The sequence below is a fragment of the Medicago sativa genome, chromosome 7 (assembly GCF_051527215.1).
Source record: "Medicago sativa cultivar Bolivia chromosome 7, Bolivia_mono, whole genome shotgun sequence".
Lineage (NCBI taxonomy): Eukaryota > Viridiplantae > Streptophyta > Magnoliopsida > Fabales > Fabaceae > Medicago > Medicago sativa.
Window position 1 is genome coordinate 88266711 of NC_140755.1, and position 59280 is coordinate 88325990.

The 59280-nt window shown below is 32.5% G+C and overlaps 5 protein-coding genes and 2 long non-coding RNA genes across 16 annotated transcripts; 3 read left to right on the forward strand and 4 right to left on the reverse strand.

The window, feature by feature from the left end:
* Positions 1-8408: 8408 nt before the first annotated feature.
* LOC146909853 (uncharacterized) lies at positions 8409-9095 on the reverse strand. Its single transcript, XM_085729379.1, has one exon. It carries the CDS (start codon positions 9093-9095, stop codon positions 8409-8411), a length of 687 nt encoding a protein of 228 aa, XP_085585505.1.
* A 237-nt stretch (positions 9096-9332) lies between these two features.
* LOC146909854 (uncharacterized) lies at positions 9333-12550 on the reverse strand. Its single transcript, XM_085725633.1, has one exon. It carries the CDS (start codon positions 12275-12277, stop codon positions 11297-11299), a length of 981 nt encoding a protein of 326 aa, XP_085581759.1. The 5' UTR covers positions 12278-12550; the 3' UTR covers positions 9333-11296.
* A 13359-nt stretch (positions 12551-25909) lies between these two features.
* LOC146909855 (uncharacterized) lies at positions 25910-28052 on the forward strand. The gene is made up of 2 exons (XR_015018957.1): positions 25910-26270; positions 27848-28052. It is a non-coding gene; the product is annotated as an uncharacterized LOC146909855 (long non-coding RNA).
* Positions 28053-30610: 2558 nt separating this feature from the next.
* Positions 30611-32713, forward strand: LOC146909856 (uncharacterized). Its single transcript, XR_015018958.1, has 2 exons — positions 30611-30971; positions 32509-32713. It is a non-coding gene; the product is annotated as an uncharacterized LOC146909856 (long non-coding RNA).
* Positions 32714-39594: 6881 nt separating this feature from the next.
* On the forward strand, positions 39595-40074 carry LOC146909857 (arabinogalactan protein 23-like). Its single transcript, XM_085729848.1, has one exon. It carries the CDS (start codon positions 39683-39685, stop codon positions 39902-39904), a length of 222 nt encoding a protein of 73 aa, XP_085585974.1. The 5' UTR covers positions 39595-39682; the 3' UTR covers positions 39905-40074.
* Positions 40075-40703: 629 nt separating this feature from the next.
* On the reverse strand, positions 40704-47083 carry LOC146909858 (serine/threonine-protein kinase Nek6-like). Of its 10 annotated transcripts, none has more exons than XM_085729842.1 (15): positions 46935-47083; positions 46637-46828; positions 46183-46319; positions 45839-45905; positions 44807-44872; positions 44490-44536; positions 43594-43639; positions 43429-43509; positions 43306-43348; positions 43166-43215; positions 42839-42920; positions 42706-42755; positions 42515-42588; positions 42069-42120; positions 40704-41989 (listed from the first exon to the last, which is right to left on the reverse strand). In XM_085729842.1, the coding sequence occupies exons 3-15, from the start codon at positions 46302-46304 to the stop codon at positions 40841-40843; spliced, it is 1929 nt and encodes a 642-aa protein (XP_085585968.1). In that variant the 5' UTR covers positions 46305-46319; positions 46637-46828; positions 46935-47083; the 3' UTR covers positions 40704-40840. The 10 variants fall into 10 exon arrangements, with proteins under 10 accessions (XP_085585968.1, XP_085585965.1, XP_085585966.1 ...); XM_085729839.1 differs by having other exon boundaries at positions 46183-46342; XM_085729840.1 differs by having other exon boundaries at positions 46183-46365.
* Positions 47084-49011: 1928 nt separating this feature from the next.
* On the reverse strand, positions 49012-52315 carry LOC146909859 (chaperone protein dnaJ 6-like). Its single transcript, XM_085729847.1, has 8 exons — positions 52167-52315; positions 51397-51495; positions 51190-51291; positions 50550-50606; positions 50358-50464; positions 50187-50269; positions 49562-49652; positions 49012-49481 (listed from the first exon to the last, which is right to left on the reverse strand). Exons 1-8 carry the CDS (start codon positions 52239-52241, stop codon positions 49268-49270), a joined length of 828 nt encoding a protein of 275 aa, XP_085585973.1. The 5' UTR covers positions 52242-52315; the 3' UTR covers positions 49012-49267.
* Between the last annotated feature and the right edge of the window lie 6965 nt (positions 52316-59280).

A 59280-nucleotide genomic window follows, 5' to 3' on the forward strand; every position in this document is an offset into this window, starting at 1 on the left:
AAAAAATGGAGTGTTGAAGTGTTGTGTTGTTGGTTCGATAGAGAAGAGAAGAAGAGGAAGGGTTTTGTAGAAAAAAGGAAAAGGCAGATTTTGTTATAGAAAAAGAGATAATATAAAAGCTAATGATGACAAAAGAAACATTTTGCCTTGGGAACACGTGAGAGATAAAGCTTGGAAGGAAAAATTTTTGATGTAAAAGGCATATAATGATATGACCATTAGTTGTTTAGGAGACACATAAAAATGGTATATGGAGGGAAGTGACACAAGGTGGTTTTGAGTGAAAAAGGATTTAAAAATTAAGCTTAGGTGTAGTAAAATTTTTGATCCTCTATTTTAATGTTGGAGAAAAATACAAATAGTTAATTTAATAAAGACAAACTAATAATAGATAATTTATCTCTTAAAAAATTAAATCTATCTTCTACTAAAGGTTTAGTAAAAATATCTGCGAGTTGATTTTCAGTATCGATAAAAATCAATTCAATTTCTCCTTTCTGAACATGGTCTCTGATGAAATGATGTTTTATTTCAATATGTTTAGAACAAGAATGATGAATAGGATTTTTAGATAGATTTATAGCACTAGTATTATCACAAAGAATAGGAATTTTTGTGTACCTTACTGAGTAATCTTCCAGCTGATTTTTTATCCATAATACATGAGAGCAACTGCTTGCAGCTGACACATATTCAGCTTCAGTAGTAGACAGAGCAATTGTATTTTGTTTTCTACATGACCAACTGATGAGAGCTTGACCAAGAAATTGACATGCTCCGCTTGTACTTTTTCTTTCAATTTTGTCTCCGGCATAATCAGCATCACAATATGCTGTAAGATTAAAAATTTTGTCCTTTCTATACCACAAACCAAGATTAGTAGTGTTATACCCTAATTTTGGACCTAAAAATACTAGCTCAATTCTTCTTTTCTTGCATTTCAAGTCATTTGAATTTGTCCTTGATCAATTGCACCTTCCTCTGCATCTTATTTCAATGTTATTTGCAAAATTCATGAAAAAGGGTATTTTAGTCATTTCCTGCATTCAAATTCATTTTAGTCCTTGAAAATCGTTTGTGTCTTTTTCATTTAAGTCCTTGTTTCACTCTCATGTTAAAATCCATTTCAAAAAATTACATTTGAAGTCATTTTGAGTCAGTTTAGCCCCTAGGGGCATTTTAGTCATTTCCTATGTTAAAATTTCTTTCAATCTTTGAAAAATTGTCCCTGAGTCCTTTCAATTGGTTTGAATGAATTCTTGTTTAATTCCATGTTAAAATCCATTTCAAAAATCACATTTGAAGTCTTTGAGTCAGTTTAGCCCCTAGTGGGCATTTTAGTCATTTCCTGTGTTAAAATTCCTTTTAATCCCTAAAAAATTGTCTCAGAGTCTTTTAATTTGCTTGTATAAACTCTTGCTTTATTTCCCTGTTAAAAAACCGTTTTAAAAATTGTATTTGAAGTCATTTTGAGTCATTTTAGTCCCTAGGGGCATTTTGGTCATTTCACACAAAATTTTGACAGAGAGAGGTTACTTTAAAGTACCTCATTTAGTAGTTGGTTTATTTTAGTCCGTTTTGTTTTTTTTTTATCGTTTCACTTTACGTTAATTTTCAAATTACTTTTTTAATGCAACTTTAGTTAATTTTGCATTTTAGTCCTCAAGTTGTTAAAATTGCATTTTAGTTCATTTTTTGTCCAAGAAGTTAGTTACGCCACATGTCCTACTCCTATTGGTCCAAAAATTCACACATCACCTATATAATGGGTCCCATGGTCAAAGAGTCAACACACTAATCATTTTTCACAAATACACAAAAATCACAAAAAATCAATTTTCTTTTCCCTCTTTCTTCTCCAAAACCGCAACCACCTCCATCACCACCATAACCAACTTTTTCCACCACCTCTAACCTCCATAACAAACTCTTTCCACCACCTCTAACCACCCTAACTAACTTCTACCACCACAACTTCATCTTCAACCTCTCTCTAACCACCACAATCTTCTTCCTCCTCCACCATCATCAACAACATCCACCATTAAAACTCACCACAAGACCTCCATAACCACCAAAATCTTCATCTCTAACAAACTTCAACCACCACAATTAACCTCAAACCTCCACAAATCCATTACCAAATTCACGGATTCATCCAAAACACTCATCAACACAAACCTTCAACTCCACAAAAATCACATCCATGAACAACAACCTTCAATCAATTCCATTGTGACCGAACTCAACAACGACGAATCGGAATCGGACGAATGAAAGGAATCTAATCGAATCAAAGGGAGAAGAGAAACAGCACCAAATCCGAATACATAAGAAGAATCCGGAGCCATTCAAAGCTTCGTCAAGCATCACGGTATTGTTCTTGATCCAAGCTTTTTATTCCACTCTTTTTCCTCAAATTTGCGTGGCTATAGCTTTAGATTTAGGTGGATTGATTGTGTTTTGAATGTTTCCAAGTTCATATTCGAAAAGAGGATAACGATCCGGTTTTAAAAGTGTAAAAAAAATTCGAATCGGAGCTCGCTGGAATCCGGAAGTGTCGCCGGAGTTATGAATTTTCCGGCAAACCTTTGAAGATTCCGGCGAGTTTGTTGAACTTTTCGGTGACATTCATAAGGTTGAAGATGAACATTTAAGAGAGAGAAGAGAGAGTTTATGTATGCCTTGGCTTTAGAGAGAGAAATAAATTGGCATGTGAACTTTTCTTTCACGTAATGCTTGTTTCAAGAAGCTCTTGTTCCATTTTTTTTATCCTATGCGCGCATGACCACATTCATTCCATGTTCCTTTGCCTTCTTGATCGTTGGATCAAGGGTTGATCCAATTGGATCAATCCTACGGTCCCTGATGCTTTCTGTTTGGATGTGGATCTTGTGTGTTTGGGCCTGGACTTTTGTTACTACTTTTTCCCTATTTTCTTGCTATATGCATACTGTTTCTTGCTGTTTGCACCACTGTTTGCCTAAAAACTTTGATAAAAATTTCTAAAAAAAATTTGTTCAATATTTTCTTGTTATTTTCAATAAATGTTGATGGGTTTTACATGTTAATCTTGATAGAAAATACATGAAAATAATTTGTTCCTTGTGGATTCAATTCTTTTTCATTTCTTGATAAAAATCTTGTTAAAAAAGCTTCTAAAAGTTTGTGTGAGTTTTTGTGTGAGTAATTTTAGCATTTGAGACCCATCTTTTGGAAAGCAATCACATGTAAGAATTCATTCCCAAGATGTGTAGGATATATTCTTGTTTTTCCTTCCTTTTTGTTAGTACTCTTTTGAAATTGTGATATGATTTTGAACTTGGATATTGGCACATAATTGTGGCCTTGGATATGTGACTTTGTGGAGTGAATTTGCCTATTAAGTGTGATGTATACTTGCTGTTTTGGTATAGTTTTTTGTGAACCTTGTGTTTGGAAAATAATGTGAAATAAAAGTGCATAAAGAACTTGAAAACCTTGTAAACTTTGGCATAGTTAAATCCTTAGATTCTCATGTTGGTTTTCTTGAAACAAGTCATTCAAAATTTCTCCAATATTATGAGAATCAAGGCTTTAATCTTGTTTTAGTTTCGCATTAAATTTCAAGTTCTTCTATCACTTTTTTTCAAGCTTGCTGGTTTACTTTTCTTGCAAGTTACAATAGCTTTACTATGCATTTGTGCTACTAACCCCTTTTGTTTCATGTCTCATTCCCATAGCATCTCACATCATATTTTCACCTCTTATTTCTTGCACTTTAATTTTTTACCAAGGCTTAGCATGTAAAAACTTAGGGTGGTGTATTTTACTTCATGCAATTTTTAATTCTTGCAAGACCATAGAATGTAAACTAGGGCCAATGTAAAGGACAATGGACTCTAATGATGTACACCGACACAAGCACCGACACATGCACACACATCACATAGATATTTTTTAGATGTATGTTTAGGATATGTATGTTTAGATGTATGGTTAGGAACTTTGAAACTTAGAAAAAACTCTCTTTTCCAAAAAACATGAACAACATCACTCAAATCATTTTCTAAATAAACCTTGGGATCAAATCCCATTGAATTTTCCTTTTCTTTTCTTAAATAAAATCTTAATGAATTTTAATCATGCTTTGACTTTCTCTTGCAAAATAACTAATTCAACCTCACAATTTCACAATTTTATGCCCTTGAGGCCTCTCTCTCTCATTCTTCAAAATTCCATTTTCAAACTTAAAATCAACCAACAAAAACGAAAACATTTTTGTGGAAGAGAACTACGGTGGATTTGATCCCTTAAAGGGGTACGTAGGCAAGGAAACAATATTCCTTCAATTCAAATAAAATAAAAATTCAAACATCTTCTTCTCCCTCCAATTCTTCACTTAGAAAACTCTTAGGTGTAAATATCATTTTTTCAAATAGCATTTAAAAATAAAGCGCGCGCGTAGAAAGTAAAGACGGTTCCTATAAGATACTATAGTCGTTATGGGTGCCTAACACCTTCCCGTAGCGAAAACAACTCCCGGACCTTGATTCTCAAGGGTTTTGCTTATTTTTTCCCTTCCCAAGAAAAAATGAGATATCAACGGTTAAAAAGGTTCAAACGTAATCAATGTTTGACACCCGAAAACCAAGATAAAACAAGTAGTACCGATAAGATATCTGAAAATTCGTTTAACAGCAGTAAGATGTGACTCTTTGGGTGCAGTTTGAAATCTAGCACACAGTCCCACAGCAAATACAATATCTGGCCTGCTTGCTGTTAGATATAATAATGACCCAATCATTCCTCGGTATTCTTTTTCAGAAACGGACTTACCTTGTTCATCTTTGTCTAAGCTTGAGGAAGGATGCATGGGAGTAGACATAATTTTTGCTTCATTCATTTTATATTTTTTGAGAAGATCTTTAATGTATTTTTCTTGAAAAATAAAAATACCGTCTTTTTGTTGTTTAATTTGTAAACCCAAAAAGAAGCGAAGTTCTCCCATCATACTCATCTCAAATTCACTTTGCATGAGGTTTGAAAAATCCTCACACATTTTTTCATTTGTGGATCCAAAAATAATATCATCAACATAGACTTGAACAATTAAAAGGTCTTGGTTATGAATTTTTCTAAAAAGAGTTGTGTCGATATGTCCACGAGAAAAATCATTTTTGAGTAAAAAGGTACTTAGTCTTTCATACCAAGCTCGAGGAGCTTGTTTGAGACCATATAAGGCTTTTGAAAATTTGAAAACATGATTTGGTTTTTTATCATCCTCAAAGCCAGGAGGTTGATGGACATAGACCTCTTCATTTAGGAAACCATTTAGGAAAGCACTTTTAACATCCATTTGAAAAAGTTTGATGTGTTTGTGTGCAACATAAGCAAGTAAAATTCTAATTGCTTCTAACCTTGCTACAGGAGCATAAGTCTCATCATAGTCAATACCTTTTTGTTGATTATAACCTTGAGCAACTAATCTTGCTTTATTTCTGACAACCTTACCATCTTCATCTAGTTTATTTCTGAACACCCATCTTGTTCCAATAATGGTTTTGTCTCGAGGTTCAGGTACCAAATTCCAGACTTTGTTTCTTTCAAATTGAGAAAGCTCTCCAGTCATGGCTTTAATCCATGATTGATCAGTGATAGCTTCATCGATGGATTTTGGCTCTATTTGAGAAATCATAGCCATGTTTGTTTTGTCTTGGAAAGATGATCTTGTTCTTACTTTATCAGCAGTGTCGCCAATGATTAAATCTTTAGGATGATCAACAACTGATTTCCAGCTTGGAGGAATGGATAGAGAAGATGAATCTGGTTCGTCTTCATCTTTTTAATTTGATGTCTCAGAAGTTTGTTGATGACTAGAATGATGATGTTCATCTTCATCCTCATTTATATTCTCAACAATAAGATCATTAAATTCATCAAAAACAACATGCATGCTTTCCTCTGTACATCTGGTTCTTAGATTATAAACTCTATAACTTTTGGAAGTAGTAGAGTAACCCAGAAAAATAGCTTTGTCTGATTTTGAGTCAAACTTACTCAGATTATCTTTGTTGTTTAAAATGTAACAATAACATCCAAAGATATGAAAGTATGCAATAGTAGGTTTCCTATCTTTCCAGAGTTCATATGGGGTTTTGTTTAAAATATTTCTGATAGTAACACGATTTAAGATATAACAAGATGTGTTTATGGCTTCAGCCCAAAAATATTTTTCAACATTTGATTCATTTAACATGGTTCTAGCCATTTCTTGTAAAGTTCTATTTTTTCTTTCAACTACACCATTTTGTTGAGGAGTTCTGGGACAAGAAAAATTGTGAGAAATCCCATTCTCTTCAAAGAAGGATTTAAAGGAAGAATTTTCAAATTCTCCTCCATGATCACTTCTTACAGAAATGATGTTTGAATTTTTTTCATTTTGAACCTTTTTACGGAATGTTTTAAAAGCTTCAAAAGAATCATCTTTGTTTTTCAAAAATAAAACCCACGTGAATCTGGAGAAATCATCAACAATTACAAATCCATATCTTTTTCCACTAAGACTAGCAGTTTGAATAGGACCAAAGAGATCAATGTGAAGAAGCTTAAGAGGTTTATTTGTGGAAATAATGTTTATGGAATGAAAACTACTTTTAACATGTTTCCCTTTTATGCAAGCTTCACATATGTTATCTTTGTCATAACTGAGTTTAGGAAGACCTCTAACTAGATCAAGTTTGGATAGTTTTGAAATAGTTTTCATACTTATATGACCAACTCGTCTATGCCAGATCCATTTATCTTTATCTATGCACATGAAACAAGATTCAGTTGGGAGTTCATTTAAAAATAAAATATAAAGATTTTTATGTCTTGATCCAGTAAAAAAGATTTTTCCTGAGGATGATTGCTTAATTTCACATATGCTTTGTTTAAAAATAACTTCAAAGCCACTATCACAAAGTTGACTGATGCTTAGCAAGTTATGTTTTAAACCTTCCACATATTGAACATCCTTAATCTTAGCAGAGTTATTGTTACCAATGATACCCATACCTTTGATTTTAGCTTTATCATTGTTGCCAAAGGTAACTGATCCTCCTTCTCTTTCTTCAAAGGAGAGAAAACATTTTTTATCCCCTGTAATATGCCTTGAGCAACCACTGTCCAAGTACCAATGCCTTTTCTTGGTTGCCAGCATACATTCCTGTGTCAGAGGTTAGTAGTAACTTAGGTACCCATATAGATTTGGGTCCTTGAGGGTTAGTGTTTTTGAAACTTTTGTTTTTACTGTAACATTTGGATTCATGGTGACCAATTTTGTTGCAGTAGGAACATTTTCTCTTTTTCTTAACCTGATAGTTTGTCTCATGATGTATAGGTTTTCTATAAACATTTGCTTTCTTTTTCTTATGAAAACAGTTATCTTCAGAATGACCATATTTTCTACAAAAAGTGCATTTTTTAGGAACTAGAATTTTTTTATCCGGTTTAGGTATAAAAAAGTTCTTATACATTTTTTGTGTCTCTGAAATGTTAAAACCTATCCCTGTTTTATCATTTATTCTTTTTTGGGATCCTATAATTTTTTGAAAATTTTCGGTGGATTTAACAAAACTAGTGATGTCATTTGTTAATCCTACGACTTGATTTTTCAAACATTTATTTTCTTCTTCAAAAGTTTCAGTGGTTTGTTCGACTATGGTAATATCATTTGTTAGTTCCTCTACTTGATGTTTTAAGGAATCTTTTTCTTTTTCAAAAGATTTCAAAGGTAGAGTATTTAAAACATCCTTTTCTTCAGACAATTTGAGATTAGCTAGCTTTAGATTTTGAATGGTTTGAAGAAATTCTTCATTTCGTTTTTGTAGCTCCTCATTTTGTTTCTTTATTTCAATAAGTTGATTTCTTTGAGATAAACATTTTTGAGATAAAATTTCAGAATCTTTTAAGAGGTTATCAAAAATAATTTCTACTTTTTTACAAAAAAGACAAGAGTTAGAAAAGGTTACCTCTTCTGCATCATCTTTTGCCATAAGACAAAGATTTGCTTCTTCAACCTCGATGCCATCATTTGATTCATCAATGTCATCCCAAGTGACAGGCATTGCCTTTTGAAATGGAGGTTTCTTCTTCTGTTCCATAGGGCATTCTGATTTGTAATGTCCGAGCTTGTTGCATCCGAAACATTGAACCTTGCTTTTATCTGTTTCGACTTTTTGAGGTTCTCTTCTATGTTGAAATGGTCTTTTGTTTTGATTTCTTCTAAAGACCATTCTTTGAATTTTTCTTGATATTAAGGCCAGGTCAACCTCATCCTCGGACTGATTATTGTAATCGTCAGTTGCTTCATGATCTTGTGAGGATGTTCTTTCATCTTGGTCTTCATGGTTTTGAGAGGTTTTGAGAGCAATCATCTTGTTCCTCTATGGTGGTCTATCTTCTATGAGGATGGATTCATGAGCTCTTAAAGAGCCTATCAATTCCTCAAGCTCAAGCTCTTTAAGATTCTTAGCTTGTGTGATTGTTGTAACCATTGGTCTCCAAATTTTTGGGAAACTTCTTAGAATTTTTCTAACTCTTTCATGAGTTGTGTATGTTTGACCAAGAAAGCGTAGTTCATTTACAATGATTGTTAATCTTGCAAACATCTCATCATTTGTCTCATTTTCTTTCATCTCGAATGTTTCAAATTTTTTAACTCCCATGTCTATTCTTTCTTCCTTGACATGACTTGTTCCTTCGTGATGAATCTTTAAGGCATCCCATATTCCTTTAGCAGTTGTACATTCTTCTACTCTATCGTACTCTTCCCTGCTTAAGGCACAAATTAGAAATAATTGAGCTTTAGAGTTTAGAAGTACCTTTTCGTTTTCTTCTTTTGACCATTCTGCTTGTGGTTTCACTACTGAGGTTGTTGTTGCTGTAGCGGTTGTCATTGGAACAAAATTTCCATTTTCAACGACTGGCCACATATAATTGTCTTGAGATATTAGAAATAATCTCATCTTTCCTTTCCAATAGTAGTAATCTGTTCCATCAAAATATGGAGGTCTATTTGATGATCCTCCTTCAGGTACGAACTTTGTTGTTTTTGACATTTTCTTCTTCATGGATCTTTTCCTCTTACACTGTTAAGTGCTCTAACTGAGGCAGAGCTCTGATGCCAATTGAAGTTGAAGTAAATGTCACTAGAAGGAGGGGTTGAATAGTGACCCTTTAAAAATTATCGTGCTTTGGAAAGAAATGGTTAGTAGAACAATAAATAAGTAAGCAAGGCAGAAAGTAAAGAGTAAAGTTTAAGAGAGATCACATAGAGAAGTTATCCTGGTTCCCCCAATATGGGTTAGTCCAGTCCCCACAGCTTTGCGAGATTATCCACTAGTTGTCAGGAGTTTCTTCCTCCTTTTTGCAATGTGCAAAACAATATGTATTCTCTAAGCCTCACTAGGCTTACACTCAAGCTCGAGCTCTTACGGAGGCTGAGCTTGTACAACTATGTATTCTCTTAGCCTCACCAGGCTTACACAACTGATATTATTAGCTTCGGCAAGCTTACACTATCACTCAAGATTTTACGGTCAAGAGGATATACAATCAAAATAAGATTTGATGTTTGGATCTAGTTACAACTTTCAAGCTACTAAGAGAATGAGAGATTGTAATTTGTAATACTCTTAAAAAGATGATCCGAAAATATGATTTGGTACTGTAAGAGTATTTTCTGATATTGAGATTGCTTGATGAATTTGCTTGTTTGTAGGCTTGAGATTGTATTTCAAATTCATGCTTTCTTTGTTGAGAGAAAGCTTCTATTTATAGCCAGTCTTCACCCTTCAATATCTGCAGTTGTTCATTCTTGTGTAAAGACCCTTGCTGTTGATGGGAATTGCAAAATTGCCATTGTCCCATACTTTTGTACGTTGAGCTTGAGCTTGTCAGCCTTGACCTCAACTTTTAACACTAAGAGCTTGAGCTTGTCTTTGGACCAGGAGCGTGTGTGAACAGTGAAAAGTACATGAACAGTAAAAATATCTTTTCTTTTTACAGCTGTTTCATGCTTGTTCTCCAAGATGCATTGGTGTTAATGTCCTTGCATTTCTTAGTCTCTAAGACATCATTATTTAATTATTTTAGCACACTTGGTCACCAAGTCTTGTTTCTTTAAGATATTTTGCTTGCTTGCTCATCAAGATTCAACTCTAGGGCTTTGTCATCATCTTTATCTTTACCAAATGATTAGCACATGATTGGAAGATAATTTTCCCTTGTATTAGCGGATGGCTTTCCTTTGTGATTTTGCTTTATTAACCTTTCTTGATTAATAATGAATTGCCAACTCTAATGCTTATGAGAGCTTGAGCTTGTTCACAATGTTCATTTGAGCTTGAGCATAATCATCCATGGTTTTAACAATGTGTGAGAGTTGGACTTTCCTATCCTTAATAAAATTCACTCAAGAGCACACATTAAATAACCAAATAAAATTATAATCTTAATTTTAATACAAGAGTTTGTTTATCGTTTAAAAACATTTTCAAAGGGATTTTTGCTTCAACAGTCTAGACAATGTCTGTCTCGCAATGCAGTGAGAAGGCTCACGCCGCGGATGTGCAAGTTTTCTGCTTCTTTAGTCACCAAGTTTTAAGGTTGGATGAACTCTATAAATACAAAGCTTGGGTTTTGTGTTTATTGGAAAGTGTGTGGAAAGATGTGAATCTTGGGGGAAGCACTTGGGTGACATAATGTCATCGTGACATTAAATCTGGGCCACACAACACACATTGTCACACAACATCTGAGCCACACAACACATACAACACATCTGGGCCACACAACACAACACCTTTGTGTGGCCCAGATTTAATGTCACGGTGACATTATGTCACCCAAGTATTTTCCGAATCTTGGGGAACCAAAAGAGATGACTCTTGGAAAAGAGTCGGTGTTTTTAAGGAGGGATTTATGGGGTGAAAACGCATAGGAAACACATAAGAGGCAATGTTGAGGCAAACTAGGGTTTACTAAAAGAGGAGATCCTTAGGAAATCAAAGGCTTTTAAAGATCAATTATTGGCCACATGATGAGATTCAGGAAAAGGGTAGAAATTATGATTTGTTCTTAGAGAACTAGTTGAAGGCTAATTTCATGTATCTCTTTGTAAAGAACTCTTTAATAGTGAATTGGAGGGTTGCTCTCTCTTCAAAGTATGTCAATTTGGATCGAACTTGGTAAACAATATTATTTGTCGTTCCTCTTCCCTACTCTTTTATCCTGTTGTTCTTTTTTTTTTTTGAATAAAAGGATAATTGAATTAATTCATCAAGTCGTGAAAATACACATCACTAATAGAGGGGGGAACCTCCTCAATCCAGACCTTACCAGGATCTGTGTGGGCTAATTGGGCCAGCTTATGACCCACTAAATTGCTATCTCTATGAGTAAAATGAAAAAGACAAGTGTCAAAACATGATTTGGTCTTCTGGATTTCCTGGATAATACTACCTAGATAGGATCGGTCCTCTTTAGCTCCATTACCAACCATTTTCCAAATCTTTTCATTATCTCCTTCGAAAACTACTTCTCTGAAGCCACAATCTCGAGCCATTCTCATAGTTAGAAGTAACCCATACGCTTCAGCTAGCTCAGCTTTCTCTGCTCCAGGCTGCGTCCAAGTAGCAGCTGCCATAACAAGACCTTCTGCATTCCTAACGATGGCACCAACACCCCACCATCCTTGTCTTTGGAGGTTTGCGTCGCTATTTGCTTTAACAAGGGGAGCTTCTGGTTTTTTCCAACGAGTGGAAAGAGTAGTTTGATGGGATCGGACTACAGCCGCAGTAGATTGTTCCAGCGAAGAGGATTGTGAGCTCGTAAGATTAGCTTGCTGGAAATCAAATATGATGATGTACGCTCTTTTGATAATTTCATCTTCAGGTAACATACGGTCCTCAAAAATACTTAGATTCCTAGAAAACCAAATGTAATATGTAATCGCTGCTATTTGAATGACTACTCTTTCTGATTCATGTAGTATATTGTAAGCTAGCCAATCTGAATAGTTATTGATAGGTTGGTTTAGGATTCTAAGGTTAAGAGGGGATCCAAACCAAGACCTCGTAATTAGAGGACATTCCATGAACACATGTTTCTGAGTTTCAAGTTTAGCATTACACCTGGGACAAAGAGGGGAGCAGTGAACTCCTCTTTTTTCCAAAGAGACTCTAAGTGGCAGGGCATTGTTTAGAATCCTCCATAGGAGCATTTTGTGTCTAGGAATAGTGTGTAAAGACATTCAATTGTAATTTTGCATTACATTATTGTTATTGTTTGCGATCTACTCCCTCCATCCCTATATCTAAGCACCCATTTGATTTTATTTTTGTCCCTAAATGTAAACCCCTTTTCGAATTACTAGATGCATTTATTAATTTTTTTCCTAAACATACCCCTAATTAATACTACTATCTTGTCTTGAAATATGAAAAGTCAAATTTAATACACATACAAACAAATGACAATTTCGTAATATTAACACACAAAACAAACACATTAATTACACTAACAACTTTTCTTAATAAATGTGAAAAAGGCAATGAGTGTCTACATTAAGGAACGGAGGGAGTATTTGATTATGTGTTGTCGGCATAAAAGTTTATTGGTGTGAGTTTTATCCGAATTTCAAAATAATATTAACCTTCCTCAAAAAAAAAAAAAATATTAACCTTATTGTTGTCGCTGACAGTTGGATATAAATTAACCTTATTGTTGTGAGTCCTATACCCACACCAAATAATATTGTTTACCAACTTGAAAAGAGATACATACTACCTCCGTTCATTTTTAAGTGTCACTTTTTAACATTTTAAACAAACCAAGACACTCAATAAATGTTACTTTTCTTATACAATAATCTATATTTTTACTATAATAGCCTTAGTCATTTAATATCTTATTTCATATATTTCTCTCTCCACAATAAATAACTAAGGGTAATGTTGGTAAAACAACATTTATTGTTGCATTGAACTTCGAAAGTGACAGTTAAATAGGAACAAAAAATTTCTCCAAAAGTGACACTTAAAAAGGAACGGAGGGAGTATAAAGCTGGATTGTACCAATTAGTTAGATATTTACTAAAGTCATCACCCAACTAACCCAATTAGTGAAATAATGTATAGGATCGTCGGTGTAATGGCATATTAGATCGGTTTGGTTGTTTAATTAGTTCATGCATGGAGCATGGTTTGTGTAATTTTTTCTCATCCTAGCTAGATTGCTAGACTATTGTGTGCGTAAGGTTACTTGTTATAGCTCCCTCCTTTTGCTGAATTTGAAGCTTATTTGTATCTTTTGTTTTTAGTAAGCTGAATAATGCATGATATATGTGGTTTTGAGTGGGAAAATAAAGGATGACAAAAAGCAGAAGCAAGACACACGAGGGTTGATCATGCCAATTATTAGGCAGCATTTAGTGATTAAATTTTATGAGCCATGGAAATTGTTTAGATGAATTTTTATTTTATTTTTGCTGAATATGTTTAGATGGAATGCTTTTACCTAAAACTCACAAACTAATAAGATTTTCCCAATTAGTCCATATATAAGATCGCTGAACAATAAGCATATATATCATATAAAAAACGCGTTGACAACTAACCCGGAGAAAGTCTTTCATGGGCACATACCTAAATCAATATTATTTGGGCACACTCACATGAAATCAACAAAATTAAACAAAAATAATTTAGTCACATCAATCAATATCATTTAATTTTATTCTCTTTTAATTTTGTTGATATCATGTGGGTGTAACAGCCCAGGTGGGTCCCGGCTAGGCATTGTACCCCCGACACTGTTACTCACAAGCTTAATCACTACCCCCCCTATAGTAGTGTCTTTGCCTTCCGTGGGAATGAAACATAGTATCTGGGGTTAAGTACTACTTCAATGCACCGAAACTAACATGATATTCCTTCCTTAAAAAAAACAAATTAACTTGATATTGACACATTCATCGCGTATATATTGACGTATTCAGCAAAAAAAACTACATTTCATCTAACACTTAAACAAAACTGTGAGGAAATGCCACTCCTCTCGTATCCATTTTTGGTGGTGGTCGGGGGTTTGAACCTCAAACTTTGCATATATTATGCATTGTTCCTATCAACTGAGTTAAGCTCACGAGGACACTCTTCTCATATCTAAATGAATGGAGGGATTTTGCTTTTACCAATTAATTCAAAAGGCACACACAATTCCCTCAATTCAAAAATAAACAAATAAATAAAGCATTGAACAACAATTCAAAATGTATATCTTCCCGTAATATTTTGAATTATGCAGCATTACCAATTAATTGCATGTACCATTCGTTCTATTTTTTGTCAAGTAACATAGTGTCTAAAAATTCAGCTCTTAAGTTAAAGGTGAATAACTTTTTAATTGTTGTATTTTTGCTTTTTTCACATATCAAGATAATTGATCAATTCTTCCTCTCAAAAATGATAATTAAAAATTTTGTTCCTTTTAATATCATTATTTATTTTTTCCTATGATACTCATATCAGATTATCACTCCATTTCATTTATTTATTCATCTCTTTACAATATAACTAAATGTATTATTGGCGAATTAATAATTAATGCTTGATGCATTTAAGACAGATAAATAGAAACAAACGTTTCCTGCAAATGTGACAATAAAAATGAACGGAGACGGTAATAAACTGATGTTGGATGAGTTCGTTTAAGGGAGGGACATGAGTGGGAATGGATTATTTCTTGTGTAATTCACACACAGGTGGATAAATTGTAATCCATCTTTACTTTACTTTCTCATTTTCAAATTACACTTAAAAGAATCAATCTCCAAACATGATTGTCGATAATATATAAGAATATTATGGGTGTTTAATTTCCTCCTCTCACATAACACACTAAGGGTGTGTTTGATTTGTTAAAAAATGAAGGACAGGACAGAACAACTCCAGTTGTCCAGTGTTTGATTTTTAAAACTGTTTCAGGGACAGGACAAACTGGAGGCAAGGGACAGGACAAAAACTGAAATTTTTGTCCCTCACCAATCCACAGCACAACTTTTTGTCCCAGGTACAAGTTGTCTAAAACACCAAAATAACATTTCGTCCCCCAAAAATTATATAAAACAAGAAATTATTCAATACCATAAAAATTTGTCTTGTGCTGTTATGCCTTGTCTTGTGTTGTTCTGCATTGTACTGCATTGTACTGTTCTGTACAGTACTTACTGTTTTGCAAACCAAACGCAACCTAAGCAACTAATATTTTTTGTTGAAAACAATAATTCATTGCACATAATTAATAAATTACACATGTACAAATTACACATGATAGAATAATAATGTCTACACTCTACATACACACACATTAATTATAGAGTAGCTAAGTCCTTTTCGATTTGGTCCATAATAAACTCTTTAATTCCTTCTTTCATATAAATAGAATAAAAAACACACAGTATATATCAAGCTGGCACATGAAGTGTTAGGTACCAGAGTAACAAAATATTATCACACAGCTAAAATAAGAGACGAGAAAAGAGGAACTGAACACACAATATTTTACGTGGAAACCCCTCAACAAATAAGGGGAAAAAACCACGGGGCAAGAGTAGAGAACTTTCACTATGTGGAAGAAATTACAGGACCTCTCTCTAAATACAAGGAGAGTACAATTACCACTCTCTCTTATAGGAGAATACTAACTAACACAAACTAGAAGAAACCTCACAGGAGAAATTATTTTTCCTCTCTATATTTTTTCTCTCTAATTCTAAACTTTACTTGTTGTTGTATTGTTACTGATTTGTGATGAATAAAAATGATTCACGGGCAAGCTATTTATAGGATTGCAAAGCCATTGCCTCAACCACTTCAATTTATGACCATAGACATAAGCACAACAGCCAACCAATTTAAGTTGAAAATATATGCACCGAAAATCTGAATGGTAAATGCTAATCCCTTTTGTCAAAAACCTTTTACTGCCATGTGAAAAACCAATTCAACAAAAGTGTGCTTTACCCATTTTCTTGTGTTCACAATCTCCCACTTAAAGTCACTTTTGTGAGCATTCAAAATCTCTCTACCTTGCCAATTCATGTTGCTACGTTTCCAATAGGCCATACGAGGATCGACACCATATAAACTTGTCAGCGTTGATCGGCTTTGTCATTACATCTGCCAGGTTATCATTGGTGTGAATCTTTTGCATATCCACACTCCCATCCTCCACTACTTCTCGAACAAAATGATATTGAACGCCAATGTACTTCGTCCTTGAATGAAAAGCTGGATTACTTGTAATGTGCAAGGCACTCTGACTGTCACAATACACAATAATTTTCTCCTGCTTGTGCCCGAGTTCCTCCATTAACCTTTGCATCCAAATAGCTTCCTTACACGCTTGGGTAGCTGCCATGTACTCAGCTTCTGTCGTTGACAGAGCTACAACAGTTTGTAATTTGGACAACCAACTTACTGCTCCTCCAGCAAGCGTGAACACATAACCAGTAGTAGATTTTCTTTTATCATGATCACCTGCAAAATCTGAATCAACATAACCCCTGACAGTTAACTCTGATCCTCCGAAACATACTGCAACATCTGAGGTTCCTTTAATGTACCTCATGATTCTCTTAACAGCATTCCAATGCTCTTTACCCGGATCCGCCATAAACCGACTAACCACTCCCACTGCTTGTGCAATGTCTGGTCTAGTACATATCATGGCATACATAAGGCTTCCCACCGCCAATGGATACGGTACTCGAGACATTTCCATCCTCTCTGCTTCATTGCTAGGACTCATACTTGAGGATAATTTAAAATTCACAGGAAGTGGGGTAGAGATTGGCTTACAATCTTGCATGTTGAAGCGCCGCAAAACTTTCCTTAGATAATTCTTTTGAGAAAGCCAAATCTTCCTGTCTTTTCTGTCTCGGTGAATTTGCATCCCTAAAATCTTGTTTGCTGGTCCCAAGTCTTTCATATCGAACTCCCTAGCCAACTGTGCTTTCAATTCCTGGACTTGATCTTTGTTGGGGCCTACCACCAACATGTCATCCACATACAACAGCAAAATGATATAATCATTATCATCAAACCTTTTGTAGTATGTACAATGGTCTGAACTTAGCCTATTGTAATTGAGGCTAATTATGAAAGAATCAAATCTCTTGTACCAACATCTGGGCGCCTGCTTTTGACCGTACAGAGATTTGGTCAACCTGCAAACCAAGTTTTCTTTTCCTTGTTCCTTAAATCCTTCCGGTTGGAGCATATAAATTTCTTCTTCAAGTTCTCCATGAAGAAAAGCAGTCTTTACATCTAGCTGTTCAAGATGTAAATCCAATGCAGCACACATTGCCAACACTACTCTGATAGTAGTAAGTCTGACAACCGGAGAAAATATCTCATTGAAGTCAATACCTTCTTTCTGAGCATATCCTTTTTACCACCAGTCTTGCACGATACCGCTCCACTTGATCATTGCCATCACGTTTGATCTTGTATACCCATTTGTTTCCAATGGCTTTCCGACCCTTTGGAAGTTCGACAAGTTCCCATGTCTTGTTCCTATGTAAGGCCTCCATTTCTTCATGCATTGCTGTCATCCATTGAGAAGCATCTGAACCCTTCAACGCCTCTTGAAAATTGGAAGGTTCACCTTCTTCAGTTATAAGACAATATGCATCGTGGCTCCTCATAACATAGTCTGATTGCCAATATGGTTTCTGCGTCTGACGCGTTGATCGACGAACACCATCATTGTTCTCATCTGGTTCTTGTTCTTCGTGCACCGGTTCAGTTTCAGAAGAATCACCTTCTTTGGATTTTTCCAAATGCACTATAGCAGTCTCTTTAGAAGCGCTGTCATTTTTCTGCTCACTTTGCATTTCATTTTTTGCAAAGACTACATCTCTGCTAACAACAACCTTGCAGGTAGTGGGATCCCACAGGCGGTACCCCTTAACATTGTCAGCATAACCCAAAAAGATACATTTCCTGGACTTTGGGTCCAACTTCGTTCTTTCTTGGGAGTTGTACATTACGTACACAGGACAACCAAACACATATAGAGAAGAATAATCTACCGGCTTTCCTTTCCACATCTCCATCGGTGTCTTCAAATCAATCGCCGTTGATGGTGATCGATTTATTACATAACAGGCAGTTTTCACTACTTCTGCCCAGAACGACTTGGCCATTCCCGCTGTTTTCAGCATAGCTTTTGTTCTTTCTAGGAGAGTTATATTCATCCGCTCTGCCACACCATTCTGCTGAGGTGTATGTGCAACAGTGAATTGCCTTATAATACCCTCTTGTTTACAAAATGTTAGAAACTCGTCATCTACATATTCTCCTCCATTATCTGTCCTCAAGCACTTAATCTTCTTCCCAGTTTCAAGCTCTATTTGTGCTTTGAACGCCTTGAATACTGGAAACACATCTGACTTCTTCTTGATCGGGTACACCCATAATCTTCTGGAATAGTCATCAATGAATGACACGAAATATCTTGCACCTCCTAGAGATATTTATGGTGACTCCCACACATCAGAATGTATCAAGTCTAGTATGTGTTTGCTTCTAGTAGTTACTCTATCAAACTTCAACCTATGTTGCTTGCTTATCACACAGTGCTCACAGAATGGTAAATTTACCGTCTTGAGCCCGTGAAGGAGATTGTGTTCCGCAAGGACTTTCAAGCCACGTTCTGACATATGGCATAGTCTTTTATGCCACATCATCGTTGTTTCTTCTTGGCTTGCCGCTGCAACTGATGCATCCGCCTCTTGCAATGTATCTCCTAGAAGCATGTATAGATTACTTGTGATTTTTTCTGCTTTCATCACCACAAGATTGCCTTTCACTACTTTCAAGATTCCACTTTCAGTGTGGATCTTACACCCGAGATCATCCAATTGTCCAACAGACAATAAATTCTTCTTCAACCCCTTTACATGACGCACTCCTTGTATTTTTCGAACAGTACCATCATGCATCTTTAATCTGATAGTACCGATTCCAGCAATTTCTAAGGCATGGTCATTTCCCATGTACACTAACCCTTCCGAGATAGGCTCATAAGAGTAAAACCAATCTCGGTGTGGAGTCATGTGCCATGTTGCACCTGAATCCATTATCCAGACATCGTTGAGTCGTCTTCCGCCTTTAGAACTGGTTGTTGCTTCACTATACAAAATTTCCCCGTCATCTGAGGTACTTGCAACACATCCTTGAGATGTTGAAGTTTCAGAATTCTTCTCCCCATTCTTCTTGATATTCCAACACTCCTTATTTACGTGCCCTCTCATGCCACAACCGTAGCATTTTATATTCTTCTTTCTTCGAGATTTTGACCTACCATGATTTTGACTCCCACTAGGGCCACGTTCCGTTGATCTGCCTCTCGTCATCGTCAAAGCCTCTGCTTGCTTTGAACTCTCTGACCTTTCTTCCTTGTTCTTGCGCCTGGATTCTTCTTCAAGGATTGCACCGGCGACATCATCAAAGTGAAGAGTGTCAGTTATGTTATTATTTGTAATGTTGATGATGAGTTGATCATACGAATCTGGTAAACTCTGAAGTAGAAGTTCAGCACGCTCATTTTCTGCTATTCTGAAATCAGAAGCCGTGAGTTGAGAAAATAGCGTATTCAGGGTGTTGATGTGATCTGTTACGGATGTGGATTCACCCATTCGAAGAGTGTAGAGCCTTCTCTTTAAGAATATTCTGTTGTGGAGTGATTTGACCTCGTACAATTTTATTAGAGTATCCCAAATCTCCTTTGTTGTCTTCTTTTCAGCAATACTTGACAATACCGAGTCTGCCATTGCTAGGTGCAAATTGGCAACGGCATTATCATCCATCTCTTTCCACTTTTCGTCAGTGATATTTGCAGGTCTGCCATCTATTGCGTCTAGGCAATTATCTTTTCTTAAAATTGCCCTTATCTTCAATTTCCACAGGGAAAAAATTTTCCCGTTGAACTTCTCTATCTCAAATTTCGCTGCCATGGTTTTACACCAAATTTTTTTTTTTCTCTTCAAACTAGACCGGAATAATAAGAATTCTTTTCTGATGTGGAAGATCAGTTTAAACCGCAACCACAGAGCATACTAAGATTTTTCTTACCACACCACTAGTTTGTCACAGCGGAATAACAACTACGAACCAGCTGCTCTGATACCACTGTTAGGTACCAGAGTAACAAAATATTATCACACAGCTAAAATAAGAGACGAGAAAAGAGGAACTGAACACACAATATTTTACGTGGAAACCCCTCAACAAATAAGGGGAAAAAACCACGGGGCAAGAGTAGAGAACTTTCACTATGTGGAAGAAAATTACAGGACCTCTCTCTAAATACAAGGAGAATACAATTACCACTCTCTCTTATAAATAGGAGAATACTAACTAACACAAACTAGAAGAAACCTCATATGAGAAACTATTTTTCCTCTCTATATTTTTTTCTCTCTAATTCTAAACAAGCTTTACTTGTTGTTGTGTTGTTACTGATTTGTGATGAATAAAAATGATTCACGGGCAAGCTATTTATAGGATTGCAAAGCCATTGCCTCAACCACTTCAATTTATGACCATAGACATAAGCACAACAGTCAACCAATTTAAGTTGAAAATATATGCACCGAAAATCTGAATGGTAAATGCTAATCCCTTTTGTCAAACACCTTTTACTGCCATGTGAAAAACCAATTCAACAAAAGTGTGCTTTACCCATTTTCTTGTGTTCACGTGAAGTCCCCACGCCTAGCTGGATAGGATTAGTCTAGACAGAGAGGATATAAACTACGTATAACATGCATCGTCTAGCTAGGCTTATGATCTTGATTTCTCATCATATATGGAGTTGAAGGAGAATACGTGATCTTACCAAAGGGAAGTAACAACATGCATGCCTAAAAGTACAACACTGCATGACCTTACATATATATGAAAAATGATATTTGTATAATTATTAGGGCACTTGTTAATAATTTAAATACAGTAATGATATCTTTTTTAATCATTTTTTCTAAAGTCTAAAAGGTGTTCTTTTCAACACAATAATTTCTTCTTTTGGTATATTAAAGAGTGTTATTACGACGCTTGTTAAAATGACTTTTTCTTTATTAAATTGACATCAATTGAATAACCGTATCAGTTGTCAGGATGATCAATGTGTGAACTTATTTACCATGAGCGACATCAATTGTTATTAGATTTTTTTTTTAAAATATTCATTAATCTTGGATTATACGAGGCCCTTTCACATCCAGATGTCGTCCTCACATAAATTAATAAGATTATTCATTCATCTTAGATTATCTACAAGATACTTTCACATTTAGATATCGTCCTCACATAAATTAATAAGATAAAATGATGTGAGCAACAAAAAAGTGGCGTCACTTGGCGCTACTCTCTTGTGGTTAAAGTTAACCAACAAGGCTATAAGTTGTTGATTTCATTAGGTTTCTCTTAGTTGGCAAAAAGGACAATATCCCACCAGAAGGACTCATATCCTTCACAGAACAAAATTAATGTCGTCGCACATTAGTTCGAAATTTATTTCTAATTATTAATTTATATTTTTAGTAATTTCCTCTACTCATTCCCCTACCATTTGCTTGCCCCATTTGAAGCAATAGGTAAATATACAATTGTTAGATTATCACTGTGTCAATAATGTTATTTTGTCAAACACATCCAAACAAGCACTATAAATAATGTGAGCTTTAACCAAATTAAGTTTACTTACCTCTAAATTGAACCTCAAATTAACCATACTTCATTCTTATGAGGATCCTAAAGGTTTAAAACATCATTAATAATCTTTGGATTAGTTTGAGGAATAGTTTTATTTCCTCTTATACAAACGAGAACAGGAATAAAAAGCACTTTTGAGTAGACAGAAATAAAAAGCATTAGAATGCAGATAAAAGAAATGTGTATAAAACCAATCTTTTTAAACAAAGCAAAATCAAGATGTTGAAGAACCTAAAAGAATTTGGAAAAGAAAATGAGAGAGTGAGTTGTCATCCTCATTAGTCATTAATGATGGGAAAGTCATAATAATAATAATAATAATAATAATAATAATAATAATAATAATAATAATAATAATAATAATAATAATAATAATAATAATAATAATAATAATAATAATAATAATAATAATAATAATAATAATAATTTGTTTACAATAAAATAAATAATATAATAATAATAAGAGGAAAAAATAATAAGAAATACCGACTTTCTCTTATCTCTCCTAACTGAGAGTCAAGGTTTTGTTCATCATTTACATACACAAGTATGTGTAGCCTAATTTTGATAGGGTTAATGTTACCTTGACACCCTTTTTTCTCCTACCCCTATTATACACCCTATGTAAAATGACATTTTAGTAATTTAACTCATTTGAAAGAGAGTGTTCCGATATAAAATATATCCAAAAGTTGAGATTTGGATATAAAATAAAATATATCCAAAAGTTGAGATTTGGATATAAAATAAATATATATTTACTTATGCTAAATTAAATAATAAAATAGATAAAATTCATGTACCATGTGATCCAAAAAAAGTTCAAATTTAGGTTTGTATATATAGTTTATTAAAGAACATTTATCAAAAGAGGTAAACTCTTTAAGTTATACTCCCTCCGGTCCTATTTATAAGAGAAAATTAGGTCAACAAAAGTTAATGTATTTGGACTGAATTTTTAACTAGATACATTAACTTTTGTTGACCCAAGTTTCTCTTATAAATAGGACCGGAGGGAGTACTTAATATTTTGAAAAATTAGTCCCTTGTTTTTTAACATGAGATACCAGTGCACCCAAAATAAGTGTACCATTGTACTCTCTGAGTCTCTGTTATATATACAACATGTTCTTTATAGGATAAGTGATGACCTATTCCTTTTGTTAACAAGATATTGAATTTCTAGATACGATAACAGAGAAGACACAACAAAGGTACAAAATTTGCTTTCAATTTCCTTTCTTAGCCACTCTGTCTAATCCAATGTTCTGGGTTCATGAGTGGATGTACCCCTTTTTACCCTCTTTTTTGCTTTCACTTGCTCCGTAAATGAAGGTGTCTTTATCTCCTCTATCTCTTTCTCTTTCCCTTTCCCATACCCTATCAATAAATCTTTGAGCACCAACCAAAACCTCTCCTTTTTTATTCCCCATATGAGGGAAAGTGGATTTAAAATATATGTTTGGATTGCCGATTAGATCGTCAGGATCACTCCGAGTCATCACAATTTTAACAAAAGCTACAATTTAGAGCTTCCACAAAATCACATGTGTCATTGTAATTTTGACAAACTCATCGTTCATTCAAACATTTCACTTTAAAAAAAAAAATAGTTTAGACGTTCTCAAGTAGAATTAATTTTATCTATGTAATTGATTTTAACTTGAAGATAAAATTTATAGGTTTTGCCTCTACAATTAATTTATAGCCTCCAATATATATTTTTTTGGTCAAGTAGCCTAGTGACTAGAACTCACATAATTTAATTGTGGAGAAGTGGGGTGTCCGGGTTCGAACCCCCGACCCCTGCATATAAAATGCAATATCTCTACCAACTGAGCTAAGCTCACGGGAGCCTCCAATATATTACTACTACTTGTTAAACTCAATTTTACATAAATATATTCAAATATAAATCTTTTCACATTCATTTCATTTTTATTTACATTTCAAAAGTGCAAATAAATGTTGATAGGCTTAATTTCAATGTAAAATCTCGTTAAAGTTAATTAGTGTGAGTATTTGAGTTTGTAGTATAAAGAGAAAAAAGACATTGTAATCCCAAACTCATTAAATCTGACATTCTCTTTGGAAATCATGCAAGGATGGATTAATGGGAATTATATTGATATTGATGTGGTTTCAATCACCATCCCTGACATTAACTGATTTTCAGTGGGATGTCTAGGGAATTTATGTGACACTTTTGATGACAATCATAAATGCAAATTTAGGAAATGGAGGATTTGTTGCCTGAAATGGCTTAGCATTTGGTTACTGTGGTATGACTCCATTGCTCTTGGTTAGATCAAAACCATATCCGTTCATAGATTTCAGTTGTACTGATTGAGATGAGTACAAGAATGCACATGGACTATGCCCTAATCCAACCTATGCATGTGAGCCCCGTATGCCACGTTCATGGTGATTTTTGGGAGTCTAAAGTCATTGGGAACATTATTTTTCATAAAGTGAATTAACATATCTGATACTCATGAGTGAATGTGGGGTGATTTGCTTCGTTGTGGGATCCAACTCTTTGATATTAATATGAGTAGTAGTAAAAGAAAAAATTGTAAACAGAATACATTATAAGCTCAAGGCATATTTTACGGATCAAATTACACAAAATCTACTATTGGATTGAAAGTTCATATTTTATACATCATTCATGTAAAAGTTTGCACGTATTATTTCAAGTAAAACTAAAATTATTTCATATGTTATTGAGATCCACCAAATTAACGATGATCAATAAAAGCATATATAAAACATTTTTTTTTTGTTACAAGCATATATAAAACATTAATCTTGATGAATTTGATTAACATGTCAAATGATTTATATTTGCATTAAAATTTTTATGATTGATTTATATTTTTCTTTTTTGTATTAATCTTTTTAGTAATTTTTTATTATGTATTTATATAATATCGTATATTTGTTTTCAATTTTATACATTTAAATCCTCACATTTTATACATTTTCTGTTCCTTCATTTAACTTTTTGGGCAGTTTCCCGTTGTACACGCACAAAAACTTATCTCAGTGTCGTTAACTATAAGATCTAATTTAAAGTGAAAAAATAAAGGTATAATGTTAGTTAGATCTATTTTCACCCTCTATATTCATTTATTCATTTTTTTTTTTTTAAGTTTTGTCCCTATATAATTTGGAATTGGGCTCGGCCCAACATGAAGCTGGTACTCTTTGGGCTTTTTGAAAGGGGCTGTTGTGAGTTTTGAAGAGGAGAAATCCCCCCACCCACCCCTCACACACCCCTTGCGCGTTCCTCGCTTTCTCAAAAATGTATCTTCATTTTTAAATTTTAGGGTTAAATATGTTTTTGGTCCCTATAAATATGTCAACTTTTCGTTTTAGTCCCTCTAAAATTTTCCTTCAACTTTTAGTCCCTATAAAATTTTCAATCACTACTTTTGGTCTCTATTTTTAATTTAATTTTTGTATTTTTTAATGAAATTGTGCAGAAATGTGTAAAATATTCTAAAAAAAAATTCCTAAAAAAAATTAGAATTTTTTAACAAAACACAAATTAAATATGAATTTTTAACCTTAAAACATATAAAAATTCATATTAAATTCATGTTTTGTTAAAAAATTCAGAATTTTTTTTGGAGTGATTCTTATAATATTTTGAATTTTTCTGGAAAATTTTATTAAATAATATGAATTCTGTAACACCCCATAAATTCTATATATTTTATATATGTATCCACCTTAGAAATTACCTTAATTTATTAGTTAGCCATTATTCTAAATATATATTTTAAAATTATTGCCAAGTGTGTCAAGAGATAATAATCATGAATCAATTGAGAGTATGTTTATTGTTTTCTTTATAACATAAGTCATACATAATATATATTTATGATAAGTATGTACACGCCTACTTTATGCTTTTGAGAGAATATATTATATAGTTTATTGATAAATTAATAGAATTGTATTTTGTTTTGTAGAATTGTATTAAAAATATAAATAATGACCCGAGTTGGCCCAAAACCATTAGTATATATTGAATCAAAAAGATTATTAACTGACCTGGAAGCTATATGAACAAATGCAGTGAATTTGCGCCGCACACCGGTAGCAATATAGCTTTAGAGGATAGTGAATTTTAACCCATGAAATTGTTGACTAATGCTTTCAGATTGGATCAAACTCCATTACTCTAGCTTGCTTGAAATTAAACCGTTTCCCTTAACTTCGCTAGTTCGGAACCCTATTTCTCGTGTCACCTATATATTTTCATCGCTAGAGGCTTGCTTTCAAACTTAGTAAAAAGAGTCTAACCGGAAGATTCAAAAACCAAGCATCTTTTGATTATGTGAAAGATCACGGGGATAAAGCACCAAGGACGTGCTACTGGAATAGACCTTGGAACAACCTATTCAAAAATTGTTGCTAATGGAGTTTTGATGGTCCGCGAAATCTTCAATCCAGGTATGGGGTGAGAGAGAAGAGTTCGAGATCATGAGTGTAAATTAATTGGGATGAACGGGAAAGCCGTATTTCCCAAAGTTCATTCGGGGCTCACCGCGACGGTTGTAGCCCTTTGAGAGAATAATTAATTAATGTGCAAATTTAGATGTGGAAGGTTAAAAGAAGAATTAGAAACATTATTAAGGTGTTGCTTGATTTAAACTATCTGAATATGTGGTATTTGAAGTCATGGATAAATTTGTGGGTGCTTATGCTTGATTTGCTGCAACTATTTAGATGGATGACTTATTTAATGATTGATATAGATGTGATGTTATGTATAAGGAGTTGGAATTGTAGTGGCGCCGTATGCCTAGTATAAATAATAGTTTTTTTTTTAAGTGATTTTATAGAGATAATAATTGAAATTATTCTTACTATCTTTGAATGTGTTTGAAATAAGATTTATTCTCCTTATAGATGTGTCTTGGATACCATAGTGCTAAATGTATTATTTTAAGATGTGTAAATGAAATATATTATTTGACTATGTGATATTTGAAGATGTATATGATTTAAAGATGTGGTATGTAAAGATGTGATATTTAAGAAGTATAGTTGATGTATTATTTGACTAAGTGTAATTTGTGAATTATTTGATGATGTGAAATTGATGTGTTAATTGATGATGTATAACTGAAGTGCTATTTAATGAAGTGTATTTGATAATGATGCTATTTAAAGATGTTGATGTTTATCGTTTGATGTTGTTGACCATCAATGTCGTAAAGTTGTAAGTGTCGGTCTAAGTTGTGAAGTCGTAAGAAGTTGTCCAAATTATTGGAATCATATAAGTTGTTTAAGAAGTTCAAGATGTCTAAGTTGTAGGAGTTGAGTCCATTGCATACTCATTAAAGTTGGGGGCTTTAGGCCCGGCAGCCTTTGTGCTCATTAAAGTTGGGGGCTTTAGGCCCGGCAGCCTTTGTGCTCATTAAAGTTGGGGGCTTTAGGCCCGGCAGCCCTTGTGCTCACACTACGTTGGGGGCTTTAAGCCCGGCAGCTTTATGCTCACTTGTTGAGGAGCCTAATTACGCTCATATATGTTGTTGAATGGTACCACATGCATTTGCATATCAAGAAGTTTCACGATGATTTAAGTTGTTAAGTTGTTAAGAGTGCATTGTCAAGTTCAGTGGTGTTGTCGAGTCAAGTTGTTAAGTTGTAATGTTTTAACGAATTACTTTGTGATGTCTATTAATGTAATTGTGTGAGACGATGAAGGTGATTATTTGTTGATGTCCTTATGAAGATGGTTATTGGTGACTACATGTGTTGTGACTAGTTGGAATTGAATTGTGACATTGTGTTTGTGAAGTTTTTTTTTGGTCCTTAAGTTGTGATGATATTTTCTACTAATATAGATTGAGATGATATAGTATATTGTTCAAGGTTCTAAATATTATGTTTGTGATGTGAAACGACTTTGACTTAATTGCTTACGTGTTCTTCTCATTTTTTTTATACTATTACATGTTCTCGGAACTCACCCCTTCGTTGTTTGTGTTTGCTGGCTTGGCCCTGCGGTTGCGAAACCGTAGTTATATAGGTTATGAGTCTTGGAGTCAAGTGCATGCCTTTCATGAGGACTTGTCTTGTGTCGTCGATTATTTTGGGGAAAAGCACCGCTCTGATAGTGACACGGGAAAAGGGATATGCTTACTTATTTAATTTTGTGCAAGAAAACCATTGTCTATGATGTAAAATGAAATATTTTCAAAGGAAAAAGATTCGATGTTATTATTACTATAATGTTTAATGAAGTGAAATATGAATTATGTTTGTTATGAGTCAATGTGATATCCTAAATTTTGTGGAAGAATTCCTATATTATTAGAGAAGTTTTTATTTGACACTTTCCGCTGCGAATCAAACTCTATTTTTAATTAAATAATAGCAATAATTATCCTTGGGATTTAGGGTGTCACAATTGGTATCAGAGCAGGTCGATTCAATAAGACTGTGTGGGTCATGCGTCAGTCATATTCATATTGTGTTTGTGTATGTCCTTGTTAATTGTGTGATCGTTTGCTCACTATAATATTGTCTTTTGTGCCTATGATTCGTTGTTGTGTGTTTGATGATGTTGTAAAACTGATGTGTTTATGTCTGTTACTCTTTTAGAAGACTTGATTTAATTTAGTAAATGTTTCTCCTTGTTGCTCTTGTTGAACATGCATATGTATATAGTAACAGAATGACATATCTTGTGTCTCGTGTTATGTGAGGGTAATAAGGAAATAATATTAGTTTTACTAGAAGTTGTGCCTTTACATCCTTTTTATACCGTGAGTAGTGGTTGTAACAATCCAACACTGTTTATTTAATTATTTTTCTTGAGCATTTTTTTGTCACAAGCTTTTATTTCTCAAAGTCCAATAATTGTTCCCTTAATTGATTCCTTTATGTATATATAATATACCATGTTTATTTCAAACTTATTTGTCCTTGCAATATAAGGGGGGAAGTTTTTTTTGAAGTTTTATTTTGTCCCACTTGCTTATTTTTGTATCCTTTTGCTTAATTGTTTTGCTTCTTTTCTTTTCCAGATTAGACGAGTTCTGAAGTTTATGTTTAATTTTTTTTTTCTTCCTTTAAACTTATTACAATCTTTTAAGTTTGAATGGTCCTTCAAATTTTGTAGGTTTTGTTCATGAATAATTTTAGCCTTTAATTTCTGCAACCGTACGTCTATGACTTTCATATCTATCTATTTATTAATTGATATGTCAAAGTTGCTCCTGTTTTGATTAATCTCCATGGTATTCCTATTCCACCAATACATGATCTTTCCTGTTGTGTGTATGCATGAAAGTTCCCTTCATTTTAATTTTTTATTTCATCCATGAGCTAAGAGTGCATTGCCTTGACAGGGAAAATCGTTTGTATCATTAATGTATTTTTATAATAACAATGAAGTTACTTTGACTAACATGTAATTTTTTTTTTACTTTATTTTTTGTTTTGTATGGAACATTGTAGCTATAGTTTACTTTGTAGATTGTGTAAACTTTTCCTTAAGTGACTTTTATGAGAGTACAAACTCTAGATTAGTATTTTTTTTTTTTTTTGAGCTAGTGATAAAGTATTCTCTTTGTCGAATGAATTGTGCATACTCTTTGTCTATGAAACTTACTTTGTTAAAATAAATTATAAAATAGTTAGTGTAAGTTCTCGCTAATTTTTTGTGACGGGAATTTAGTTTTAATTATAAGGGTGATTTATTTTTAATTTTTTATATTATTTTTTTTAAAAAAAAAAACAGAGAGAATGAAATGTATATGTATGAATTAAATGTTAGTTCATGTGTGCCTATTTGTATGTCACTTTATCATTAGAGAGAACCCTTGATCATATTCTAGTTTCTTTATTTTAGTTGTGTAGTGATAAAGTTTGAGGTACGTAGTAGTGATACTTATATATTTAACTTGAATTTCACTCTAATTTCAATGCTCGTAGTAAATCTTAAATAATATAATGTGAGAAGTTGTAAATGTATAATTGTGAGTTATTGGTGCTCTATTTGGTTCTCTATTTGTTGAAATTCATAATTTATGTTTGGGTTATAGTGTATGTTTGTTATGAGTGGAACTATGATTGGTTGTTAGCTCTTATTTTCATCTACTCGTTTGTTGTTGTCATGAATTTAGTTGTTTAAGCTTGCTGTTGGGGCTTTATGGCTGATTTATTTGTTTATGTGATTCTTTAAGTTATTTCTTTCATTGTTGGGAGTCTTTAGAGAAAAACTTGCTTGATTTTCTGTTGTATTATTGTGAGGCTTAAGACAAGTTAATGTTTCAAATGATGTATCGTTTAAGATATTCAAGCAAGAATTAAATATATTTTCTCTTGTGCTCTGAATTTCGAGGACGAAATTCTTTTAAGGGGGTAGAGTTGTAACACCCCATAAATTCTATATATTTTATATATGTATCCACCTTAGAAATTACCTTAATTTATTAGTTAGCCATTATTCTAAATATATATTTTAAAATTATTGCCAAGTGTGTCAAGAGATAATAATCATGAATCAATTGAGAGTATGTTTATTGTTTTCTTTATAACATAAGTCATACATAATATATATTTATGATAAGTATGTACACGCCTACTTTATGCTTTTGAGAGAATATATTATATAGTTTATTGATAAATTAATAGAATTGTATTTTGTTTTGTAGAATTGTATTAAAAATATAAATAATGACCCGAGTTGGCCCAAAACCATTAGTATATATTGAATCAAAAAGATTATTAACTGACCTGGAAGCTATATGAACAAATGCAGTGAATTTGCGCCGCACACCGGTAGCAATATAGCTTTAGAGGATAGTGAATTTTAACCCATGAAATTGTTGACTAATGCTTTCAGATTGGATCAAACTCCATTACTCTAGCTTGCTTGAAATTAAACCGTTTCCCTTAACTTCGCTAGTTCGGAACCCTATTTCTCGTGTCACCTATATATTTTCATCGCTAGAGGCTTGCTTTCAAACTTAGTAAAAAGAGTCTAACCGGAAGATTCAAAAACCAAGCATCTTTTGATTATGTGAAAGATCACGGGGATAAAGCACCAAGGACGTGCTACTGGAATAGACCTTGGAACAACCTATTCAAAAATTGTTGCTAATGGAGTTTTGATGGTCCGCGAAATCTTCAATCCAGGTATGGGGTGAGAGAGAAGAGTTCGAGATCATGAGTGTAAATTAATTGGGATGAACGGGAAAGCCGTATTTCCCAAAGTTCATTCGGGGCTCACCGCGACGGTTGTAGCCCTTTGAGAGAATAATTAATTAATGTGCAAATTTAGATGTGGAAGGTTAAAAGAAGAATTAGAAACATTATTAAGGTGTTGCTTGATTTAAACTATCTGAATATGTGGTATTTGAAGTCATGGATAAATTTGTGGGTGCTTATGCTTGATTTGCTGCAACTATTTAGATGGATGACTTATTTAATGATTGATATAGATGTGATGTTATGTATAAGAAGTTGGAATTGTAGTGGCGCCGTATGCCTAGTATAAATAATAGTTTTTTTTTTAAGTGATTTTATAGAGATAATAATTGAAATTATTCTTACTATCTTTGAATGTGTTTGAAATAAGATTTATTCTCCTTATAGATGTGTCTTGGATACCATAGTGCTAAATGTATTATTTTAAGATGTGTAAATGAAATATATTATTTGACTATGTGATATTTGAAGATGTATATGATTTAAAGATGTGGTATGTAAAGATGTGATATTTAAGAAGTATAGTTGATGTATTATTTGACTAAGTGTAATTTGTGAATTATTTGATGATGTGAAATTGATGTGTTAATTGATGATGTATAACTGAAGTGCTATTTAATGAAGTGTATTTGATAATGATGCTATTTAAAGATGTTGATGTTTATCGTTTGATGTTGTTGACCATCAATGTCGTAAAGTTGTAAGTGTCGGTCTAAGTTGTGAAGTCGTAAGAAGTTGTCCAAATTATTGGAATCATATAAGTTGTTTAAGAAGTTCAAGATGTCTAAGTTGTAGGAGTTGAGTCCATTGCATACTCATTAAAGTTGGGGGCTTTAGGCCCGGCAGCCTTTGTGCTCATTAAAGTTGGGGGCTTTAGGCCCGGCAGCCCTTGTGCTCACACTACGTTGGGGGCTTTAAGCCCGGCAGCTTTATGCTCACTTGTTGAGGAGCCTAATTACGCTCATATATGTTGTTGAATGGTACCACATGCATTTGCATATCAAGAAGTTTCACGATGATTTAAGTTGTTAAGTTGTTAAGAGTGCATTGTCAAGTTCAGTGGTGTTGTCGAGTCAAGTTGTTAAGTTGTAATGTTTTAACGAATTACTTTGTGATGTCTATTAATGTAATTGTGTGAGACGATGAAGGTGATTATTTGTTGATGTCCTTATGAAGATGGTTATTGGTGACTACATGTGTTGTGACTAGTTGGAATTGAATTGTGACATTGTGTTTGTGAAGTTTTTTTTTGGTCCTTAAGTTGTGATGATATTTTCTACTAATATAGATTGAGATGATATAGTATATTGTTCAAGGTTCTAAATATTATGTTTGTGATGTGAAACGACTTTGACTTAATTGCTTACGTGTTCTTCTCATTTTTTTTATACTATTACATGTTCTCGGAACTCACCCCTTCGTTGTTTGTGTTTGCTGGCTTGGCCCTGCGGTTGCGAAACCGTAGTTATATAGGTTATGAGTCTTGGAGTCAAGTGCATGCCTTTCATGAGGACTTGTCTTGTGTCGTCGATTATTTTGGGGAAAAGCACCGCTCTGATAGTGACACGGGAAAAGGGATATGCTTACTTATTTAATTTTGTGCAAGAAAACCATTGTCTATGATGTAAAATGAAATATTTTCAAAGGAAAAAGATTCGATGTTATTATTACTATAATGTTTAATGAAGTGAAATATGAATTATGTTTGTTATGAGTCAATGTGATATCCTAAATTTTGTGGAAGAATTCCTATATTATTAGAGAAGTTTTTATTTGACACTTTCCGCTGCGAATCAAACTCTATTTTTAATTAAATAATAGCAATAATTATCCTTGGGATTTAGGGTGTCACAAATTCTACATATGAGTTTACTTTAAAAGAGGGACCAAAAGTGAAGATTGAAAATTTTATAGGGACTAAAAGTTGAAGGAAAATTTTAGAGGGACTAAAACGAAAAGTTGACATATTTATAGGGACCAAAAACACATTTAACCCTAAATTTTATGTATCTTGATTTTTAAATTTTATAATCTGAAGCATATTTAATTTTCATTTAGAAAGGAGAAAATGAGTCACGATTCAACAAAAGCTAACTGTTTTTTTTATATAAATATTTTTGTACATCTACATTTTAGAATTTGAAAGCGCCATTTACAGGATTTGAACCCCTCTTATGACAAAATGCAATTCCATAATTTTTTTCACATTCGACTAGCTATGCAAATGCAATTTCAAAATGCAATGTTTGCTCAACGGGTTTGGAAACACTTAACAAATTCAGGTACCTTAATCATTGGACTTTTCAAAGCTAAATATTTATGTAGAGGTAGACAGGTAGTTTTCTTAAATCAAATACGGGTCATAACCCAAACTACGTTTGGAGAAGCGTTTGGAGCGAACGTAATATTTATTGTTCGTATAAGTTACAAATTTCTTAAATCAAATACGGGTCATAACCCAAACTACGTTTGGAGAAGCGTTTGGAGCGAACGTAATATTTATTGTTCGTATAAGTTACAAATGGTGCATAAGCTTAGGGCATAACATTTCAGTTTGAGATGGTGATTGGTTGCTTGATGGTTCATCAATATGTCAACCTTGTCATCTGGATTCATGAGTAATGAGAGAAGATGGAATGAATCTTTAGTTCATGACATTGTTGACGGTAATACTTCTAATAAAATTCTTCAAACTCCTATGTTTGATTCGATTATTCAAGATAAAATAATTTGGCGGTTTAGAAAAGATGGAATTGTATTATGGTTTCAGTGGATTTGGGTATAGCTCATGAACTCATTTGAGCTCCTCGCTTCAAACTAGAACGAAGGAGAAAAAATTAAGAGTTAAATATGTTTTTGGTCCCTATAAATATGTCAATTTTTTTATTTTTAGTCCCTCTAAAAATTTTCATTAATTTTTAGTCCTCTAAAAGTTTTCCATCTTCACTTTTGGTCCCTCCTTTCAAAAAAAAATCATATGTAGAATTCATATTTTTGAATAAAATTTTGCATAAAAACTCATGATATTATAATAATCACTCCCAAAAAAAAAATTTAACAAAAGATGAATTAAATATGAATATTTATTTTTGACGGTTAAAAATTCATATTTAATTTTTGTTTTGTTAAAAAATTCTAAAAAAAATATTAGAAAGATTTTTACAATATTCTACTCATTTCTGCATAATTTCATTAAAAAAATACAAAAATTAAATTTAAAATATGGACCAAAAGTAGTGATTAAAAATTTTATAGGGACTAAAAGTTGAAGTAAAATTCAAGAGGGACTAAAATGAAAAGTTAATATATTTATAGGGATCAAAAACATATTTAACGCAAAAATTAATATAACAACTAACTACCAACATCTGTAATTTTAAAAAAGTTACAATTGATACATTACTTCCTATGATGCATAGGTACGGGTACAGTACCCGGTATGGATACGGGTATCGGTACGTAATACAGCAAATATAAAAAAAATGAAGGTACGGGTACCTTGGTATAAAGCATCAAAAAAAATATTTTTCAAGTGAATTACTACACTTCTATCATCATTTTGCTTGAGAGTTTTCCTTTTTTTTTTACATCTCTACTATTTTCATCAAAAGCAAGAGAGATAATTAAAATACAATAAAAAAGCAAATAATCTTGGTTATTTTTTCACAGCCCGTTTTTGCTGCACCAACTACGACAAAACAACTAAGTAAAAATAGGTACCGTTTGGTACTTAGGTACGAGTACCATCCGCACAATGGCGGATCTTGAGTTATTTTCTTAGGAGTGCCAAAAGTTTGTGAATTATATATTCAGAAATCATCAAAATTGTTAGATTGGTTTGGTGGTTGATTTTGCTTGATTTGCATAGTAGAGGCACCAAATGGAAACATAACATTATTATGATGCCAAATCTGGTATATATAGAAACCTTGGGGGTACCATGGCTCCCATGGATCCCAAGGAAGATCCGCCACTGCATACTCGTTACGGGTACGGGTGCTTACTCGGTACCGGTATTTCTTCATGTTTGGAGTACCCATGCTTCAGAAATTACTTCCCACTTCCATGTTAATGGACATAGAAATTTAATTCGGAAGGAAAAAATTCCACAGACATTAAGGAATGAGTCTACGGTTCGATGGAAAAAAAACTCCAATTGGGAGATACAAGTGTAATTTTGATGCCTAAAGTTCGTAACAAGGTAGGCATTGGTACTTGTACTAGGGACCACCAAGGTCATTTCATTCTTGCTAGAATGGAATGGTTTTCAACAGCTCTTGATGTTGATCTATGTGAAACTATTGAATTCTTTCTTGCTCTGAAATGGGTTCGAAAGTTGCAATGGCTAATGTAGATTTTGAATTTGTTTCTAAGGGGGTGGTGGATAAATTTTACAGCAAGAAATTGTATGTCTCTGAATTAGGTGACATTACTAGTGATTGAAATCGTATTTTCAGCTCTTAAAACGACATGAAATTGGATACAAGTGTAATTTTCATAACATACACATGAAATTTAAAGAATTATATAAGTTATATTCGAAGTAAAGATGAAGACTTTAAGGCTTTCTAGAGAATGACGAGACTAAATGAATTTTTTAGGAACAAAGAAAGAAAATATGAAACAATTGAAATGCAAAGGTATGAGGATGAATTCAAGATGAAAACAAGAGCAACAAATCCTTGATAGTGGTTGAGAGTGCACAAACAAATCTGTATGAAATTACAATGAGGAATCAGAAATTGGGACTCTAGTTAAAGATTAGGGTCTTTTATAAATTGTAAACAAAATCACACTTTCTTTTTCACGGTTAAGGAGTTTAGTTAAGGATTAGTCCAATTAATCCTTCAAAAAAACTCAAGTGTTTCATGTCTAATATATTGAGTAAAAAAAGACTCATTATATAACATCATACATCATGTAGAGATATGCTATATATCCTGAAGGATTGTATCACGAAGCGGTCGCGAAACACAACTTAGCCAATTAAAGTTGTGCCTAGCCGGAAAACATGGGGTTGTGGTCTTATAATTTTTTTAATTAAAGGGTTTAGTGGAATGAATATAAAATCCGACGAACATAAACCTGCCAACTCATTTGTTAACCCATTCACGATAATGAATTCGCTATATCTAACATTTCCGCTTCATATAAAGTTCAAAAAAACATAGAAACCAAACAAGCATATATTAGAAAAATTTAAAACGTATGGGGAAATCATGAACTTCCGTTTGAAAGAAAATAACCAGTTCCAAGTGTTGCACTCTTCTTCCAATTTGTGAAGCAACATGAAGTAAATCACCATTAACAAACTTAATAAAATAAAAAAGAATCCAACAGTTCATTAGATAGAATAATTACATACAAACTCATCAATCCAAGTACTTGCACAAATTGGAAAATGCTAATCTTCAAATAAAGCTAATACTATATAGTACTATTTTACAACGCCAAAGACAACAGCACCATTTTCAAGTACTAGTAAGCATAGTAAAGAAATAAAACAATCCCTTAAAATTCATTAAACCATATGGTAGTATTATTTAAATTTTAACCCAAAATACAAAACATGATTACCCCAAACAAGTAACAAGTCTTCCAACTCATTGAATCATAAATGCAACAAGAGAAGCAAACAGTGAAGAAAACAGGATCATCCCAGAAATAGGCAAAGCAAATCCAGTTCCAGTCTCCAATTGTGATGTGGGTGCGATCTCTGAATCTTGTGCAACAATGTTTGTCACGCCAAACAAACCTATAACCATTATCAACATTAAAAACTGAAATGCAGAGGTACCAAATGTTGCCATTTGCACAAAATATCTTATGTCACTCTAATGGAAAATGAGACTGAAAAGGTTATATTGGTTGGGAAAATGAATTGTACAATGAGAGAGTCAAGAGTTGAGCTATATATATATATAGAATTTTGTTAGGTGTACGTTATAAGATGATTATTATTTTGAAGTTGGTAAGTGGTACATTAAACATCAATCATGCTTAATGTAATTGTATGGCTTTTGGATTAAGGCTTTTATATTGGATTATTGCTTTTTAGGGGTAATTTAGTTTGGAACGTAATATTTAAATACACGTTTTGTCCGAAATTCCTTATCAAATGTCATGTTCATTCTTGACCCAAAAAAAAATGTCATGTTCATTGTTTATGTTTTTGGTATATTTATTTATTTGTTTGTACCAAGCTTTTGCTTTATTACATTTTGATACTCCACAAGACCATTCAAAGCTAGTACGTGCAAGGTGGCATTGTGTACTCAAAGAGCATCTTACGTTACACTTTAGAGGAACAATCTAGGCCCTGTATATTACTACTACTACTAATAATAATAATAATAATAATAATAATAATAATAATAATAATAATAATAATAATAATAATAATAATAATAATAATAATAATATGCATTTCTATTTGGATGTTTTCATCCTGCAAGCAAATTTGATGTATAAATTTGAGTAAATTATTCTTGTTGTACCTAGTTTTGCAACAAAATCGATCGTGATATTAAACATGCACACTAAATAGCTATGTATGTAACCAAAAACTAAATAAAGAGATATGTATAAATTTACTAAAATCACTTTTTTTATCAAGACTAAAATCACATTTGATTGTAGGCCAAATCAACTTTGATGCAATTCAACTTAAAATCAACCATCGTTATAATCTTAATAATAATAATAAAAACAATTAAAAATCGTGTACCAAAAAAAAAATTAAAAATCAAACAGACACAGAATTTATCCTATATAGCTTAACTTGTGCCCTTAAATAAATTACTTGAATTTAACTAGCAATATTAGTAGTCGCTTGTGAGTTAATGGACGTTTTAGAAAAGAAAAAGACACAACTTGGCATGCTATCATTTCTCGATTCATTGTAGCTGGTGAGAAATCACTTTCAAGCTAGCTGAATCACCCTTGTCATAGCAACGGTTCAGAGAAGCTAAGTCTATAGTATGGTGCAAATATAATGTCTCTGTTGCTTCTTAAGGAGAAGAATTCAAAATTCTAGCTAGCTTCAATTGGCAATTGAGGAGGATAGAATTTAATGATATGATATGATGGATAAAAATATCATTACCAACAGGACTGTATTTTGTTGACTCTTGAATACTATATGTACCTATTTTAGGGATGGAACAAGAAAAAATATATATATTTACTTAATATGAACTACATTAGTCAAAATCATGATCAATGTACTAGACCCTGTAAATATATATATAGAGAGAGAGAGGCTGGTATCTAGTGAATTTAACTACTTATTGTAGGAAATTTGTTTTGTGAACTGGATAGCTAAATAAAGTAATCAGAGACATCATTTTGACATTGAGGGTGCGTTTAATGGTCAGGATAGGGAGACAGGATATGATACATTAATCATATCCTGCTTAAATCTTATGTTTGATGCACCAAAAGGATAGGATAAAATAAACTATTTTCCTATCCTGACTTTCCTTTGTAATTGTTATCCTGAGTATAGGCTAGGTTAGAAATTATCCGATGGGATTAGATGATCATTCCTTATTTATTATCCTGATATTCTGTCATTTTTACAATATTGTCGTTTTTAAAATAATGATAGCATGTATTTTCTATTATAATTAATAACATTCCATTTTTATAATATTTAATTAATTATGAGAGCAATTTTTTCATTTAATTATAATGATATCATGTTTGTTATCATGTGCGCATCAAACACATGATAGGATTAATGTTTATCATGTCCTTATCATATCCTATCTCTATCCAGCTTTATATCATATCCTGCCTCTATCCTATCCTGACCATCAAACGGGCCCTGAAGGTTTGAAGTTATAATGTCACTCCTAAAGATTTGTATTTTCATCTTTTTTATCATCAATAAGCATGGAAATAAAGAATGAAATTTTTGCTATGATATATGACATATTTTGTGTATCACAAAAAATCAGATGAGATTGAGTCGAACAACTTTTCTTCCTAAAACTGGTTTGATATCTTATTTGCAAATTTTTAAGTTAAAACTTTTTTTAATTTTGACTCAAAAAAAAATCTGTCTATTAGAATTATTATTCAAATTTTAAATTTGTTTTGTCCAACGCACACCCTTAGTAACTAAAAATGGCTCAAATGAAGAAAATTAATATTAGAAAGTGGAAATATTTCAAACCGGCTACTTTTATTTTTATTTTGATAAAATAAAATTCAAATTGAAACCAGATATTCTATATTAGACAAAAAATAAAAAGAGAATGGTGAAACTCAAGAAATCATGAAACAAAATAAAAATCTAATTTATGTAGGCATTTGAATGGTTCTAGTTAGTTCAATTACAACTAATCTAAGCATAGCTACCAAGACTTTGTCATTGTTTTTCAGCTACAAATATGTTGATTAATAACACATAACACATATAAATCACACAAAACCTACTAAAAAAAGTCCTGAAACCTTGCAAAATCATACACTTAATTATTCATTCCCAAAATAAGTGGCATTTTCCCAAAAATAAAACAAACCCTCCACTTTAAAAAGCCCATCACACTATCCCTCATATCACCAAACAAGCAAAGGCAATACAAGAAATAAAAAACCAAACACCTTAAAAAAACAAAACAAATAAATTCATCATGAACATGAGGAAGGTGACTTGTGCTGTTCTTATTGCTGCTGCCTCAATGAGTGCAGCTTTGGCTGCCACAGAGGTTCCTGCCGCTGCCCCTGCCGGCGCTGGCGCTGGCACTGGCGCTGCTGCTGCCCCTGGTCCAAGCAGTGGTGCCTCAGCTGATATTCCCATTGTTGCCTCCTTGATTGGTGCTTCTGTTGTCTCATTCTTTGCTTTGTTCCACTAAGCTACATATCAAAATGTGACATATATGGGAAAAGGGAATGATGAAGAATGATGTAACTGAAGGAAAAAATATATATTTATATTAAAAATATATTGATGATGCAAATTGATTAGATATGTATAACTGTAATATGTATCTCTCTTAAATAAAATATCAATTTGTTTCGTATATTTTGCAATTGCTTTCACTTTATAATTTTATTATATATGTTACCTTTAAATATGTTTATGGTTAGTTTTCCACAACGTGACGAACTACCATTCGAATTTCCACAAAAAGAGATGTGTGCTTTTTGTTTCTGTCGACTCCTCAAACAAGATTCTCTTTGGTAGGAAGATGCATGTGGGTTTGCAAGGGAAAAATGAGTAGTTTGTTTTTTCTTCTTAATAAAGGATCAAACTTTTTCATATACAAAACATGATCTTGGTATCAAACCAGGAAATTCATACTTTACATTAATTAGCAGGATAATGGAATGATAACTTGGGATATATTTTCTCTCAAAAAAAAAACTTGGGATATATTTGATTAAAGGTGTCACGTTTTTTATCAGGTGTTTCTATACATTGTCATCCTTTGTGTTTGAATTCTCGATAGTGTTAGAATTTATTTTGAGCATTAAATATGATGCATGAGAGCTTTGATATCCATTTCAATTGCGCAGAGGATATCAATTTACATGAAAAAAGGGGAAGAAAGTATTTTGTTTCCTATCAAACGTCATTTTAATATAACCATGAATATATGTGGCCTATAGGCTGTATCCAACCTAACAAAAATAATTTAATTAGTATAACCATTTAGCAATAAACTATTTCCCATTCTTCAATCATCAACCAAGCAACAAACTCTAATGAACAAACTTATATGGCATTTGAAATACACATTTCTTACAACAATGAAAATAAATTAATGATGAGACCCTCTCATGATAAATTAGGTTTCAGGGTTAAACTTTTGAGCAGATATAAGGCTCTTTGTCAACCATATTGCCGTTTCTCTTGATGATACAGCTTCTTTTCCAAATGGTCTCAGCACACCAGCAAGCTCTTCAAGTTTATCTTGTTTAAGTAACTGAGCACATAACTCAAGCAGAGATTCCAATGCATCAGCTCTTTGATGGCACGGACTATCCAACTCATTATTGATTGTTTCGTCACCATCATCGGCACAATCTGTTGCCGTGACTATACTCAATGAAATGCCATTTGGTGTTACATTAGTATCTTTCTGTGTGGAGCAAATAATGTGTTGTTTTGCTATGCCATCATCCTTAACTGCAAGTCTATCAGTATTGTGATTATCATTACTCTCACACAACAAGTCGTTCATATGTGAGCCTTCTTCCGTAAAGGTATCAGGGTTTTCATTTTTTTTCAAGTAGTCTACAGATTCAGTAACATGTTCAACCCTGAGAGGATTCATAATTAGCGTTGAACTTTCCTCGTTCGCGGAATTGTTTTTGTCAGTGCTTCTATTGCTCGCACTGGAAGTAATTGATTTCCTGAGGTCATCAAGTTTGGCATCTTCCCTATGTGCTTCAGCATTATCAAAGCCTTTGCCTGAGAAGGTATCTTCAACTTTGGTGGTCTCTGCATCAAATCTTTGTTCTTTTTCATGCAGAGAATCTTGTGTGCTCTTTGAGGTGATCCCGGTGCTAGTTATTTCCCTTGCTGGTCTAGTTTTATAGTCCTCCTTGCACACACTGCAAGTAGTTGATTCGGATGTTGTTGACCCATCTTTTGAGCCGCTAATACTAGTAGAAGATTCGGTTATGTAGCTCCTAAGATAAACCATCTTGGTCTCAAGGTTGTCTTCTGTGCTGGTTGAGATTGTTACCTCGCCATTGTTAGGAAGATTGCTTGTTTGTACATCACCATTTCCCTCAATTGGATGAACCCGTTCCAAACGATTGACAAATCCCATTTCTCTGTCGTAATGACCCTTGCCACCACTAGATTTGGGAGATCTTTTTGTTTTATCCTTTGAGTTAACTAGGGGATATATTGGAAGAACATTAGATGATGCATTCTGACAGCGAAGAACGTAAGGTTGTAAATGTGGATGTCTTAGCAATTCGGCAGCCTGTCAACAAAGAGAAGCAGCATTAAAATCAATTTTTTCGTCCAAATTAATCACACAAGACAGGATCAGTTGAACTCACTGTTGGTCTATGTTCTGGACTTTTCCTCAGCATGCTCTTGATAATTTGTTTCCTGTTACAAGTGCATCACCTTTCAGATATATCATTTTAATGAAATATTAAAAAAGAGAAGGGGAAAATAAAGGGAAATGCTAACATGTGGCCTTAGGGCACTTCTTTAGAAGTCTAAAGAGGAAATTTCGTCTTGGAAGCGATGCATTCAAAACATTAAAAGTTTAAAACGTAACTTTTTCTACATAAAACTTCCACTTTTGAATCCTTAACAAGGCACTTGTTAGCGAGACCCGAAAATAAATTATGAAAGTATAAATGAAATTTTTGGGAAGTTTTGTTCGACTTAAATAGTTGTATTAACTTAGAGGGAAAATACCTAAATCATTGGCCAAAAGCTCTTTAAAAAAATCATAAAGGCAGTGTGAAAGAGAATGGTTTGGATAGTTACTTACAGTGTAGAAGAATAAACAATTGGCAGCGGAGAAATGGAGGATCTGTTTATTTTATTGATAAGTCCAGCCATGTCCTGTTTTATAAATTCACTAATTTGTTAAATTATTTTTCTAGTTTAAATTGTATTGAAGAATAGGAACTATGTTTCCATTAATAAAACTTAACTCATGTAGATGGTTCAGGTTCTTACCGGAGCACGAAATGCTGGTTGATGTGCAGCAATCTCAAACATGCAGCAACCTTTACACACAAAAAAATACCATTCTTAAACATCATATATCATAAGGCTTAGTCAATTTGAATAATACATTCATGGTCCTTACCAAGAGACCATATATCAGATTTATAACCATATGGTATGTCTGCGAGGAGCTCAGGACACATGTAATTTGGAGTTCCAACTACCTAGACAAGGTATTAGAAGAATGAAAGTATAATCAGGTAATCAAAGTAGCATTAACATTAAAATTAAGAGGTTCAAATTCAAAGAATGAAAATTATAGGATGATAAGCAAAAATATCAGCTTAGTTACTGCAAGCTGAAAAGCATCAATTACTTGGCATGACAGTACATTGCAATTGACAAAATACGAAGTTTCATGAAAGAAGCATTAGATAAATGCTAACATATTAAATTATATGAGCATTACCGAGGAAGTGAGGTCTTCTCCATTAAGTCGCTTTGCAAGACCAAAATCACCTGTATGATCACACAATAAATACATTTCTTTAGATAACAAAGCACGTTGAAGCCAAAAAATTTGAGCTTTCAAAGGATAATGCTACATACCGAGCCGAATATTGTTGTCCTTGGTGAGGAATATGTTGGAGCACTGAGAATTTACATTGAAAGTGCATTGAGTAAACATCACATGAAATTTATATGTATTGAGGATAAGAGGATATGCAATACCTTGAGATCCCTATGGATTACACGGTTAGAGTGCAAGTAGTCGACAGCTATCAACAACTGAGTTAGCCATTTGCAAACCTTCTGCACTTGAAGTTGGCAATCCAGAGTGAGTTAGGAATATTCATAATGAAATATTAAGGAATGGCAGATTAAATTATTAATTACCTCCTCAGGAAAAAATGATCCTCGAGCTTTCTTAATACTATCAGCCCTGCTCCACAAAGAATGCAGGGTTCCATGATTAGGACTTCATGTCATGTTAATATAGCTCTTTTGTATTTCATCTTTTATCTTTTAAAAAACATGTTCAACTCCCAAACTCTTGAATGTATGAGTAGTTCTTCCCAAAATTAGAATATGATTAAGATTACTAGTGTTATGAAATGCACATATAAATATACTCCCTCCATCCTAAATTAAGTGAGCCTTTTGCACATTTCACACTTATTAAGAAAAATGTATAAATGAAGGAGAGATGAAAATGGTTTTAAGTGCTCTTTTCAAGTATTGGTGCATTTACCATTATCATAAATGTAAAGTAGAATATATTGAATTTGGAGTGATGAAAGTAGTATTAATTAGAGTTATAATTGGAAAAAAGTAATTAATATTGCATTGAAAAGTGCAATGGGTCGGTTATTTTGGTACAATATTTTTTCACAAAAGGCTCACTTATTATGGGACGGAGGAGTATTTCTCTATCAAAGCTTCTATGTTTGAGGATACCATGGTCATTGCAAACCACTTGACATCAATCAACAAAGACACCTCCCACATTCTCTATAGTATGTGTTAACTACAAAACATGTTTAATACAGACATTCAAAAAATATTTAGGGTTTTCTCAACATCTTAACCTTTTAGGCTAGGGTTCAAGGAGATCAACATCCCATTATTTGATCCTTATTAAAAAGCTTAACCTTTTAGATAAACAAATTTAGATGTAGACTGCTAAAGAACCTATTTTTTTCCTTATAAGAATAATTAAATGCCAAAAGGCTTGAATCCTTTATTCATGCAAGAAAGAACCAGTATTACTAACAAATATTAACTTTACTTACATGTCACCTCCTTCACAATAGCCAGTTATAATGCATACATGATCCTCCTACAGAACATGAAATATCAGAAACATGCTTATGAAGAGGGATAAACATCGGGAGAAATTGATAAATAGCTTTTTCTTTTAGCAAGAATTTTGATATATATATATATATATATATATATATATATATATATATATATATATATATATATATATATATATATATATATATATATCGATAAAGTCATCAAACCTAATTTTTCATCTCTATATGAATGTAGAACTGAAAATAAAATAAAAAATAAAAAATTAAAGAAAAGGGTATTTTCCTACCTTCTCCACCCAAGCATCTCTGTAATCCACAATATATGGGTTATTCAGTTTTGCAATCAGATTCATCTGTAATAGAGACGAACTGTGTCATTTTTATACAAATATACGGAAAGTAATCATTCAAAATCAGCTTAATGCAACCTCGTAGGACTGACATCTGAGGAATAATTACTAAGAAAACCATCTTACTTTTATTAAAAACACTATATTGAGATGGTGCTTGGTTCCATGACGTCTCATATCGACCGCGTTTACACTTCACAGCATTTCATGAACATCATAATAGACACACACACACTCGAGCGCGCGCACACTCTTCTATGGTTTGATGAGTACTTTAGACAATAATGAACATCATAGAACGTGCCAGGTTTTTATTAATTCAATGTGAGTTTACTAAAGTCATTCATTGGTCATGTTTTTGCAGGCAATGTTGCTTTTGAATCAACTACATGTTCATATGACTGATTTCTTTGTAGTAAGAAAGTAGCATAGTCAATGATCAAATATTCACAGATCACCATGAAAATGTATACAACGATACTGAGAAGTACAAATAGATAGTTAAATTGAGCACATTCATGCAAGCATCATCTATGAGGACACAAATTCATTGGTACAACTTATTCTTCTAAAACAAATAAAAAGAGTGTAGAAATAAGACTAGTAATGTAAGTAATTTAGGGCTTGTTTGGATGTCCTTATTTGAACTTAACTACTGACATAAGCAATTTTTGTTCATAAGCTGTTTTCAGCTTATTTTCATTCGCTCTCCAAAACAACTTGACTTTCTTTAACCTCTTGTCATAGAAATAGCTTATACATAAGCACTAATATGATAAACACTTATGCCGTAAGTTCTTAATTAAGTTGTTTATCCAAACAGGGCCCTGGTCCAAAAGATTTGCATCTCCAATTGTTCGGAGAAATGGAGAATATACTAATTAATTAAATAAAATAAAATAAAATAAATAATTGTATGGTGGATAGTGTGTATATGCATTTAGTGAAAGGATATGATATTACACCAACCTCTTGGTGTGCTGTTCGTTTGAACTTCTCTGTCTGCTTAGCCAATCGAATCTTTTTCAACACATACCTACCAGTGATTAAATCATGGAAATATGAATAACCAAATTTCCAAGCCTTTCCAACAATTTAACATCAAAATCTCAAACCAGAACAAAAAAACTTCAAAAATTAAAACTTTATATGCTGGGATGTCCATTATTTAGCCAAAAAAAAAATCAATAATCAAACACTAAAATCAAAAAAAGATTAAATTTTTCTAAATGGGGTTGTCCATTTCCACAAATTTTCTAATGTTGCATTGTTTAAGCAATTAAGGGAAAAAGTTAAAAGTGAAATTGAGTTACCTCTTCTTCTCAGACTTATGAAGAACAAGAAAAGCAGCACCAAATGCTCCTCTACCAATTTGTTCAATCACTTCATACTCTTCCATCTTCTTTGACTTCATCACACTATTCTCTATCTCCATGGAAAATTCCAGAAGCTAGAAAACAAAACAGTGAACCACTGAAGAAGCAGATCCTAATTAGCTACAAACCCAATTCAGGAAATCAAAGGGAGAAAAAGAAAAAATGTTTTTTTATGGTAAAGTATGTGTGAGTGTGAATTTGATTACCAACCCTTTCTACCCAAATTTTTCATATAAATGATGTAATTGAAGAGTACTGTTATAAACTTATGAGCATTAATTTGGGAAAAAATAAATAAATGTTTGAGGAGTTTGCTATAGGAACATTGAATTGAATGGTTTTCACAAGAAAGATGAGTAAAGTTACATTCCACAGTTATGACAATAACTACCTCTCAAAGGACTCAATGAGAGAGAGGGGCAAAGTATAATGTATCGCTTGGGTTCAACTTTCGTTGTCTTTGTAAGACTTGTAAGTTGTAAGACTTTTTTGACGAATAATTTCTAAACATTATTTTTCTAATGCTCGCTAATTCTTAAGATTGCTCTGATTCTGGTGAGTCCTGGAATTCGGCTAACACAAACTTTATTTTATAAACAAAAACAAAAAAAAAAAAAAAGTAGAATATATCACTACCAAGAAAATTGAAAGGTGAGTCAAAAAAATAAATTGAAAAGTTGATGACTTACCCAAAAGAAAGTGCAGAGAGAGGTAGGTTTAGGTGAATGGAGTGGAATGGGAACAAAACAAAGTCAAATGTGTAAAAGCTAAATAGAAAAGGAAGAATAGTGTCACATTTATAAATACTTTATATTATACAATTGTTGTAGTGGTGAGTGTATTATCATGAAGAAGATGAGGAATTTAAAGGGGACAGATAGGAAAGAAAAAAAAAAATAAAGCAAAAGTCTTATTTGGTTGCTTGTGTTTACAGATTCACAATAAGGAATGTTCCTAACACCAGGTTGTGATGTCACAGTCCATGTACCTTAATAAACAAAATCATCAAAATTTGGACATGAGCCAATTGCACCAGCCAATAGCACATAAATATGCTCTATGTCCATGAACCTTCAATCACAACACGTCGAAACCGATAATAATTTTAAGAGAAAAAAAGTAAATTAAAGTAATCGAACGTAACTATGTGTCAGTGATGTGTTGGTTCCGAACACATCACGCTTACATCTATCGGACACGAGACTTGCTTTCAATCTAAACTATTTAAATAACATAAAATAAAAGTTGTGTGGATTTGTGCTCGTGTGATGAGCTGGCCAACAACCTTACTGGTCCAAGGGCAACTTTTTTTTTATTTGTTTAACACCTAGAAGACTACAGCATTCTTTGAGGTGAAGGAATTCTTTTTAGTATTGTTTTTGATGTATTGATATGGTGATAGGATAGGATCAGCTTTGAGTTAATTTTAAATTGTGAATGTTAAAGATGCTAGTTTATGCTAATCTGTTGTGGGTCAACAACCAGGTTGTTGTGATTATGGTACAATAGTGCATAAATATTGCACAATTTAGGTGTTAATAAGGTTTATTTAACGCTAAAAATGTAATAATCATTTCGAAGCATGTGCTCAGCAAATGAAATTTCAGGTTAATTACTTAATTTGGTGATCATGGTTTCAAATCAAGAACCTAATTAGTTTGCTTAACCAACGCATGAATGAATGAGGTGCAATGTCAGTGTAGTAAACCGTGTGATATAGAAGTTTCACAATACAAGATCATAAGAAACTCATTACAATAAGATTCAAAGGATAAGAAAACCGTAAGATTAACATTTGTGTTGCTCAAATCAAGTATATCCATAAATTCAAGGACAAGTTATTACTGTAGACCCTCACATGCAAATGGCTTTTCAGAAATCAAAAATAAGTAAAAAGAACAAAAAGGTCACCTACTGCTCCCCATAATTACCTTTATTTTTCCTTTCCAAGCTACTCCATATACTTTCCCTCGCATGCAAGCATGCCATTGTTATCTGTAAGAAGTTAATACCTATTTGGGTTTTCTGAGAGACAGCAAAGAAGTCAATAAAGTTGGTAGGGAAGAGCTCAGTTATTCATGAGACTTCAGTTACTTCTTCTGAAGTATTGATATGAACACCACAAACGCAAAAACAACCATGTACCGTCAGCAGTTATTATTTTGTAATGCCTTCGTTTTTTTATAACTGATAGGAAATCCAAAATTTCATTGAAAAACCTCAACTTTTGATATGATCATGGAGCTACTTACGGCATAATGTGGATAGATAGATGATATGTAAAACAGCAGTGTTCTAAATCAAAGACAGAACATGCTACCCAAATATCATGTTTGACAGTATGGTTTGTTTTGATGTGATGGCTTTTATTAGGCATAGTAGAACTTCACCTTCTGGTTTATGAATTGATTTCTAAAGGAAATATAGGACAGATTAAGATCAAAAGACATGTAGGCAAGACTATAGCTAAGTAAGTTTCAATATTAGTTGAACAGAACAAGATTCACCTAAAGGCGTATTAACCATTAATTCACTTGTGAACATAATAGCTCAAGTGAATTTTATTGTCACACATTTTAGATTAGAATAGCCACTTATTTTCGGTAAAAATAAAACAACCATCCATGGCTTCACTAAAACCAACAACTCCTTTGAATTTGCTAAGCTCATTGAAGACTTGGCTTGTGCCCAAAAAAAAAAATGTCAAAGATCTTTCATACTTCTATATATCTAATTGTGGGCAAAGTTAGATTGGTACTAAATATATTATAAACAACGTATAAACATTCACAATAAATTGATAAAATGATATCATCAATCACATACTGTCACAACTCAAGTAAAATGATTGTTTCAAACTTCAAACCAGTCACACTACATTGCACATAAGAAAGAACACCAGAGTAGATCCGCAGAAATTAACAACCATTACACTAACATTTGATTACTACATGAAAGGATCTAATGCCATGTTCTCACACTTCACACAAATAAAGTAGCTATACACATAATAGTATGCTTTTTACTTTCGCTTTGATTGCTTTGATTTTTTTGAGGATCTTCCCTTTTCCAACTTTTTCTGTGCAGCTTCAAATTCCTCTTCAGAGGGTTCTGGCATATCACTTCCACCATACTTTGATACTAGAGACGCAAACATTGAATCAAACTGACCTTTCCTCTCATTTCGGCGTTGTGATATGATTGCACACAGATCTGTTTCAGACTGCTTATTTGACCTATAAAAAGCAATGGATCAGTCATCCATTACAGAGTAAATCAATTAATAGAACAAGCAAAACCCGGTTGATCAACTTACTTTGCCTTCCTCTTTAAAGGACTTGTGGGTGGTTTGGTTTCTGATACTTCCTTAGCCCATTTCTGGTAGGCTTTTGTTGCCTTTAATTCTCCTGCAGAATTAAGAGAACATTAAACAAACAATCATCAAGGAAGATGCTTAACAACCATAGAAAAGTATTTATAATGGACTCCAGATTTTGGTATTTAAGCAAACAGTCTTTGTTATAAAAAAAACATGTTACTTTTTATCCTAGTTATAAGAAACATAGACCAATTTAAGAGTATTAATTGTTGGAACTCTTTTACATCATTATCTATGTTAACCGGACATTTATCTATTCTCTAACGAGTATTGTGAGTATTTTTTGGCGAAAAAAAAATTAACATTAACTCCTTCAAATGCTTTTACTTGGTCTTGATGATTTGGTCTTTCTTTCTTAGAAAAATACCAAAGGAGTTAATATGCTAATTCTGCGCTAAAGCCTAAAAGCAAAATAACTGCAAGGTCTCCCACTATCTACTGACTTGCTTTTCTAGTGTAACAGTTCAGATTCAACATATATCTTCTCCTGCGTAGAAACTAAGACCTATACCAAATATCTGACTAAAACCTTGTTCGGCAAAATCTAGTTAATGTCCCTTACCAGCAGCTATAGCCTCATCAAGAATGTCCTTGAATCGGTGTGAGTCAAGTTTAGCATCTGAACAAAGCATTGAACAAAAAAGTCTGCAAAGAGAATTTACTTCAGATAACACATTCAAAGCCTCTTACAAAAATGACTAATGCACACCACAAATTAATAATGCTTTCTTACCTTTTCATATTCCCCTTGTACTTTTTGTACAGCTCAATCAAATCATTTTTCTCTGAGTCAGAACCCCGGTAGTTTGCTTCAAACTCCTCAATATCAGCTTCAGTGACCTGTGGTTCATTACAAAACAACGCATATAAAAACATGTATACCACAATGCATCAGGAAAGGGGATAGCAAATATTCAACAAATACCTTCTTGTACATTGTTTTGAAAAATGCGTGAAGATTCTGAACATCTCCTGCCAGATCCTGATTAACAGAAGAGATAATGAGTCATAGATGTCTGCAACATAGCTAAACTGTTTAAAGTGTCCAAAATGCTAATTGTTGGGCATTTACTATACTAGTAACTCAAAAAACATTTGATACTTACATATTTTAAGTAGTTAAAAGCATTCAATAGAGAAATCAAATGCTCATTAACTAGTGTTCTTAAAGAACTCATTAGCAAGACTTAAAAGTTCTTATGAGAAAAGTGTGAAGCAACCCATCTGAATGAACATGTTAAGCGAGACAGAATATGGGCATACATATATAATTGGAAGGAAAAAATAGACAGAATCTCAGATTACAAAGTGGAAATTGAGAGGAAGAGCCTTGGTCTCTCAATCTAGGGGCTACTTTTAGTCCGTTAACACCATTATATTCCTATATTCTGATTCAGTAGTATTAGATAATTCCCTCAAATAAAATTTAACAGACCACAAGGACTTGCTAAAAACCTAGGCATTCAAATTGTAAATCCAACATATTATGCCGGATTAATTCATCTTGAACAGCAAACGAATTAATAAAAAACAACAATAGTACTAGCACCAACAACACCACTCACATCATCATCAATGCAACCAGTCTGATCATAGAGAGCCCGTTTCTCTTCGTCTCCAAGAATGGAAATAACTTTTTGCAATTGCTGGAATTTCTCTTTAGCCTCCTGTATGAACACAAGTAATTACAATTACCAACCCAAAAAAGCCAACAAACAAATAATAAAATATAAACGCAATCCACAGCATAACAAGCAGCCTTAAAAAATCACCTCATCACCAGGATTCTTATCTGGATGGAGCCGCAATGCCAATTTGTAATAAGCCTTCTTTATTTCTTGTTGAGAGGCCGTTTTCTCCAACCCAAGAACCTAAAATGAAGTCAACAACGGATTTAGCATGTGTTTAGATGCACGGTTGAAGATGTCAAGAATTATTTTTGTTGAGGAGTCAACAAGTGGAACAAATAACAATGGCAACTAAACCAAATGATCCATTGAAAAAAAGGTTTAACCAAGAACAAATCTAGAACCTATGTGCAAGTGCAATTCCAAACAATCAAACCAGAGAACAAAGATTTTTGGACGCAGTTTGGCCCAAAAAAGATCCAACACCAAGAAATTAGCCGCAAAATAATAAATTTAAGCAGTTACAAAATGAGCTTATTTCTTCGAATCAAAACATAAATCACTGATTCATTCCCAATACTCTAGTCTAGCCTTCCATTGAAAATTTCACAGATCAAAGAATAATAAATCACTTCAATTCAACTCAATTTAAAAGAATCAATTTTACAAAAATCACTCAAAATCTCATTTGATAAACACTCACCTTAACACACACAAAAATACAAACTTTGTTCAACATGGTCATATATAAACAAAGAAAAAAAAGAATCAAATCACTATTGTAGAACAAAAAACCAACATAAAAAAAAAAAAAAAAACATTCAGACGCAAAGAATAAACTAAAAAATATTCTGAGAAAAAGAGCGAAATGAAAATTTGCAGAGGCAAGATAATAAAGCGTGAATTTGCGATACCTGGTAGAGAGTCTTTTGAGGTTGATCTTCAATTTCTTCATCATCGGAAACCCTAGTTTTCTTCCTCGGCGCCATTTTTCACACAGAGAGATTTGTTTGATGGATTTGATAGTGCGTTATTGTGTTTGTGTTTTAAACTCAAAATTCGTGCATTTAATTTAATCAATTAATCGATTTTTAAACAAAAAGTTTGTGGTTGTTCCCGCTATAATTTACGATTCAGGTTTATTCCTTTATTCTTTTCCCGCCGTTATGTTTTCGTGTGAAACTGTGTGTCTGTGTGTGGACATAACCCACATTCCACGTAACCCATGGATAATTCCCAAGGCCCAACCCATTTTCAGTTCGACAATCTTTCTCTAACTCCTATTACATGACTTGGAAGGTGTGTATACATCAAAGAATATACTTTATATAGTTTGGAATTATACTTTCAAATAAATTATCTTGTCTATAACTATAAGTGAATGTCAAATAGTAAAATACAGCATGGACATTTGATATGTTGAATATGTGTTCAAATTTGCAGTAACATGTTATTTGTAATACTATTTTAGTTTGACAAATTTTAAAGTGGTTTGTATCTTTTTAACCAATGTCCTTGTAACATAACACCATTTTAAAAATACTTTCACTTCAAGAGAGAGTAAATAGAACAATCACTTGTATATACCTATTTACCAAACAAAAAAGATCAAAATTTCAGATAATTTTTTTCACCATTTTCCTTTCATTGGTACGGTTAACTCTTCCTCTTACGTGTAAACTTCACCTGTCTCACAAGTTCTTAAAAAATAACCAAATAAAACCCATATGCAAGTAGGAACTCAATCGTGTGGTTGATTATACGACTAAACAAGAGCATAAAATAAGGAAAACTGAATATTAGAAGCAAAGGAAGTAATAAAATTTAGGGTTTCAAGGAAGAACGAGAAGAATTTGGGGAAAAGCTGAGAATCAAAGGAGATGCTTAAGGATTTGCATCATCATCATCCTCTAAGAGTTAAGGTGGGTTTCCCCTTTCCCTTATCCCTCGTGCATAATTTAAATTAACTACTCCCTATGTCTCGGATTAACTGAGTCATTTGCTCATTTCACACATATTAAGAAAAAAAATGGTTTTAAGTGCTCTTGTTAAATATTGGTGCATTATCCACTATCATAAATGCAAAGTAAAATATATTGAACTAGTTTGGACACCCGTGCCAAGCACGGGCTAGAATTTGATTATACTTGACGTAGAGAATATTATTATGTATCATGTATCGATTAAAGCTAAAGATTTGATAAAATAGTGGAGGTTGAAAAACAAACAAATGGAAAAAAAAAACTCATACTTTAACCTTAAAGTTTTGAATGAAGATGTGGTATCATTCTCACTTGTGTGGTTGTTCTTTCTCCAATGTGCTGATCCACACCAGTGATGTCTCCCCTTGAAGGTCCAACGACGGTATCATATCCCGGTTCAACATTGTGGGGGAGTTGTTCTTGGTGGTGGATCACGTATACAGAGACTATGATACTTAGTGGAGAGATGTTAATTTGTCAACTGTGAGTAACAATTTCACATTATATGCAAGAATAGATGTTGAGCAACATATATGTATGGTGACTCATATATCTAATATCTTACGATTGGTGCAATATCAATTTCACTTATATGATTGGTCTTAGTCTAATGTGATGATACAACCCATTGTAGGCTTCCAAGAAGACATAATATTATGATGATTTTTTTGTTTCAGTTTTTGGCTGTCATTTGTTGAATTTTTAGCCTTAAATTTTAATTTTTAGATGTCATTCGCTTTCATGCAATTTTTTTTATTCAACCTTTGTTACTATAAAATTCTTTACTTTTGGTGTTTGGTGGAATCATAGTGGAAAATATAGATGTGTTAGGTCACAAAATACATGTTTATTAGACAGTTTATATTGATGTGGTATTTTTTTAATGGGTCTAATATTTTGGTAGCATAATTACCAGCAATCGCCAACGCCTTCAACAAATCCATAAACTATCAGTAACTCACTATATTACCTATACTCTCATGGGTAAAACATACTTTCCTTAGTTTGTTCCCTCGTAATTTCTCTCATGTTCAAATTCCTTGTTCATCTTCTTTCTTTTATTAATTTACTTTCTTTCTTCGCATGAAAGAAACAAACAAAAACACTCCTCTATGAAACCACCACCAACCAAATTTTTTTACGATGTTGTATCTTTGATCTGATTTCGCTATCTCACTATATCACATACACAGAGATTCCTACCCTTAAGAGAGATATGTTAATGTGTCATGTGAGTTAAACTTCTATTTTGGATGCAATAATATATATTGAGCAACATATGAATGAGTTGATAATATGCCTAATGTCTCGAGTTTTAGGTGAAGATGTGGCGTCAATCTCACTTCTGGAGTTTTATTAGTCAAATGTGATGATTAAATTCACTGTAGCCTCCCTTATAACTACAAATATTATGATGAATTATTTAATTTTTTTATTTTTTAATATAATATCTTAATTTTTTAATATTCAATATATATTTTTGGATGTCGTTCGATTTCATTCAATTTTTTATCCAACCTCTATATTTCAAATATTTTCATTTTTGATCTTTGATGAGATTGAACAATAGAAAACTACATATATGTTATGATGAGTTGATAAAGTACATGTGTACATGTTTATTAGACATTTTAAAATGATGTGGAGTTTTTTTATTGAGTCTATTTTTTGGTAAAATAATTACTCATAAATCTCTTACTCCTTCAAATAACCCATCAAATTATCACTAATACACTCTTTTCTTAATATTTCCACAGACAAAACACACACTACTTTTTTCCCGTTATCATTTCTCTCATGTTCAAATTTCTTTTTCATATTATTTCTTTTTCTATTTTTCTTTCTCTCTTTTTCATTAAATGTCGTAACATAAATCACCTTCCATGAAACCACCATCAACCAACCTTTTTTACTATGTTTTGCCTTCGTCTAGCTTTATTTGGCTATGTCACCAGATCTCAAACGAAGAGAGTCTCACATTTAACGAAGATATGTTAATGTGTCAATTGTTAAGAAACAAATACGTGAGATGATCAATATAACTAATGTGTTAAGATTTTGGTGATGATGTGGTGTCAATCTCACTTTTATAGTCGCACTTAGCTTAATGTGTTGTTCTAACCTATTTCAGTCTTCTTCAAAACTCCGAACATTATGATTAACTATTTTGTTAGTTTTTTGATGTCATTTATTTCATTTTTATATTAAATATAAGTTTTTGGATGTTATTCATTTTCATGCACTATTTTTTAATCAATCTCTATTATTTCAAATTTCTTCACTTTTGATCATTGGTTGGATTTAACTATAGAAAAATTCTCACGTAGAATGTTGAGTTGACATAATTCGTGCTTATTAAAAAGATTTAAATGTTGTGGTGTTTTTTAATTAGGTATAATTTTTTGGCAAATTAATTACCCAAAAATATCAAACTTTTTCGATAGACCTATAAAATTACCAGCAACTCACTTTATTTCTTATAACCTCATCGACAAATACACAATTCTTTTTTTTTTTTACCTGTATCATTTATCACAATCTCAAATTTATTTTTCATCTTTTTTCTTTTTCAATTTCCTTTCTCTCGTCTCATAAAAGTAAGAAATATAAACCTCCTTCTATTTAATTACTATCATCCCATCTTTATGACCATGTTGTGCCTTCATTTGACCTTATTTGCCTATGTCACATAATTACATACGTGGAGACTCGCACACTTGAGAGAGAGATGTTAATATGTCAAATGTGAGTTAAAATTATAATGGAGAAAAGAGAAGATGTTGAATAACATATAAGTGATATGAACTAAAAAAATTGTATGAAAATGTGGTATCAATCTAGTTTTTGTGGTTTCTCTTAGCATAATGTTACGATATAACCTAATGTAGGCTACACCGGGAATTCCAACATTATGATAATTTGTTTTGTTAGTTTTTGCGTGTTATTTTTTTAATATCTTTAATCTTAACATTTAGATGTTGGACGTCATTCATTTTCATGCAATTTTTTTTGTCAAGGCAATATATATTTTTATTCAACATCTATTATTTCAAATTCCTTCACTATTGGTCTTTGGTGGAATCTGAAAAAGGAAAATTATAGATGTTTATTAGACATTTTAAATTGATGTCGACTTTTTAATGAGTTTGATACTTTGATAGCATAATTACTAAAGTATCTCAATTTTCTTCAACGTAACAAACCCATAAAATTCTCACTATTCTCCCTTACTTTTTCTCTCATGTTCAAATTCTTTTTTCATCTGATTTCTTTTTCTACTTTATTTTTTCTCTTCTCATGAAATAAATGAGTGAAAACATCTCTCTACGAAATGGCCTTATTTGGTTATTTCACCATATCATAGATACAAACAGTCTCACGCTTAAGGGAGAGATGTTAATGTGTCGTGTGTGAGTTAAACTTCTACACATTAGATGCAAAAGTACATATTGAGCAGCATATAAGTGAAATGTGGTGTCAATCTCATTTGTTTTTAGGGGTATGTCAATCTCATTTGTGGGGTTTCTCTTAGCCAAATATGAAGATCCAACCCATTGAAGACTCCCTCATAACTTCAAACATTATGATGAAATATTTTGTTAGTTTTTTAATCTCATTAGCTTAATTTTTTACATTAAATATAAAAAAATCATTTTATTTTTTTGCGTTATTTTAAATTCCTTCATTTTTTGTCTTTGGAGGAATCTAAAAATGGAAAAACGCTAATGTGATATTTTAAGTTGACAAAATACATGCTTATTAAAAAAATATATGATAGATAAATTAGGGAAATAATTTGATGAGTTACATATATACGCAAAACCTTTGATTAGTTTTAGGATTAATTAGAAGCTGACCCACTTGTGTTGTTTTAATTTTTTGTATTATCCGTTTAGGGTCGACCTACACTTTTGCGTGGATTTACTGGGTTAGGTTTATGTCCCCCCTAATTTGTATTTGTATCTCCCCCTTTTTTAATAATATAATATATATAAGCACAAATGAATAAAGTCTAGTTGAGACATCATATATTCTCTTTAAATTGTGCTTTTAATTTAGAAAAAAAAATTACAAATATGATACGTAAAATTTACATTTAGATGTCAATGTATATTGAAGGAGGACACAATCGAAAACCAAACTCTCCACTCAACGAAAAAGGGATTTGAGAATTCGAGAAGAATTTCAAATTTTAGAATGAACGTTGAATTTTGAAACAGTGTGAAAATGTTGAAAGTTAGAAACAATATTTTAAAAAATAAAAATCAATTAAATAACTTCAATTACCCCCTTCCCCTCAAAAAAGAAAAACATCAATTACCCCTTTAATTTTGTGATATGATCAATGTATGGATATCTTAATGGATAAATGCATAGTTGACTAATGATATGATAAATGTCTAATCTTGAATATTATATTTATGCATTACTTTCTCACTAAAAACTGAAAATGTACATGCTGATGGGGATTAGTTTGATAACATTTAATGAGCTTAAGCACCATATATGTACACGTGTACTTTTGCATTTTCTGAAGTCAAATCTTTATAACAGAGAAAGTCTTTTTTTATATATTAAAACACATTTACGTGCATTTGTTATTATTATTATTTTTGACAAATACGTGCATTTGTTATTAAAACATATGCCATAATTTTTAAAAAAAATAAAGATAAACATTGTAGGAAATTCGTAAAATTGAAATTTGAAAAATTACCGAGTTATTGGTAAAATTTAATTTTACATATCATTCAATTCTCCTTTTAAATTATCTTTGTTATTATTATTTCACAAAAAAAATTCCTTTAGAATCTGGCAAATAGACTTTAATTTTACATAAAAAAAAATTGAGGACACATCAAGGTCAGGACATGTCTCATGACTCAATAAGCACTTTCAAATTTTTTAGAGATCCCTTGTTAAAGAGATCTTCACGCTAATTGCGGAGATTGAATCCACACCCTTGAAATTGAGTCAACTCATTATTAGCAAAACCAATTATTTAAATAGTGAATCAAAACATGATATCATATAATGTTATCATTTAAATAACATTTTTTCATCTGACTAAAGAAACCAGACATTTAACAAAATCATTTTAATTTAAATTACCACATTAATGACTATTATTTAAAGAACTTTTTATTTTTTAGTCTATTATTTGTCTGGCCTATTAAACGACACAGTTTAATATTTATTGGATCAACCCAATTAAAATGACACATAAAATATAATTATTTTAAATTATAAAAATATAAATTTCAAAATTTAATGAAATTTTTTTGCGAATTTGTCAAAAACTTTTTTATGTGAATTAAATAGTCCCTTAAAACAAATGAATATAAAACATTAATTAAAAGGTTAAAAGATTCAAATAATTCATTTTTTTATACAGATAGGAAAATCGAACTACTTGAATTTTAAATGTCTTCCATTTATTTTTTATAATATACTACTTCAATATTTGTTTGTTTTCATTTTTTTTTTGGTTTAGTTGTTTCCTTTTTTTGGTAGTGTTTAGTTATTTCCTTTAATTAAGGGTTATAATTAACGCTATCATTTAATTTTTTTTTCTGTTCCTGTCTGATCCATCAAATGAGGCATTTTCATTCTAAATAATTAAATGATAAATTTTAACCTTTATATAATCATTCTAATTTAAATGACATATTAATTAATCTTAAATTGCTTTATCATTATATTATCCTTAATAAATGCGAAAATAATTATATTTGAGAACTATATTAAATTATTAAGTATACAAAAATACATGAAAATTTTGTGTTAATATAATTCATTTTGTTTAGTTATTAAATTATTAAATGGATTTTTTCTCAAAAAAAAAAACATTTTGGCTTGTTAAAAATACCAAATACGTGAAACTTAGAAAGAAAAAAAAAAGAAAACAAAAATAAAAAAGGAATGACATTGAGACAAAAGATTGAAAATAATACAATTTTTGATTGAAATGGTGGGTGGAATTGTTTGCAAATGGATGATATTTATAATAAAGGGTAGATAACAAAATTAACAATATTATTTAATA

What these genes read in the sequence shown, in the direction of transcription:
- LOC146909857 (XM_085729848.1), top strand. Translation starts at nt 39,683, where the DNA reads ATGAACATGAGGAAGGTGACTTGTGCTGTTCTTATTGCTGCTGCCTCA.
- LOC146909853 (XM_085729379.1), bottom strand. Translation starts at nt 9,095, where the DNA reads ATGAAGAAGAAAATGTCAAAAACAACAAAGTTCGTACCTGAAGGAGGA.
- LOC146909859 (XM_085729847.1), bottom strand. Translation starts at nt 52,241, where the DNA reads ATGGCGCCGAGGAAGAAAACTAGGGTTTCCGATGATGAAGAAATTGAA. An exon ending in CTCAAAAGACTCTCTACCAG is followed by an intron (nt 51,496 to 52,166) that starts GTATCGCAAATT and finishes ACTTCATTTTAG; the next exon opens with GTTCTTGGGTTGGAGAAAAC. An exon ending in CTGGTTGCATTGATGATGAT is followed by an intron (nt 50,607 to 51,189) that starts GTGAGTGGTGTT and finishes TCTGTTAATCAG; the next exon opens with GATCTGGCAGGAGATGTTCA.
- LOC146909854 (XM_085725633.1), bottom strand. Translation starts at nt 12,277, where the DNA reads ATGTCTTTACACACTATTCCTAGACACAAAATGCTCCTATGGAGGATT.
- LOC146909858 (XM_085729841.1), bottom strand. Translation starts at nt 46,304, where the DNA reads ATGGAGATAGAGAATAGTGTGATGAAGTCAAAGAAGATGGAAGAGTAT. An exon ending in ATCTGATATATGGTCTCTTG is followed by an intron (nt 42,756 to 42,838) that starts GTAAGGACCATG and finishes TTGTGTGTAAAG; the next exon opens with GTTGCTGCATGTTTGAGATT. An exon ending in ATTGTTTATTCTTCTACACT is followed by an intron (nt 42,121 to 42,514) that starts GTAAGTAACTAT and finishes CACTTGTAACAG; the next exon opens with GAAACAAATTATCAAGAGCA.